Below are 64,232 nucleotides of genomic sequence, written 5' to 3'. Positions count from 1 at the left end.
GTCACGGACCACATTACTCAGAATAAGACAAGTGCAATATTAATCAGCCTAGATGCAGAAAAAGCATTTGATTCAGTGGGATGGGATTACCTATTCCAAGTTATGGAAAGATTTGGTTTCAACAAAGTGATACAGTGCATCAAAACACTGTATTCATGTCCGACCGCTAGAATAAAGATATATGGACATTTGACACGAATGATAAAATTAGAGCGAGGGGCAAGACAAGGCTGTAATCTTTCACCCACGCTCTTCTCCTTGTACCTAGAACCATTAGCACAGGCAATAAGACAGGACACAACATTAGAGGGAATAACAATACGAGGCAGTGAACATAAGATATGCATGTATCCTGATGACGTTCTGTTATTCCTTAAAGACCCAGGCTCAAGTGTACCTAGATTGATGGATGTTTTACAAACATTTGGAACATATTCAGGGTATGTGCTTAACGTACACAAGACCCAAACCCTAGTATATAATTATACCCCACAGGAAGAGCTGAAGAGTAGGTGTAACTTCACCTGGACCTCTTCATCCATTAAATATCTGGGAGTAAATGTACCAAAAGATATACCCAAACTTTATTGCATGAATTACGATCACATTAACAAGAAAATATATGATGACCTAGAAAGGTCGAATTCACTTCCCTTAGATCTTAGTAGTAGAATTGAAACAATCAAAATGAACATCCTGCCAAGGTTACTGTATTTGTTCCAATCACTGCCCATAGAAATCCCGCCTAAACAGTTTAGGGAATGGGATAAACGGATATCAAGGTTTATCTGGAACAGTAAGAGACCAAGAACTAGATATACAACATTACAGTTACCAAAAAACTGTGGGGGTATGGCCTTACCAAACCTAAAAGATTATTATGTGTCAGCCCAATTGAGACCTCTGGTGTGTTGGTGCAATTCAGAATACGAATCCAAATGGAAAGACATGGAGACTACTCTGACAGAGATACCCATACAGTCAGTACTGGGAAATAAGGAGATAAAGAAATATACAATAGACAAAATCAGTGGATTCATTTCTCTCTGAAGACATGGTTTAGGGTAATTAAGCTAAATAATTTAGACAGAGAGATCAAACTGCTTAGTTGGCCCGCATACGACCCCAGCTTCATCCCTGCAACTCAGGACAGCAGGTTTAAACAATGGACGCAGAAAGGCATCACATCATTCAGTACAATTATAAGGAATGGGAACCTAGATAACTTCCAGGACCTAAGTAAAAAACATGGCTTGGATAAACAACATTTTTACAGATACCTACAAGTTCGACACTATTTCTTAAGGTAGATAAAAGTGAATGACCCCCGAGCACCTCCAAAATTAATCCAAGTATTCACTAACGCATACAACTTGGGGAGTAACTAAAAAACGATTTCAAATCTCTACTTGGGTATTCAATCCTCAAAGAAACATTCTACAAACTATATTAAAAAGAAATGGGAGGAAATTAACATTGAAATAACTGATGAAACATGGTTGAACATATTAGAGACTCAACATAGCTCCACCAACTCAAGGTCATGGAGAGAATTCTGTTGGAAGAATGTTATACGTTTCTTCATAACACCAAAACTGAAATCAAAACAGACGGGCTCACTACACCATTGTTGGAGAGAATGCAGTCAATTGAGGGCGGACCACTCTCATATCTTTTGGACTTGCCCCGCAATCGAAACTTACTGGGGAGAAATAAGATCTAACATTGGAAAAATAATGGGATTTGACATAGAACAAACATACCTTGTACATGGGTGAAATACCTGATAACTTACACAATAGAGAAAAGTACCTCTTGAAGGTCCTACTGGCAGCCAGTAAAAAGGCTATCACTAGGAAATGGCTACAAAAAGACCCTCCCACAGTGACACAATGGATAGACATTGTAGAAAAAATACACCACATGGAGCGTATGACCTTTGCTTTAAGAACTAAACAGGAGAGAGGTCAAGAATACTGGGAAAAATGGGTTTCGTACTTGGAAAAGGACTAATTCAAAGATGTCAATGTAACTAATATGATGATGAAGATATGAAGTGCACTGTAACTGACAGATCTTTTTTTGTTTTGTTGTTATTTTATTTGACTTTATTTGTCATTTCTTTGTGTTCCTACAATAAAAACAAAGTTTTAATGTGTGGAGTGGTTGAAAAACGAGTTTTAATGACTCCAACCTAAGTGTATGTAAACTTCTGACTTCAACTGTACATTGTACAACCACCTAAAAGGAAGTGATTCCCAAACCTTCCATAACAAAGGCATCACCTACAGAGAGATGTACCTGGAAAAGAGTCCCCTAAGCAAGCTGGTCCTGGGGCTCTGTTCACAAACACAAAAATACCCCACAGAGCCCCAGGACAGCAACACAATTAGACCCAACCTAATCAAGAGAAAAATATATAATTACTTGACCCATTGGAAAGAATTAACAAAAACACTGAGCAAACAAGAATGCTATTTGGCCTTAAACAGAGTACACTGTGGCAGATTACCTGACTACTGTGACTGAATAAAAATTAAGGAAAGGCCGCAGTAGGCAGACCTAGCTCTCAAGAGAAGACAGGATACTGCCCACAAAATGAGGTGGAAACTGAGCTGCACTTCCTAACCTCCTGTCCAATGTATGGACATATTAGAGACACATCTTTCCCTCAGATTAATTTATTTTGCCTTTTGTACTTGAACTATTTGCCTATCGTTACAACACTGTATATAGCAATAATATGACATTTGAAATGTGTCTATTCTTTTGGAACTTTTGTCAATCAATCAAATGTATTTTATAAAGCCCTTTTTACATCAGCCGATGTCACAAAGTGCTATACAGAAACTCAGCCTAAAACCCCAAACAACAAGAAATGCAGATGTAGAAGCACGGTGAATAGGAAAAACTCCCTTCAAAGGCAGGAACCTAAGAAGAAACCTAGAGAGGAACTGAGAGGAACTGGCCAGAATAAAAACAAAGGTCAACTCAGTCTGTGTAGGCATTTTGTTATGTATTTAGTTAGCTATTTAGCAGTCTTATAGCATGGAGATAGAAGCCGTTCAAGAGCTTGTTGGTGTCAGACTTAAGGCACCGGTACCGCTTTCCCTTGCGGAGGCAAGAGAACAGTCTATGGCTTGAGTGGTTGGAGTCTAACGATTTTCCAGGCCTTCCTTACACACCGCATGACATAGAGTTCCAGGATGGCAGGGAGCTCGGCCCCAGTGATGTACTGAGCTGTCAACACCACCCTCTGTAGCGCCATGCAGTTGAGGGCAGTGCTACTTCCATACCAAGCCATGATGCAGCCAGTCAAGATGATCTCAATTGTACAGCTGTAGAACTTTTTGAGGATTTGGGGGCCCATGCCAACCCTTTTCAAGGTTCAGCTCCTTGAGCAGCTCCTTGGTCTTACTGATGTTGAAGGAGAGGGTTGTTGTTCCGGCCCCACACTGTCAGGTCACTGACTTCCTCCCTGTATGCTGTCTCATCATTGCCGGTGATCAGGCCTACCACCGTCGTGTCGTCAGCAAACTTGTTGATGGTGTTGGAGTCGTGCGTGGCCACGCAGTCATGGGTGAACAGGGAGTACAGGAGGGCACCCATGTTGAGGGTCAGCGGGGCAGAGGTGATGTTGCCTACCCTCACCACCTGGGGCCCATCAGGAAGTATGGAGTGGTTGGAGGGGTCAATGGTGTTGAGTACTGAGCTGTCAATGAACAGCATTCTCACATGGGTATTCCTCTTATCTAGGTGGGTGAGGGTAGTGTGGAGTGCAATTGAGATTGCGTCGTCTATGGATCTGTTGGGGCGGTATGCAAATTGGATTTGCCTAGGGTTTCTGGGATGATGGAGTTGATGTGTGCCATAACCAGCTTCTCAATGCACTTCATGATTACAGATGTGAGTGCTACAAGGTGGTAGTCATTGTGGCATGAAGCCTTAGAGTTCTTGGGAACAAGAATTATGGTGGTCATCTTAAAACATGTGGGGATTACAGACTGGGACAAGGAGAGGTTGAAAATTACAGTGAATATACCTGCCACCTGTTCGGGGCATGCTCTGAGAAAGCACCCTGGAATACCATAAGGCCCCATGGCCTTGCGGGTATTGACCTGATTAAAAACTTCTCACTTCGGCCTCGGAGTGCGAGATCACCCACACCCGGGACAATGGTGTTAATGTCAAAGCTGGGACTTCCTTTGTAATCTGTAATGGACTATAGCCCCTGCCACATGTGGCAGTCGTCGGAGTCTGTGTAATATGATTCCACCCTATTCCTATATTGTTCTCTTACTCATTTGATGACTCTGCTGAGGTCATTGTGGGACCTCTTGACCTTGATCCTGTCCTCAGCCGTAGCCTCAGGGTTGTCTGCAATAGCCCTGTGTGCGGTAGCCCTATCCTTTAGTTTAGTGCCAACTTTAGTGTTAATCCAGGGCTTTTGATTTGGGAAGCAGCGAATCTGTGGGGACAAGTCGCCGATGAATTTCCTAATGAAGCCAGTGACAGAGGTGGTTAGCTCTTCGATGTTATCCGCGGAGTCCCAAAACATATTTTTATCAGCTCTAGCAAAGCAGGCCTGAAGTATAATCTCTGATTCCAGAGCATTTCTCAAAGGATGAGTCACAAATAATTCCCGTTTGAGCTTCTGCTTTTAAACAGTAGCAGGAGTATGTATGGAGTCTGATTTGCTGAATGGCGGACGAGAGGGTAGCCAGCTTGCCATACACTGGACCGGTAGACAGTGTCCTACGCCCCACCTGGCGGGCACTGTTTTCCCGCAGTTTTGTTAACAACAGAGAGGGCAGGTGTTCAGCAGGCGGGAGAAAAGGACACTGTGTGCTAGCTTAGCCAGCTAGTCCTAACACTGTGTGCTAACTAGCTAGATAGCTCGCTAGTTAGCGTCACCATGTGCTAGTTAGCTGGTCCCGCCTTCCGCCTGCTGTGTCCCGGTGTCATCCTTAGGACTACCTGGCTAAACTGCAGTGCTAGCGAGAGGCAGGGATGACAGGTAGGTGGGTGAAAAAACTCAGATAATACTTTTTATTTCCCTTTTGACCCACATTCCAAAGTGTAACACAAGCGGGAAGGGGGGGGGGGGGGTAATTCATGCAGGAACCAGTGCTGGGGGCGGGGGGTTCATGCAGATGCAGGAACGCCACGAATGTTGGGCTGCTACTTAAAATATATATATATATATATATATATATATATATATATTAACAACAAATCAATACAGAAAGTATATGAGGGAACACAAGTATATATAGATTATAAACAATGGGCAATCGAGCTAGGGGGTACAATATCACATTACAATTACACAAGGACCTTAAGGGAACATACATACACTTTACAAGCAGTTGCACACTACTGCCTCGCTTAGCCTCTTCTGCGTTGATGTATGTTGATTTACCAACCGGAAGCGCTAGCCGGAAGTTACTCCCGTATTCGTGACGTGTACTTGTAACTACTATTTGCAGTTGCTGCTGACATCAAATTCCATACTCAAATGCGGCTAGAGTTTGCTGATAAATTATAGCCACGTTCAGTACCATAGGAAAGGGATCGTGATACGACCTACAAAAATGACAACCATGTTCGCAGACACTATTCTTATTGTTTTCATCTCTGTTTGCACAGCTCTGTTAGCTGAGGGTATGTAACTAACGTTACAGTAGCTAGCCAACGTTAATTTTAGCTAAGCTATCTGGCTGACTTTAGCTAGCTACCTGATACTGACTTTCTAATTTTGGCTAGCAACCATCAAACATATTCGTGATGTATTTTATTTGGTTAACGCTGAGTGCTGTAGATGTTTTGTCATTTGGAAACCTGTTTAATCCGGGGCATGAGTAGCACGACGCTTCTTAGCTTTGGGACACAACATTGGGTAGGAGTCTGTCTTTATGAGGCTACAGCCATCAGATCGAAGAATTGCGAGCTCTCAGCCAGGTCACTGGGTATCTGTAAACGACTTTGTGACAACGGCTGATGTTAAAATGACTTTATGAAATACATGTGATTGATTGACGGTCACCATTGGTGTACTAATGATAATAACCGCATACTTGTTATTTGTAGTTCGTGACTGAGCTTATGGTTCATCAGGAGATGATTGGGGCATCATCTAATACACATGCATGATTTTATATGCACATTCATTGATATGTTGATGTATTGATTGCTCTAAATGTAGTATTTGCCTAACCTTTAAACATCTCCATCCTAAGGAATTACATGGGTGTTGGTGTATCGTACTGCAAAGTACAAGAGTCTGAAGGCAGAGGTGGAAAAGCAAAGCAAGAAATGTGAGTGTCTTTAAATACATTTTCATTGCTTTTCACAATTTACACACAGATGACATTGTTCAGTTCTTGGATCAAATTGTATTTGTCACATGCACAGAATACAACAGGTAGACCTTACAACAGTTGTAGACCTTGAAAACCATAGTACCCTCAAAGCTCATCACTAAGCTAAGGATCCTGGGACTAAACACCTCCCTCTGCAACTGGATCCTGGACTTCCTGACGGGCCACCCCCAGGTGGTGAGGGAAGGTAACAATACATCTGCCATGCTGATCCTCAACACTGGAGCTCCCCAGGGGTGCGTGCCCATGACTGCATGGCGACTCCAACGCCATCAGTAAGTTTGCAGACGACACAACAGTGGTAGGCCTGATCACCAACAACGACGAGACAGCCTATCGGGAGGAGGTCAGAGACCTGGCCGGGTGGTGCCAGAATAACAACCTATCCCTCAACGTAATCAAGACTAAGGAGAGGAGTGTGGAATACAGGAAAAGGAGGACCGAGCACGCCCCCATTCTCATCGACGGGGCTGTAGTGGAGCAGGTTGAGAGATTCAAGTTCCTTGGTGTCCACATCAACAACAAACTAGAATGGTCCAAACACACCAAGACAGTCGTGAAGAGTGCACAACAAAGCCTATTCCCCCTCAGGAGTCTGAAAATATTTGGCATGGGTCCTCAAAAGGTTCTACAGCTGCACCATCGAGAGCATCCTGACGAGTTGCCATAAGACTCCTGAACAGCTAATCAAATGGCTACCCAGACTATTTGCATTCGCCCCCCCCCCCCCCCTTACAGTGAAACGCTTACTTACAGGCTTTAACCAATAGTGCAAAAAAGGTATTAGATGAACAATAGGTAGATAAAGAAATAGAACAACAGTAAAAAAAGAGAAGTCTTTTTGTCCTAGACTTGGCACTCCGGTACTGCTTGCCATGTGTTAGTAGAGATAACAGTCTATGACTGGGGTGGCTGGGGTCTTTGACAATTTTTAGGGCCTTCCTCTGACACCGCCTGGTATAGAGGTCCTGGAGGGCAGGCAGCTTAGCTCCAGTGATGTACTGGGACGTATACCCACTGTAGTGCCTTGCGGTCAGAGGCCTAGCAATTGCCGTACCAGACAGTGATGCAACCAGTCAGGATGCGCTCAATGTTGCAGCTGTAGAACCTTTTGAGGATCTCAGGACCCCTGCCAAATCTTAGGTTTTGTCGTGCCCTCTTCACGACTGTCTTAGTGTGCTTGGACCATGTTCGTTTGTTGGTGATGTGGACGCCAAGGAACTTGAAGCTCTCAACCTGCTCCACTACAACCCCGTCGATGAGAATGGGGGTGTGCTCGGTCCTCCTTTTCCTGTAGTCCACAATCATCTCCTTTGTCTTGATCACGTTGAGGGAGGGGTTGTTGTCCTTGCACCACACGGTCAGGTCTCTGACATCCCTATAGGCTGTCTCATCGTTGTCGGTGATCAGGCTGTTGTGTCATCAGTAAACTTAATGATGGTGTTGGAGTCGTGCCTGGCTGTGCAGTCATGAGTAAACAGGGAGTACAGGAGGGGACTGAGCACGCACCCCTGAGGGGCCCCCGTGTTGACGATTCGCGTGGCGGATGTGTTGTTACCTAACCTTACTGTTGTTGTTTTCAAGGGTGACGGCTCTGTAGTGAAAACTATTTTTTTTATACACTGCTCAAAAAAATAAAGGGAACACTAAAATAACACATCCTAGAACTGAATTAATTAAATATTCTTATTAAATACTTTTTTCTTTACATAGTTGAATGTGCTGACAACAAAATCACACAAAAATTATCAATGGAAATCAAATTTATCAACCCATGGAGGTCTGGATTTGGAGTCACACTCAAAATTCAAGTGGAAAACCACACTACAGGCTGATCCAACTTTGATGTAATGTCCTTAAAACAAGTCAAAATGAGGCTCATTAGTGTGTGTGGCCTCCACGTGCCTGTATGACCTCCCTACAACGCCTGGGCATGCTCCTGATGAGGTGGCGGATGGTCTCCTGAGGGATCTCCTCCCAGACCTGGACTAAAGCATCCGCCAACTCCTGGACAGTCTGTGGTGCAACTTGGTGTTGGTGGATGGAGCGAGACATGGTGTCCCAGATGTGCTCAATTGGATTCAGGTCTGGGGAACGGGCAGGCCAGTCCATAGCATCAATGCCTTCATCTTGCAGGAACTGCTGACACACTCCAGCCACATGAGGTCTAGCATTAGGAGGAACCCAGGGCCAACCGCACCAGCATATGGTCTCACAAGGGGTCTGAGGATCTCATCTCGGTACCTAATGGAAGTCAGGCTACCTCTGGCAAGCACATGGAGGGCTGTGCGGCCCCCCCACACCATGACTGACCCACCGCCAAACCGGTCATGCTGGAGGATATTGCAGGCAGCAGAACGTTCTCCACGGCATCTCCAGACTGTCACGTCTGTCACATGTGCTCAGTGTGAACCTGCTTTCATCTGTGAAGAGCACAGGGTGCCAGTGGCGAATTTGCCTATCTTGGTGTTCTCTGGAAAATGCCAAACGTCCTGCACGGTGTTGGGCTGTAAGCACAACCCCCACCTGTGGACGTCGGGCCCTCATACCACCCACATGGAGTCTGTTTCTGACCGTTTGAGCAGACACATGCACATTTGTGGCCTGCTGGAGGTCATTTTGCAGGGCTCTGGCAGTGCTCCTCCTGCTCCTCCTTGCATAAAGGCGGAGGTAGCGGTCCTGATGCTGGGTTGTTGCCCTCCTACGGCCTCCTCCACGTCTCCTGATTTACTGGCCTGTCTCCTGGTAGCGCCTCCATGCTCTGGACACTACGCTGACAGACACAGCAAACCTTCTTGCCACAGCTCGCATTGATGTTCCATCCTGGATGAGCTGCACTACCTGAGCCACTTGTGTGGGTTGTAGACTCCGTCTCATGCTACCACTAGAGTGAAAGCACCGCCAGCATTCAAAAGTGACCAAAACATCAGCCCGGAAGCATAGGAACTGAGAAGTGGTCTGTGGTTATCACCTGCAGAACCACTCCTTTATTGGGGGTGTCTTGCTAATTGCCTATAATTTCCACCTGTTGTCTATTCCATTTGCAGAACAGCATGTGAAATTTATTGTCAATCAGTGTTGCTTCCTAAGTGGACAGTTAGATTTCACAGAAGTGTGATTGACTTGGAGTTACATTGTGTTGTTTAAGTGTTCCCTTTATTTTTTTGAGCAGTGTATATGTATTTTGAATATTACAGTGGAGAAGAAGAAGGAAACCATTACAGAATCTGCAGGACGTCAACAGAAGAAGAAGATTGGTAAGAAAGAAGAGTCATGTGTTTATACAGTATGTATTTGGACCAAAGCTTTCCTGGACCATAGCTATCGTCTCATCATAATTTTGACAAGACTATTACGATAATAGATATGACAGTTGGTGTATATAAAATAATATGTGGTCCCCATACACAATGTTTTAATTTCAACTTCAGAGAGACAAGAGGAGAAACTGAAGAACAACAACAGAGATCTATCCATGGTGAGGGAAATGTGTTTTTATGTCATACAAATTAAACAAGCCAACGCCCTGTGTATTCCTTCCTCATTTGCTATCTAGCTTCATTGATGAAGGGGTGACCACATTTCATCTGACTGTCCTCCCGTCTTGTGTTACAGGTACGAATGAAGTCCATGTTCGCCATTGGCTTCTGTTTCACAGCGTTGATGGGAATGTTCAACTCCATGTGAGTGTACAGACAATGACAAATGCTATCTGTTAGATCTAGTGGCACGGGTGGCTACTCTGTTATGATGACAAACAACTCACTGTTTTCATTGTGAGTTTCTTTTGTTAAGCAATCGCTCTCAGCTCAAAGTTAGTCATTCAATGCACCTCCTTACCCACCACGTGCTAATATCATTGTCTGGTTTTAGCTTTGATGGAAGGGTGGTGGCCAAACTGCCATTCGTCCCACTGTCCTACATTCAGGGTCTTTCCCATCGCAACCTTTTGGGCGAGGACTTCACTGACTGCTCATTCATCTTCCTGTACATTCTCTGCACCATGTCCATCAGACAGGTAACTCAACTGACACTATTTTACCACCTGTCATGGGTTGCAGTTTATTGACAAGAGTAGCAAAAATTCGGCTAACAAAAAGAGTTAAGGACATAAATTTATGGATTTGAAGTTGAAGGTTTCCACAGATCCAATCTCTTAAAATATGATTCCACATTCAACAGCTTATGGTTCACAACTTTCCGGAACTGGGACTTCTCATAAATATCCTTGGTTTCTGTCTACTTACTATGTAAATATTGTTTCTATCCATCCACAGAACATCCAGAAGATGCTGGGTCTGGCCCCCTCCAGAGCTGCCACCAAGCAGGCTGGAGGTTTCTTGGGACCCCCTCCCCAGGCAGCTAAGTTCTCCTAAGAACCAAGCATATGGGTGGCCTTCCAGGCTGACTACATTACATTACAGTCCAATGGTTGTGTACCATGTCATCGAGTGTGCAGCCGAGCATCAGATCCTATATCATATGATGTGATTTTTGCAATGTAGTCTGCTTAGAATGCGTCTTCAGTCCTATTTCTACACTGTGACTGTCTGGCCACAGAGAGAAGGGAGAGGACAGCCCCCTCATCTGTACAGAGAATGACATTGCTGTCACAACGATGGATGGGGCGACTCTTTGTATACATTGAATACCATCAGCAGCTACTGTATCATTCATTCATTACCTGTACCCATTATTTCATTGAAGTTTGTAGTGGTAGTACCTGGTTTGACCCATTTTCCTTATTTTGATGCTTTAAGTTTTAGTTAGATTAGTTTGACATTAAAGTAGCTATGATTGTGAGTGCTAATGATTTACAAAATGTTACAAAAGTGTGAAATATATCCTGTTTATTTTCAGATAAACATTGTGATAAGATGCTAAACAAAAATCGTATGAGATTGGAATAAATTAAGCAGACCTGGGAGTGGATTGGCTGTTTGGTTCATCAGTACATTGTGATTGCCTGGCTCTGTAGTATTTCATTTCTTACTTAATGAATAAATGTTTTATCAAATTTTAGCCTGTTTGATGCTGTTTTCTTTTCTTTCTTTGCAATTTTGTATGATCTATGTCTGCTACCACAGAATATCATAAGTAAAACAAGTATTCATGACTTTGGTGGTTCCTATCTTAGAAAGCCATAAGTGGGTTAATGAGTCAGCAGAAAATTGTTACTCTATAGTCTACACTATTGGAGCTGGGCTGGGGCCAACAACACACAGATCGAGAGGACTGCTAAATTAATTGGCAGGGTCATTCCTATTATACAGTGCCTTTTTTGTTCCAGGAATGATCTGTTCTTATTTAGTGTAAAATGTGGATTCCAAAAGGCTTTAAATTTAAGGTCAGGTGTCTACTTTAACACAAAAACGTGGATCCTGAAAGGGAATTGTATTCATGTTATTACACTTTTTTTTGTCAGTGGCTATCTGTGTTTTTTTCCATGTCCCCAGGTGATATTTATCAACTTCTACAATAAATATAAGCCATATAATAATAAAATATACCAAACCTTTCACTATTTTATCGTCCTAGTTAAGTATTTTTCATCAATAATGTTTTTTTCATGATTATTGTATTTATTTTATTTAAAATATTCTGTGTGTCCCACTTTCCAGTGTTAGTTTGTTGTAATTCTCCATTTAAGAAAACACCTTCCTATAATGACCCCACATTCAGGAAGTGTGGGAAAACTATGGTGCAAAGCTACATAAATATAAACACTCAGTTATATCTATGTGTCCATGTTTCAGGTTGTTGTCCTACTCATCAATGTCCACCCTGTTAGGCTAAATTATAGAGAACATTTAAAATGTTAAAATATGTTTGATAGAGCAGTTAAAATTCTGTTCAAGTTTTCACCATTATGCTAGCTCAATCTTGCTCACTCACAGAGCTATCGCTAATTTAGGCTCAACATGTCCACCCAGTTAGGATTATGCACCCAAACAGTTTTTTAAGTGCCTGAGCTTGACCAATAAGTTTTTCTGAAAGTCAAACATGTCCCTTTTCTGATATACAGTACCAGTCAAACGTTTGGCAACACATTCAAGGGTATTTCTTTATTTTTACTATTCTCAACATTTTCCACCCTTTGCCTTGATGAAAGCTTTGCACATTCTTAACATTCTCTCAACCAGCTTCACCTGGAATGCTTTTCCAACAGTATTGAAGGAGTTCCCACATATGCTGAGCACTTGTTGGCTGCTTTTCCTTCACTCTGCAGTCCAACTCATCCCAAACTATCTCAATTGGTTTGAGATTGGGTGATTGTGGAGGGCAGGTCATCTGATGCAGCACTCCATCACTCCCCTTCTTGGTCAAATAGCACGTATGCAGCCTGGGGGTGTGTTGGGTCATTGCTCTTGAAAAACAAATGATAGTCCCACTAAGTGCTGTTGGGTTCGGGGTGAAATTTTGAACATTTCTATACTAGAGACATTGTTATACCCAGAAGAATAGCATATAAATGAGTGAAAGAGATTGGTTTTTACATCAGAAGTTAATGGTTATCTATAGGAGACAGATGGCTGTGGGATGAGGGGAGACGGGTGGAGATCTTTGGATTAGGCCTCAAGGGGGTTGAGGTCAGGTCAGTTTCCCTTAAGGGAGAAACAATGGTTTATTATCCTATCACTTCGTCTTCCTGTCAGACCATAAAAGATGTAAGGATTGGAGAGAAGGAGGAGTGTCTAAATTGGAGTATATATACTTGTGGTGGAAACGTGATGTCTGAATGAAGCTGTATAGACCCATTGAGAAGATTTACACTTGGTTAAGCTTCTCTAGTGTCCGTGAGTTATTTACTCAGAAAATTAGAACCTAACAGCGAAAACCAGATGGCATGGCGTATCGCTGCAGAATGCTGTGATAGCCATCCTGGTTAGGTGTGCCTTGAATTCTAAATAAATCACTGAACATGTCACCAGCAAAGCACCCCCACACCATCACATCTCCTCCTCGGTGGTAAACACATGCAAAGATCATCTGTTCACCTACTCTGCGTCTCACAAAGACACGGTGGTTGGACCAAAAATCGCACATTTGGACCAAAGGACAAATTTCCACCGGTCTAATGTCCATTACTCATGTTTCTTGGCCCAAGCAAGTCTCTTCTTCTTATTGGTGTCCTTTAGTAGTGTTTTTTTTTACCAGCAATTTGACAATGAAGGCCTAATTCACCCAGTCTCCTCTGAACAGTTGATGTTGATGTGTCTGTTACTTGCAATTTCCGAGGCTGGTAACTAATGAACTTATCCTCTGCACCAGAGTTAACTCTGGGTCTTCCTTTCCTGTGGCGGTCCTCATGAGAGACAGTTTCATCATAGCGCTTGATGGTTTTCAAATCAAATCAAATGTATTTCATAAAGCCCTTCTTACATCAGCTGATATCTCAAAGTGCTGTACAGAAACCCAGCCTAAAACCCCAAACAGCAAGCAATGCAGGTGTAGAAGCACGGTGAATAGGAAAAAAATCCCTAGAAAGGCCAGAACCTATGAAGAAACCTAGAGAGAAACCAGGCTATGAGGGGTGGCCAGTCCTCTTCTGGCTGTGCTGGGTGGAGATTATAACAGAACATGGCCAAGATGATCAAATGTTCATAAATGACCAGCAGGGTCAAATAATAGTAATCACAGTGGTTGTCGAGGGTGCAACAGGTCAGCACGGCCAGGTGGACTGGGAACAGCAAGGAGTCATCATGCCAGGTAGTCCTGAGGCATGGTCGTAGGGCTCAGGTCCTACGAGAGAGAAAAAGAAAGAAAGAAAGAGAGAATTAGAGAGAGCAAACTTAAATTCACACAGGACACCGGATAAGACAGGAGAAATACTCCAGATTGAACAGACAAACCCTAGCCCCCCGACACATAAACTACTGCAGCATAAATACTGGAGGCTGAGACAGGAGGGGTCAGGAGACACTGTGGCCCCATTCAATGATACCCCAGGACACGGCCAAACAGGAGGATATAACCCCACCCACTTTGCCAAAGCACAGCCCCTACACCACTAGAGGGATATCTTCAACCACCAACTTATCATCCTGAGACAAGGCTGAATATGGCCCACAAAGATCTCCACCACGGCACAACCCAAGGGGTGGTGCCAACCCAGACAGGAGGACCACGTCAGTGACTCAACCCACTCAAGTGACGCAACCCTCCTAGGGACAGCATGAAAGAGCACCAGTAAACCAGTGACTCAGTGACTTAGCTTTAGCCAGCATCATCTTCATATTAGCCTTAACGTCGGTAGCCCTGCCCCCTGGTAAACAGTGTATGGTTGCTGGGTGATTAATTTTAAGTCTAATACTGTGGGTAATGGAGTCGCCAATGACTAGGGTTTTCATTTTGTCACAGCTAATGGTGGGAGGCTTCGGCGTCTCAGACCCCGTACTTACTGGTGGCACAGTCGCTGTTTCATCCTTTCCTACACTGAAATTACCCTTGCCTAACGATTGCGTCTGAAGCCTGGCTTGTAGCACAGCTATCCTCGCCGCAAGGCGATCGTTCTCCTGTATATTATGAGTACAGCGACTGCAATAAGAAGGCATCATGTTAATGTTACTACTTAGCTTCGACTGGTGGAGGTCCTGACGAACCACGTCCAGATAAAGCGTCCGGGGCGAAAAGGTTGAATGGAAGAAAAAAAATGAAAAAAAAGTTGAGTGAGGGAAAAACAAAAAATATAAACGATAATTAAAAAGTAAAAACTGTTACGTTGTCCGGTAGCACTTGAAGAAACTTTCAAAGTTCTTGAAATGTCCCGGATTGACTGACCTTCATGTCTTAAAGTAATGATGGACTGTTGTTTCTCTTTGCTTATTTGAGCTGTTCTTGCCATATTATGGACTTGTTTTTTTACCAAATAGGGCTACCGTGCTTCTACACCTGCATTGCTTGCTGTTTGGGGTTTTAGGCTGGGTTTCTGTACAGTACTTTGAGATATCAGCTGATGTACGAAGTGCTATATAAATACATTTGATTTGATTTGATCTTCTGTATGCCACCCCTACCTTGTCACAAACCAACTGATTGGCTCAAATTTATTAAGAAGGAAAGAAATTCCACAAATAAATGTTTAACAAGGCACACTTGTTCATTTAAATGCATTCCAGTTGACTGCCTGTTTGAGAGAATGCCGAGAGTTGGCAAAGCAAGGCAAAGAGGGGCTACTTTGAAGAATCTCAAATATAAAATGTTCAGATTTTGTTTTAGCACTTTTTTGGTTACTACATGATTCCATATGTGTTATTTCATAGTTTTTATGTTTTCACTATTGTTCTACAATGTAGAAATGTAGAAAATAGTAAAAAATAAAGAAAAACCCTTGAATGAGTAGGTGTGTCCAAAAATTTGACTGGTACTGTATATATATTTATTTTTTCAAAAGGTTGAGATCCAAATGGCACCGCATTGTAGGAATGACCCGGTTATTGACACTTGTTATTGACACTTGTGTCCTCATGACCTAAACTGTAATGTAAGGGGCCAACTCAATTGCCCAGGTTTTAGAATAAACGTCGAAACACGTATTTCAATAGCTCAAGGATTCGGATAATACAGTCCATGTATATGTGAAAGGCAAGCTATCAGACACCCTGAAACTAATCCCGCCCATATTGTGTAATTGCTGAAGATTTAAACTGCGGTCATATTCATACATTATTTCCACACTGGTTTAGTGGCTAATATTTTACACATTCCCTGTTTACGAGGGGCGAAGTGCGTCTGTCTGATACGATATCTGCTGACTTCGATCAATAAAACGTCAAATCCAAAGCAGGACGAAAGCTTCGATTTACGGAACAGACGACGGTAGGAACACTCAAATGATTAAATAAGTGTGATTTTGATTAAATATGCAGAATAATTCGGTTTAGTTCGCTGCTAGGCTAGGCCTGAAGCCTGCGTTTTTGCTGCCATGTGAAAGGGCGTGTTTATATTGTTGCTGGCTGTCTGGAGGACTTTTTCTTCTGCAAATACGCACGAATGCATGCTAACTAAATTAGGAAAAGTCTACATGCATGTAGATACATATTTAGCTAACTAAATATTTTGCCCATGCGCTATTGTTTGCCTGAAACTGCCGCAACGCTTACATTTGAATAATGTTGCAGTCTGATCACTCCTATTTTATTTGTCCTACAGGTGATTCACACACAGTTTGACATTGTCGAACATGGCCCAGCTTCTAGAGTCTATGCCAGGTGCCTCCACAGGACAGGTCGTGGTGACAGACCACTTAAATTTCTGGGGCGGGTGCAGAGTTAAACCCAAGGATGGAATTAACGCGGAGCCCGTCCACGAACCTGCAACTGGTTTGTAGCATACTACATACACTAGACCGTTTACTAAATCAAATGTTATTCGTCACATGCTTCGTGAACAACCGGCGTGGACTAACAGTGAAATGCTTTTACTCGTAGGCTTTCTGATTTAATAGAGCTGTAGGCCTATATCTCAGATGCATTGAATATATTTAGATACATTACTGTATTGTAGTAAAAAGGTATCTCAGTGCACAGTTGACCAGACATAGATCTCCTAGTTATCCAGTATCTGGAATGTAAGTGTTAAGTTTCACTGACCTTTTTATGTTGTTTTGTTTCCATTCGAATATTATTATCAAATAAAATGTATTTATATAGCCCTTTGTACATCTGCTGATATCTCAAAGTGCTCTACAGAAACCCAGCCTAAAACTCCAAACAGCAAACAATGCAGGTGTAGAAGCACGGTGGCTAGGAAAAACTCCCTAGAAAGGCCAAAACCTAGGACGAAACCTAGAGACGAACCAGGCTATGAGGGGTGGCCAGTCCTCTTCTGGCTGTGCTGGGTGGAGATTATAACCGAGCATGGCCAAGATGTTCAAATGTTCATAAATGACCAGCATGGTCAAATAATAATAATCACAGTAGTTGTCGAGGGTGCAGCAAGTCAGCACCTCAGGGGTAAATGTCAGTTGGCTTTTCATAGCTGATCATTAAGAGTATCTCTACCACTCCTGCTGTCTCTAGAGTTGAAAACAGCAGGTCTGGGACAGGTAGCACGTCCGGTGAACAGTTCAGGATTCCATAGCCACAGGCAGAACAGTTGAAACTGGAGCAGCAGCACGGCCAGGTGGACTGGGGACAGCAAGGAGTCATCATGCCAGGTAGTTCTGAGGCATGGTCCTAGGGCTCAGGTCCCCTGAGAGAAAGAGAGAATTAGAGAGAGCATACTTAAATTCACACAGGACACCGGATAAGACAGGAGAAGTACTCTAGATATAACAAACTGACCCTAGCCACCGGACACAAACTACTGCAGCATAAATACTGGAGGCTGAGACAGGAGGGGTCAGGAGGCACTGTGGCCCCATCCGATTATACCCCCGGACAGGGCCAAACAGGAAGGATATAACCCCACCCACTTTGCCAAAGCACAGCCTCTACACCACTAGAGGGATATCTTCAACCACCAACTTACCATCCTGAGACAAGTCCGAGTATAGCCCACAAAGATCTCCGCCACGGCACAACCCAAGGGGGGGCGCCAACCCAGACAGGAAGATCGCGTCAGTGACTCAACCCACTCAAGTGACGCAACCCTCCTAGGGACAGCATGAAAGAGCACCAGTAAACCAGTGACTCAGCCCCTGTAATGGGGTTAGAGGCAGAGAATCCCAGTGGAAAGAGGGGAACCGGCCAGGCAGAGACAGCAAGGGTGGTTCGTTGCTCCAGAGCCTTTCCGTTCACCTTCTCACTCCTGGGCCAGACTACACTCAATCATATGACCCACTGAAGAGATGAGTCTTCAGTAAAGACTTAAAGGTTGAGACCGAGTCTGCGTCTCTCACATGGGTAGGCAGACCATTCCATAAAAATGGAGCTCTATAGGAGAAAGCCTTGCCTCGAGCTGTTTGCTTAGAAATTCTAGGGACAATTAGGAGTCCTGCATCTTGTGACCGTAGCGTATGTGTAGGTATGTACGGCAGGACCAAATCGGAAAGATGGGTAGGAGCAAGCCCATGTAATGCTTTGTAGGTTGGCAGTAAAACCTTGAAATTAGCCCTTTCCTTAACAGGAAGCCAGTGTAGGGAGGCTAGCACTGGAGTAATATGATCAAATATTTTTGGTTCTAGTCAGGATTCTAGCAGCTGTGTTTAGCACTAACTGAAGTTTATTTAGTGCTTTATCCGGGTAGCCGGAAAGTAGAGCATTGCAGTAGTCTAACCTAGAAGTAACAAAAGCATGGATTAATTTTTCTGCATTTTTGGACAAAGTATTACCTCACTATTTGGGGTCAGCAAAAGTTCACTGACCAATTTACAATATGCCCCCCCCCCCCCCGCCCCCCCTGCCCGTTAGATGTTTGAAGTGTTTATTTGTCTTTTTCATCTGGTGTCTGCAGGGCGTAAGCTGTGTGACATGTTTCCATGTGGGAAAGAGGAGGTGGACCAGGCCATCCAAAGTGCACATACTGCCTACCTAAAGTGGAGCAAGATGGCAGGCATGGAGAGGGCCCGAGTTATGCTGGAGGCTGCTCGCATCATCAGGGTGAGACATGTCATGTGAGCAGAATGCTGCATAATTTCATAACATTGCTGTTAGAATTAGAATATAAGCTACTGAACAGAGAAATTATATTTCTCTTTAATAATTTGACTTTTCATGAGTGCTCCCCATCCCCCGCAGCTACTTGCCCAAGCCTCCCCAGCTTCTCATTCACCCAAATCCAGATAGCAGGTGTTCTGAAAGAGCTGCAAAACCTGGACCTGTACAAATCAGCACCGCTAGACAATCTGGACCCTCTCTTTCTAAAATGATCCGCCGCCATTGTTGCAACCCCTATTACCAGTCTGTTCAACCTCTTTCTTATCGTCCGAGATCCCTAAAGATTTTAAATCTGCCGCGGTCATCCCCCTCTTCAAAAGTGGTGACACTCGTCCCAAACTGTTATAGACCTATATCCATCCTGCCCTGCCTTTCGAAAGCCAAGGCAAGGAACAGATCACTGACCATTTCGAATCCCACTGTACCTTCTCTGCTGTGCGATCTGGTTTCCGAGCTGGTCATGGGTGCACCTCAGCCACGCTCAAGGTACTAAACGATATCATAACCGCCATCGATAAAAGACAGTACTGTGCAGCCGTCTTCATTGCCCTGGCCAATAGCTTCCAATACTCTACTCAGCAAACTGGATGCAGTCAAAGTCTCGCAGTGCCATCCGTTTTGTCACCAAATCCCCTTATACCACCCACCACTGCGACCTGTATGCTCTAGTTGGCTGGCCCTCGCTACATATTCGTCGCCAGACCCACTGGCTCCAGGTCATCTATAAGTCTATGCTAGGTAAAGCTCCGCCTTATCTCAGCTCACTGGTCACGATAACAACACCCACCCGTAGCACGCGCTCCAGCAGGTATATCTCACTGGTCATCCCCAAAGCCAACACCTCTTTTGGCCGCCTTTCCTTCCAGTTCTCTGCTGCCAATGACTGGAACGAATTGCAAAAATCTCTGAAGCTGGAGACTTACATTTCCCTCACTAACTTTAAACATCAGCTATCTGAGCAGCTAACCGATCACTGCAGCTGTACATAGCCCATCTGTAAATAGCCCACCCAATCTACCTACCTCATCCCCATATTGTTTTTATTTACTTTTCTGCTCTTTTGCTTACCAGTATTTCTGCTTGCACATCATCATCTGCTATCTATCACTCCAGTGTTAATTTGCTAAACTGTAATTACTTCACTACTATTATTTATTGCCTTTACCACCTCACGCCATTTGCACACACTGTATATAAACTTTCTTTTTTTTCTATTGTGTTATTGACTGTACGCTTGTTTATTCCATGTGTAACTCTGTTGTTGTCACACTGCTTTGCTTTATCTTGGCCAGGTTGCAATTGTAAATGAGAACTTGTTCTCAACTGGCCTATCTGGTTAAATAAAAAAACATACAAAAACACTGATATGAAGAACAATTCCAAAAAGTCAACCTGCAGTAGAGCATGCTGGGTAAAAGTAAATTTCTTTAAAAAATGTGGTTGTGAATTCTCATTTAGTTTTGAGTCAGTACCACAAAAATTTGAGGTAATAATGATTTTTCATTGACTCAGTTCAACTAGAAGTATTTGAGTGGAAAATGCCTTGGGGTTCACAGTGTGCTGTACCTCAGTGATCACATTTTAGAAAAAAATGGGTGATCTCGGGAATCAAACCCATTACACTGACGTTACAAGCGCAATGCTCTACCAACTAAGCTACAAAGGACCACTATTCTCAATGCTGTTAACAGGAGAGAAGAGACAACATTGCCAAGTTGGAGGTGATCAACAATGGGAAGTCTATCACAGAGGCCCGGGTGGACATTGATGTTTCCTGGCAGACCTTAGAGTACTACGCTGGCATTGCTGGCACACTGGCAGGTAGGAACACACTCTGTGGAAGACATGTATAAACAAAATGATTTTGACCAATTACCATCTTATGCTATTGTGGTTCTTAAACACATATACATTGTATTGTTATAGGCCTGACTATTTCTTCTCTTTAAACAATGTATTCTTCACTTTTCTTTGTCTTTTACGCTTATGGGCGTAGTGACAGGTTTTTAACTTTTACTGAATGATGCATAACACAGACAAATTTGTTGCACCCTAATAATGAATCACACAACTACAATATATCTGCAATAGCATTCATAGCAATGTTACAGTTTACCTTTCATTCACCTCAGGCGAGCACATCCAACTGCCCGGAGGATCCTTTGCTTACACCAGACGGGAGGCCCTGGGGGTATGTGTGGGCATCGGGGCCTGGAACTACCCCTTCCAGATCGCCTGTTGGAAGTCTGCTCCTGCCCTGGCCTGTGGTACGTTTGCCAAGACCTCCAGCGTTCATGCATTACCATCACCCTGTGGAATGTTTTTTTTGTTTTGTATAATGAATGTTTCCGAATGTATCCGTTCTTTTCATGGAAATTTAAATTAACTATGCATATGAAGAGGAATAGTAGATTTTGAACCGGTATCTCTGAATGTCTTTTAGAGACCGATTGTACTGTGAGTGATACTAAGTATTTTATTTATTTACGTGTCTCTCTTTATCCCCAGGTAATGCCATGGTGTTCAAGCCTTCTCCTTTCACTGCTGTGACCGCTGTGATTCTGGCTGAGATCTACAAAGAGGCTGGGGTACCTGATGGGCTCTTCAACGTGGTGCAGGGTGGGGCGGAGACCGGCACCCTGCTCTGTAATCACCCTGGCGTGGCTAAGGTGTCCTTCACTGGCAGTGTCCCAACTGGGAAGAAGGTACAGACTGAAACAAAATACTTTGTGTTTACCAAGGTCGTAATCATTAGGCACCAAACATAAGAAAACAGACTGAAACAGGGAGGGACTACCTAAACTAGTCCAATAAGAAATGCTTGTTTCAGTTGCAAAAGATTTTGCCACTGTGTCCTCTGAGTACAATCCTAAATTCTTGTCATGGCAAGCCTTCAGTCACCTCATAATCTCAGTCTCACTGAAACTCATAGCCAGTAATTGACCTCTGGATCTATTGATAACGAGAGTAACTTGAGAAACCGAATTGCTTCTCTGCTCATCAATGACAAGAACGCTGAACAAGAGTTTGTACTGTTAGGTGACCTAAACTGGGATATGCTTAACACCCCGACCGTCCTACAATCTAAGATGGATGCCCTCAATCTCACACAAATTATCAAGGAACCTACCAGGTACAACCCTAAATCCATAAACACGGGCACCCTCCTATATATCATCCTGACCAGCCTGCCCTCTAAATACACCTCTGCTGTCTTCAACCAGGATCTCAGCGATCACTGCCTCATTGCCTGTGTCCGTAAAGAACAAAAACATATTGTGGCGTACTGCATTCGCATCGAATAGCCCCTGCGATAGGCAACCTTTCAAGGAAGTTAGGAACCAATATACACAGGCAGTTAGGAAAGCAAAGGCTAGCTTTTCCAAATACAAACTCCACAAAGTTCTGGGACACTAAAGTCCATGGAGAATAAGAGCATCTCCTCCCAGCTGCCCTCTGCACTGAGGCTAGGAAACACTGTCACCCCTGATAAATCCATGATAATTGAGAATTTCAATAAGCATTTTTCTACGGCTGGCCATGCTTTCCACCTGGCTACCCCTACCCAGTCAACAGCTCTTCACCCCCACAGCAACTTGTACAAGCCTCCCCACTTCTCCTTCACCGAAATCCAGATAGCTGATGTTCTGAAAGAGCTGCAAAATCTGGACCCCTACAAATCAGCTGGGCTAGACAATCTCTTTCTAAAATGATCAGCCAAAATTTTCGAAACACCTATTACTAGCCTGGTCAACCGCTCTTTCTTATGGATTCTTATATCTCCCTCACTAACTTTAAGCATCAGCTGTCAGCAGCTTACCGATCATTGCACCTGTACACAGCCCACCCAACTACCTCATCCCCATATTATTATTATTTTTTCCTCCTATGCACCCCAGTATCTCTACTTGCACATATATCACTCCAGTGTTCATACTAAATTGTAATTATTTTGCCACTATGGCCTATTTAATGCCTAACCTCTAATCTTACTGCATTTGCACACACTGTATATAGATTTTTCTATCGTGTTATCGACTGTGTGTGTAACTATTTGTTTTTGTCGCACTGCTTTGCTTTATCTTGGCCAGGTTGCAGTTGTAAATGAGAACTTGTTCTCAACTGGCCTACCTGGTTAAATAAAGGTGAAATTAATAAATTGGCTACCCAGACCATTTGCTTTGGGTTTTGTTTTCAGTGCTGCTATTTACTGTTTATTATCTATGCATAGTCACTTTAGCCCTACCTACATGTACATATACCCCCTAGCCTCCTTTTTATTGTTATTTAATTGTGTTTCTTTAACTTTTAGATTATTTAATATTTTCTTTCTGCATTTTTGGTTAAGTGCTTGCAATTAAGCAATTCACGGTAAGGTCTACACCTATTGTATTCGGTGCATGTGACATAACTTTTGATTTATGACCCATGTTCTTTGTCACCATCACCACGATCAATGTTAGGGACAACACTGCCATCTAGAGGTAGTTATTTATCATACAATATAATGGTCAGTAGGAGGCAGTGTAGTCCTGCAATTGTCTAAAACATCTGTCAGACAAGACTTGTTCATTAAACATTCATTTGGGAAGTACTATTCCCATGGCCATACCTTTTTTAACACTGTTGATATGATTATTGGTCAGTATTCATTTATTTCAGTTCTCATTGGCTAATTGGACCTTTCCTACAATCATGTTCTCTCTTCCTTTCAGATCATGGAGATGTCTGCGAAGACTGTAAAGCAGGTGACTCTGGAGCTGGGAGGGAAATCACCCCTCATCATCTTTAAGGACTGTGAGCTGGAGAACGCAGTGAGGGGGGCGCTCATGGCTAACTTCCTGACTCAGGGAGAGGTGAGCTCTCAATGTTAACCGACTTCTTACTTTACTTTCAGTGCTGACTGACTTCTTACTTAATGTCCCAATACTGTTGTCTGTATTTCTGTACAGTGTTTTCTACTAGCGCCGGCTGTCGTCTAAACAGCCAATTACAGACTAATTTTCAGCCGGCTTCTTTTTCCAATTAAATTAACTAGGCTACTTTTCAATTCGCTAGTCAAAAAAAAAAGTTGGCCAACGCTGTCTCCCTCACGCTAGAATGAACAATGTGCATCTTCTAGCAATCTATTGATAGTTCGATCAATGACAGGGAAACGCTACTAGTTTGACAGTCTGCTGTCTGTCCCGCCTCCTGTGGGGAGTGTGATTTGTGTGTGCTGTGGTTGGTTGTGTAAGAGGTGGAGAGGATGCTTCTTTATTGTCTCTCAGTGTATTTCAGGGCTCTAGAGCGCTACCATTTTACTTTCATATGCGGCAAAAAATTGATGTGCGAATTGAAAACTGATTTATAGCAACAAAAATCCTGCTGTTTTTTTGTCTTTCTGCCATTTTGTTTAATAGCTGGTAGCTAATCACACAAGGAACCATAGAAATAAGAATGATTTCTTATGTCTATGCAAATAACTACTACATTGAGTGAAGTGCTGAAAGATACATTTGTAGAAGCGCACAGGCATAGAAGTTGGTTGAATTTACCCAAAAGTCTACTAAAGTGACTTGTTTCTTGGATATTTACATAGTTTTGTTCACACACTAGGTTGTTGTTCAATGTTAGTTTGAGTTTTCTAAACTGCTACTAGCAAGGTGATATCAGAGAATCTCAGCCGTTACCACGGCTCACCCAAAATTTGCTGTGTATTTCGGCTGGAATAGAGGCATTAGAATGTACCAGAGGCAACCAAAATATAGGTTGTTCTGTGAAATATTTTGGGGACTTGTGGGAAACACTGAATGTAGCACAGGGATAAGCAACTTTGATGGGTGCGGGTGCCATTTAAAAAAAAATAATAATAATAATCTGAATTCATCAAGAGGGGCCCAGTGGCTCGCACGTCTGCTAGCCCTCATCCATACCCACATATGCAGTGGAGAGACATTTTTTTTTTAAAGTTTCATAGTTATTTATTGCAATTCTATACATTTTGCTATGGGGCTGAGAGAATCATTAGCAGTTTTACAGCTAATGTCCTGCAATTCTACACATTTTGCAATGGGGCTGAGAGAATCATTAGCAGTTTTACAGCTAATGTCCTGCAATTCTACACATTTTGCTATGGGGCTGAGAATCATTAGCAGTTTTACAGCTAATGTCCTGCAATTCTACACATTTTGCTATGGGGCTGAGAGAATCATTAGCAGTTTTACAGCTAATGTCCTGCAATTCTACACATTTTGCTATGGGGCTGAGAGAATCATTAGCAGTTTTTTACAGCTAATGTCCTGCAATTCTACACATTTTGCTATGGGGCTGAGAGAATCATTAGCAGTTTTACAGCTAATGTCCTGCAATTCTACACATTTTGCTATGGGGCTGAGAGAATCATTAGCAGTTTTACAGCTAATGTCCTGCAATTCTACACATTTTGCTATGGGGCTGAGAGAATCATTAGCAGTTTTACAGCTAATGTCCTGCAATTCTATACATTTTGCTATGGGGCTGAGAAATGTTTGCGGTTTTCTAATATGATATTTGAGTGAGAGTGACTAACAATCAATGGGAGCCACTCGGTCGGTAATTTGACATGATTACTACGAGTTTAGATTGGTAAGTTAGCTAACTTTCCAATCTTTCCATAATTTTAGCTGACATGGGCTAATTGACTGTCAGTAGTTAAGTTTCCATCCAATTGGTGAATCTTTATGCAGATTTTAGAATATTTGCATGAAGAAAATATGCACATTATCCCACCAGTGATGTGTTTCCACCAAACGGATTTGTTGCGGATTAAAGCCGGTGGGTGACGACGTAGTGCACACAAATTAAGCAACAAAAGTACAATTTTCAATGAATCGGATAAAGTTCAATGTGTTTCAATTGCATTTTCTACCCTACAGATTTAGTTTTGTCAAACTGTTGCATTAAATAGCAAATGGTCTTGGCACATGCGCTCTAGCCAACAGATTGCAGATACAGTACGGGTAGACTGCAGGCAGGGTTGTCTACATGATGACATTTTATTATGGATAAGAGTGAGAGTATTTGTCAAACCGCAGTCAATCATCTTGTCACCAGAATAATACCCTCAATATTTATTGGAAAGGACCAAGGTCACTGTGGATTTTCACAACCCTGTGAAGTTCATAACTGGGATCTCCCGAGTGGCACAGCGGTCTAAGGCACTGCATCTCAGTGCTAGAGGCGTCACTACAGACCCTGGTTTGATTCTAGGCTGTATCACACCCGACTGTGATTGGGAGTCTTGTAGGGCGACGCACAATTGGCCCAGCGTCGTTAGGGTTTGGCCGGGGTAGGCCGTTATTGTAAATAAGTATTTGTTCTTCACTGACTTGCCTAGTAAATAAAGGTTACATTTAATATATATGTATATTTTTAACCTTTTTATTAAATAAATAAAATTAAAATAACTTCTCATCTGTAGCCTAATAAACTGCATGGTTTCCAGTCATAGTGGGAGGACCACACACCATATCTTTGCGTGACTCCAAGTTTACTTCGATATAATACTTATATCAATATTTGCACATATAAAGGTGTTTCCACCACCACCATTTCTCACATAATTAATTTTAACACAAAAAGATTGAGCTAACATTATCTGTCTGCATTTATAAAGTTGTACCGAAACTACCTGTTTCCATGACTGCTGTCATGATTTTATTTTTATATTGTGACTTTACTTGCGTTAACTTTGGATGGAATCGTGGTTAGTGACTGACATAATGAGAAACCAATGCACAACCACAAATCTAAATTGCACGATGAGTATTCTACTATTCTAACTCTCAACACTGAGTTCCAAAAACATTTTTAATTGATGCCACGGGCTGCCAGTTGCCCATCCATGATGTAGTATGTACAGGAGTACTGTATTACCTTCTCCATGCATGGATATTGGACAAGAATGCTGTTCATTGACCTATAGCTCAGCATTCAACACCATAGTACCCTCCATGCTCATCATTAAGATCGGGGCCCTGGGTCTGAACCCCGCCCTGTGCAACTGGGTCCTGGAATTCCTGACAGGCTGTCCCCAGGTGGTGAAGGTAGGAAACAACACCCCCACTTCACTGATCCTCAACACAGGCCCCACAAGGATGCGTGCTCAGGCCTCTCCTGTACTCCCTGTTCACCCATGACTGCGTGGCCACACACACACCTCCAACTCAATCATCAAGTTTGCAGACGACACAACAGTAGTAGGCCTGATTACCAACAATGACGAGACAGCCTACAGGGAGAAGGTGAGGGCCCTGGGAGTGTGGTGCCAGGAAGATAACCTGCTCAATGTCAACAAAACAAAAGAGCTGATCATGGACTTTAGGAAACAGCAGAGGGAGCACGCCCCTATCCACATCGACGGGACCACGGTGGAGCAGGTAGAAAGCTTCAAGTTCCTCGGTGTACACATCACTGACGATCTGAAATGGTCCACCTACACAGACAGTGTGGTGAAGAAGGCATAACAGCGTCTCTTCAACCTCAGGAGGCTGAAGACATTTGGCTTGGCACCTAAAACCCTCACACACTCTTACAGATGCACAATTGAGAGCATCCTGTCGGGCTGTATCATCACGTGGTACGGCAACTGCACCGCCCGCAACTGCAGGGCTCTCCAGAGGGTGGTGCGGTCTGTCCAACGCATCACCAGGGGCAAACTACCTGCCCTCCAGGACACCCACAGCACCCGATGTCACAGGAAGGCCAAAAAGATTATCAAGGACAACAACCACCCCAGCCACTGCCTGTTCACCCTGCTACCATCCAGAAGCCAAGGTCAGTACAGGTGCATCGAAGCTGGGACCGAGAGACTGAAAAACAGCTTTGATCTCGAGGCCATCAGGCTGTTAAATAGCCATCACTAGGTGGCTTCCACCCAGTTACGTAATCCTGCTGCCCTATATACATAGACTTGAAATCACTGGTCACTTTATGAAAGTGACTAGTGTTCCATTATTATTGTTTACATTTTTGCTTTACTCTCATGTATATTCTGTAATCTATTCTACTGTATTTTAGTCTATGCCATTTTGACGTTGCTCATCCTAATATTTATATATTCCTTAATTCCATCTAACTTTTAGGTTTGTGTGTATTGTGAATTGTTAGATATTACTGCACTGTCTGAGCTGGAAACAAGCATTTCGCTACACCTGCAATACACATGTTTAGCTGATGTTATGTGACAAATAAAATTTGATTTGATATTTTTTCTGACCTTGATTTAAGCATTTGTGAAGCTTGGCTTTCCTTACCCTTTGAACTTGTGATACATGTATCTTCTTCCACTCTTGGTTTCTATTGAGTTGAATTCTATTGACTTAATATCATGTTGACATGCAACCTTCTTGACCAACCACCTGCCTATTGTCTCCCCTGTTTAGGTGTGCTGTAACGGGACGCGGGTGTACGTGCAGAGGGAGATCATGCCTGTGTTCCTGGAGGAGGTGGTTAAGAGGACCAAGGCCATCCGAATAGGGGACCCTCTCCTGGAGAACACCCGCATGGGAGCCCTGATCACTAGGCAACACCTGGACAAGGTGCTGGGCTTCGTCAGCCAGGCCAAGAAAGAGGTATCAGTAAATGAATGTGCAACCTGGATCGTGTTCAGTAGGGTACTGTGGCAGACCAGGGGGTTTGGTCAAGACTTGTACCCAGATCAGACACGGACAGTGAAGGATTAGCTCAGTTTCAAGGGTGTTTATTTAAATAATAGATCAAATATTATAGGTTTCGCCTATGAGACCCCCTCCGGGATACCGGGTCTGGCTGTATCCTGTCGGGCACAAAACTGAACTACCTCTTGTTACCTCTGAAACCGTCCACAAAAACAGAGAGGGGGGAAGAAAGGACTCCCATGTGTGCTGCCCTTCTGGCAGCTTTATGGGCCTTGCACAGTTGGTGAGCAAATCAGCCCTAGATTACTCACCGGCTACCAATCGGAGAGCCCGTCAAGACCTGGCACGTCCAGCAGATGGAGCCATCGCCTCTGTATACTCCATCTGTTACCAGGCTTTGACGAGTCTCCCCTGGTGGCTGACCTGTTGTATGCCACAGTACACTGTAACTAAATGCAGTGCAATGTCCAGTTTAGACAATGTAGAGAAGTTCTGGCAGCCCCTTACTGTTTCACAATGTTTTCTTCTTACTGAACACAGCCCTGATGTTTGAACATCTGCCTCATTCAGGACAGTGGGTACCTTATAATGTCTACCCCATCCTTCAGTCTACTGTTTGTCTGAATTTTATACCTAACCCAAATCATCATGTTGTGATCTGCAATGTAATTTTTTTTGTCAGCCTTTGTCTAATACAAATCTGTTTTCCTTTAGGGAGCAATGGTACTCTGTGGAGGGGAAGCCTTTACCCCGATTGAACCCAAACTGAAGGGAGGTTACTACATGTCTCCCTGTGTCCTGGGTAAGTCTTGTTTAATCATAATTACACCAATTGTCATGCTCTATAATACTGCTGCATGGTATACCAGGACTGCAGTAATGTCATGGTACCAAAACATCATGATACTTATGATGCCAATATTTTAGAATACTGTAGTACCGTTTCATGATACTACTGACTTTCAGCCCTACTGATCTAAAGAAACTACTGGCGTCCTTACAAAAAAGGTTTGCTGTTCTAAAAGTGCAGTAACTGCAGTTGACTGTTATTTTGGATGCACCGATTGCAGAATAATGGCAGTGTGCTGCAGAATTACTTCAGTAAAAAAATACTGTAGTGGTACTGCAGTCTTTTTTTCGTAAGGACGCCTGTTACAAAATGTTTATTAAAGTCAGTATTGTTTATAAATTCAGTTCAATTTAAGCAACAGCCATTGGTCTTTTGTATGCGCAGGTCCAATAATATCCAGCTGTAATCAGCCAACCAACTCATTACCAGCCCTCACTCATCTGCTTCTCTCCGTACGCTCTTCACACTTGTCTATTTCTCTGTCCTTTAAAAAAATATATATAATTTAACCGTGATGGCGAGCGGGGATGCAGACCCTGATGAGTCTTCTGATGTTAGATTTGTACATTTGTTACATTGGAGCACTATGCAAAGCTGCAGTGTTGATGCATTGTATCATTTCCTCCTTAGTTATAAGTAGAGCACAGACCAGTCTGCGTAGACTTTGCAAGTTCCCTGTCATGTAGCTGCTGATTGTCCGGGAGGGAAATTGAGCACCGTTTCATAACAGGCATGCTTGCAGCTTTTGTCTCCAGTCTAAACTGTTAAAGAATATGCCCCCTATTACCGGAGATTCCTTTTCTTTCTATCTGGATTCGTGCCCATTTTTTTTATATAATTTCACAAACCATTTAGCGAGCCATTTTAAACTAATCCTGGGTCTCTAATTTATTGGTTTGATAACTAACAACGTTCAGTCATGATACCTAGCTAGCTAACAGCCTGGTAACTTAACAGTAGGTTTAGGCAAATTTGATTGGCACAGGAAGAAAGGAAAAGGGTCTGCTACTCATGAGTTGTGCTTCAAAGGTAGAATTCATATAACTTAAGGGGGCTGAATAATTTTGCACGCCCAATTTTTCAGTTTTTGATTTGTTAAAGTTTGAAATATCTAATAAATGTCGTTCCACTTCATGATTGTGTCCCACTTGTTGTTGATTCTTCACAAAAAAATACAGTTTTATATCTTTATGTTTGAAGCCTGAAATGTGGCAAAAGGTCGCAATGTTCAAGGGGGCCGAATACTTTCGCAAGGCACTGTATATTCCTCCAGCCAAATCACAGGTAGGCCTTTGAAAATATTAGCAAAGCAGCAATTCTATGCGGTCTGCTATTATACGCTGAACAGTGTGAAGTTAAAGTCAATGTGCTCTACTTAGAAGTGTGAATTTCAGTGACGGGGTATTGGAGAACATTTAGAAAACGTGAACAAGCGTCCGGGGCAAACAGGATGCACCGCGCTCCAGTCAAATTGGGCATGCTCTGCACCCCTGTGCTCACATGCACATACTATTTGAAATGATGAGCATTTTATTTTTATGATTTTTCTCCCCAATTTTGTGACATCCAATTGGTAGGTAGTCTTGTCCCATCGCTGCAACTCCTGTACAGACTCAGGAGAGGTGAAGGTCGAGAGCCATGCGTCCTCCGAAACACGAACCTGCCAAGCTGCACAGCGTCTTGACACACTTAACCCGGAGGCCAGCCACACCAATGTCTTGGAGGAAATACCATACAACTGTTGCCCGAAGTCAGCATCCATGCACCCATCCCGCCACAAGGAGTCGCTAGAGCGTGATGGGTCAAGGACATCCCGGCCAGCCAAACCCTCCCCTAACCCGGACAACGCTGGGCCAATTGTGCGCCGCCTCATGGGTCTCCCAGTTGCGACCGGGAGCAAACCCGGGTCTGTAGTGATGCCTATAGCACTGCGATGCAGTGCCTTAGACCGCTGTGCCATTCTGGAGGCCATGAGTGCTTCTTAAAGTCATGTTTATTCAAATAATTTTCATTCAAATCATATGGTTTGGTTTCAATACTTCAAAGCCAAAAGTTAGGTCAAGGCCGTCACAAAAATAGATAGGTGTTGGTTAAATTGTGATTTTTAATGAATGGAGCGAATTTGGAGCGGTTTTTCGTGGAGCAGTTGGAAAGGACGTGAAGAGCAAGGAACTCTGGTAGTGACTGTCCAGTCTATTTGGAGCTATGACTGGAACTCCACATTTTGTATCTAACTTTATATGTAACTCCACATCCATGTATTCCAACACAGACAACTGCACTGACGACATGACGTGTGTGAAGGAGGAGATCTTTGGGCCTGTAATGTCAGTGATGCCCTTTGACACAGAAGAGGAAGTGCTGAAGAGAGCCAACAACACTACATTTGGCCTGGCCTCTGGAGTCTTTACCAGGTACAGTACCAGACCCATGCACATTTAACCTTCTACAATAATCTTTCCTCGATTCCTTGCATCCTCTCTCCTTGACTCCTCAAAATGTATTGGATAAGGTCTGATGGGAGGGGCATTGGCCTTTTTCCTCCAATTAGGTTGAGGAGGTGAGGAAATAAGATTCAAGGAATAGTGGGAATTGAGATGGAGACTTTGAATCACTAACTTGTCTAGTACACTGAGTCTCTCTTCCTGTTCTCGTATCCCTGTAGGGATATATCCCGGGCCCACCGGGTGGCTGAGAACCTGCAGGCTGGAACCTGCTTCATCAACAACTACAACATCAGCCCTGTAGAGGTGCCCTTCGGAGGGTACAAGCAGTCTGGTATGATGATGATGATGATAATAATAATCCATTCAATGTAATGTTTGTCAGGACCCTACTTACGAACCCATAGCGAAAGAGAGACACTATTGTCACATATTATTGGTTCGAATATGTCAGCAGATCTGATGTTGTAACCATGCCATAATGGTAATATGAAATGAAGGAATAATAATCATTTTGTTACCATTACAGCACTTTTGCAACAAAGGAATAACAACAAAAATAGAAAGCAAGAGGGCAGATGGGGATAACAAGACATTACATATTCCTCATTAGATGGATGTGTTCTATGTTGTGCTCATTGAATTCTTCTCTTTCTCTGCAGGTTTTGGCAGGGAGAACGGCCAGGTGACCATCGAGTACTACTCCCAGCTGAAGACTGTGGTTGTGGAGATGGGAGACGTGGACGATTACTTTAATTGTTAACTTACCAATTAAGTGCCAAGGAAAACCAAGACCTATAAGCTACTGTCCTTGAGACGTTTGGTGTATTTGTCCAGCCGAGGAATGTAGCATTGTTATTGATAGTTTATAACTGCAAGTAACTAACATGGCTGGTCTGTCTGTACAATGTGTAAGTATGAGGATGTCACCAAGTGCTAAAAAGCCTAGTCTTCCACCCACTTGATCAATACATTTAATACTTTCCATTTCAGCTGTGATCCTAGCCAAAGTCAATATGAAGAAACGTTTCCCATGGTCCGTCACTTTCTAGCACATGTATCTCTCACATTTTGAATAAAAGTTTGTAATACTCACAGCTTTCCTATTCCCCAAAACATTGTATTCCATTTCAGATGTTTGATACTTAAGAATATAAAATTCATTTAAAAACCTCACAACGAATTATAATTCACATATAAGCTATGGTACTTAACTGGCCTGAGTGGAACCAATATTAAATCTACTACCCCATTCAGAAGTCTAACACATGGGGATGTGTACAACCTCACCACAGATTCTAAGATGTGTAATGTGTGTGAAGTTGAAAGCTGGATGGAATAATGATTACCATGCACGTACACTTCAGAGGTAAAGTGGTAGGTTGTGACCTTTACAGCTAAGACAAGACCTACTGACACCAACCCAGTAAAATAGACTCCATAGATATTAGCCAGACAAACATTTCATTAAATATCATTTATTATACACAAGACTTACTGTACATACCCTGGTTTCATGAGTTATATGTAGGTTTTATTTGGCAAGAGCTCAACAGGATCTGGCTGAAACAGACCAATCATCTACCAGTATACACTGAGAACGGGGTATCAACAAAAATGAGAACCGAGTAAAGAGCCTTTCACATTTTCTCTTCAGTGCAGGTCATTGGAATTCCAATATGCCGGGGCCAGGTCATGAACATCCCAAACCCAGGGTCTCACAGAGCTGGAGCGAGGTGCTGGTTGGGTTTCTCTTACTGGACAAGATAACGTATACTCTTCTGAAAACAGATGTAAGAACAAAATTAATGCCAAATTGAAGGGTCAAAAATCCTAGAATTGTCCAATGCTGGCTTGCTGACCATCTACTTACCTGAGGTGTAACGTCTCCAATAATGGCCACAGCATCCTCGCACCCGGTTCAAGACTGCTGACACTGAGGTGAGAACAAGCTGGATAGTAGATGGACTAGGATGCATTCCTGTATGGATCAGGAGACAGTGGGTTTTATTCATGAACAATTAGTCCTAACTAGACCTAAACATGTATGGAAAGATTACACTTGTTCGAAAAGGGCCCGCAGGTAGCCTAGTGGTTATAACGTTGGGCCAGTAACCGAAATGTTGGTTGATCGACTCCCTGAGTTGCCATGGTCAAAATCTGTCGTTCTGTTCCTAGGCCGTCATTGTGAATAAGAATTTGTTCTTAACTGACTTTTAAAATGTATTTTACCTTCATTTAACCTGGCAAGTCAGTTAAGAACAAATTCTTATTTTCAATGACGGCCTAGGAACAGTGGGTTAACTGCCTTGTTCAGGGGCAGAATGACAGATTTGTACCTTGTCAGCTCGGGGATTTTAACATTCTTACCACTAGGCTACGCTGCCGCCACCTAGTTAAATAAAAAATAGCAAGCCAGCATCGATATCTGGGCTGATCTAAACTTAATTCCAATGGGAAAATGTTATTGCTGGTAGGCTACGCTGTCAGCAGGTAAACCTATATAATAGTCTATATTTGATCCGATAATGTCATGAAGATATATCTGGAAAAGTGTCTATCTCGCCTCCTTCTGAAAAGGCTATTTTGTTCCCACTAGGCAACAGTCTAGATCAATTGATCCACCATTCACACCCAGGTGGTTCATTGGGCTGTTGCCTCCATCGGGTAACTCGGCGGCGTGTGTGTAGGCTGTGCCTATAGAAATTGTACAGGAGAGGCTTTACAGGCTGAACTTGCGACTAGATCCATTGGGCAAGCTGTTGATATGTGGGCCATTTGTCCGTATCAAATAAATAATAGGTGTACATTATCATCACTACAGGCCTATCTACTGCTGCGTGAACAAAACAGTCTATGAATGGAACGTTTAATCAATGATATAAGCCCCTCGTTGCGTTGACCATTTTACAACAGAACGGAGGTCAATTGTGCACTTTGGGAACAGCACAAAAGCGCGCTGCTCTGTAACCTCATCTGCTGCAGCGAAACGCGACCATCTGTCATTATTCCGACACTTTTTGGTGTTTTAATTGACGTCTCTTTCCATCGTCATGGCGGGTACACAGTGCACTGTTTCCGATGCTGGAATTATTTGAAAGTGGATGAATGTGCACAAGTAGCCTACTTTTTGAAGTGGTTTGTTTGACAGTCCGATGAAAACATCGTGCCTGCTTGTGTACATTGCACATCGCACAGTTAAATAACATATGTGACGAAATGACATATTTTTTTCACCTCTGGTCATGGCCGAAATCAAATGGCATTGACTAGTTTGGTTGCGATATCGGCGAATATCTTTTCGCGATACTCTACATCACAAATAGTAAGTAGGCTATAGCCTAGAAACTCTAACAGATTAAGAGAATGCTGAGAATGATAGTTTACCTTAGCAGTAGTGACAGTGTTTCCCTGAAGTGCAAATAGCCAATCTGATTCCCGGATCATGAGTGGTGTTTAACAACTAATCATGGATGTGTGGATCTCAAACGATCAAGTGCGAAAAACTTGTTCGCTTGATTTGTCGCTGCTCAGGTCGTGTCTAATCGTGAATTTGTTTGCGATTTCTGCCATCAGAATACAAATATCGCATTGAAAACACGGGTGTAGACGCATAAAAGTCGCATCGTGATCTGATTGTGTTCAAATCTGGTTGACCATCTCCGCAATGTATGCAGATTTCTACTGTCTGGACCGTTCAGTATGGGCCTACCTCTGACTTCTACTGAACGCGCATACAGTGGGCGACGTCATCGAACACCGCCCACAATCAGAATAAAAATAGTTTTGGGACTTGAGAGTAGTGGATATAGAGGTTTCGTTCGTTTGAGTCCGTAATGAGTCATCAGAAATCTAGCAAGAAAGATAAAGGGATTGCAAAAGGTTTACTACAACCAGGGTTGGTAAGGGATTACATAAACCCAATAACTCTAAATCGTTACATTACCAGTAAAAATATTGTAATCAGATTACAGATACTTTTGAAAACTAGGTGATTACTTTTAAATTCAGAAAGGAGGTTTTTTTTTAAACATATTTGACACCTATGTTTTCTCAATGACATTCAAATCAACATTGAATGAAGCAAATTTAAATTTGTTCCACTTGAGCGAGTCTGACTACAAATCAGTGAACACTATGATGACACACCAAATGGGTTTTATGGATTGCAAAGAGCAGGAATAGGCATTTGTAGTCTACAGTCCAAGCTGTGTCTTCCAATGGTACGACTGCTGTAGGCATTCAAAGATTATCACTTTTTTTAATAAACGCTTGGAGGTAAGGATGACAGCAGTGGTATAGTCTTCGGCGATACGGATATCACGTATTGATATCTACATAGCGCATTGATGTGACTCACACCGCTGCTCTCTCATTTAGCTATTTGCGCCTTACGGATTGTGGATGTTGTGGATGGCTGTTCACAAATCTAAATGTGAATTTGAACCCAATAATGGTTCAATTCAAGCAGTTTAAACTGCCTATCAATCATTGATTTTGAAACCGGTGGACAGCCAGAGAAAAATGCGCTCTTGTAACAGCTACCCAGTGCGGATCCCAGCCCATGGAATAAAAGCGGGGCTTTTATTGCTCAATCTAATTCATGCTGATACTTTTTTTAAAATCAATAGGCCTAATGGACACATGTTCAAACTCGCACACTTTTGATATACTTAACAGGCAATTTGTAGTTCCTACATCCAGTTTTGGACTTATAAATGATATATACACTACTGGTCAAACATTTTAGAACACTTACTCATTCAAGGTTTTTAAAAATTATTTTTACTATTTTCTACGTTGTAGAATAATAGTGAAGACATCAACACTATGAAATAACACATGGAATCATGCAGTACCCAAAAGTGTTAAACAAATCGAAATATATTTCATTTTTGACATTCTTTAAAGTAGCCGCCCTTTGCCTTGATGACTGCTTTGCACACTCTTGGCATTCTCTCAACTAGATTCATCTGGAATGCTTTTCCAACAGTTTTGAAGGAGTTCCCACATATGCTGACCACTGTTTGGTTTTCCTTCACTATGCAGTCCGACTCCATCACTCTCATTCTTGGTCAAATAGCCCTTACACAGCCTGGAGGTGTGTTGGATCATTGTCCTGTTGAAAAACAAATTTAGTAGCACTAAGCCTTAACCAGATTGGATGGCGTATTGCTGCAGAATGCTGTGATATCCATGCTGGTTAAGTGTGCCTTGAAGTCTAAATAAATCACAAAGTGTCACCAGCAAAGCATAACACCTCCTCCTCCATGCTTTACAGTGGGAAATACACATGCAGAGATCATCTGTTCACCCACACCGGGTCTCGGTTAGAAAACAAAAATCTGCAATTTGGACCAATTTCCACCCGTCTAATGTCTATTGCTCGTGTTTCTTGGCTCAAGCAAGTCTCTTCTTATTATTGGTGTCCTTAAATAGTGGTTTCTTTGCAGCAATTCGACCAAGAAGGCCTGCTTCATACAGTCCTCTGCAACAGGATCCTGGACTTCCTGACGTGCCGCCCCCAGGTGGTAAGGGTACGTAACAACACATCTGCCACGCTGATCCTCAACACAGGGGCCCCTCATGGGTGCGTGCTCAGTCCCTTCCTGTACTCCCTGTTCACCCATGACTGCATGGCAAGCACGACTCCAACACATTCATTTTGCGACACAATAGTGGTAGGCCTGATCACCGACAATGATGAGACAGCCTATAGGGGAGAGGTCAGAGACCTGGCCATGTGGTGCCAGGATAACAACCTCTCCCTCAAGATAAAGGAGCTGATTGTGGACTACAGGAAAATGAGGACCGAGCACGCCCCCATTCTCATGCAGTGGAGCAGCTTGAGAGCTTCAAGTTCCTTGGTGTCCACATCACCAACAATCTATAATGGTCCAAACATAGCAAGACAGTTGTGAAGACGCCACGACAAAGCCTATTCCCCTCAGGAGATTGAAAAGATTTGACATGGGTCCTCAGATCCTCAAAACGTTCTACAGCTGCACCATCGAGAGCATGGTTGCATCACTGCCTGGTATGGAAATTGCTCGGCCTCCGACCACAAGACACTACAGAGAGTAGTGCGTACAGCCCAGTACATCACTGGGGCCAAGCTTCCTGCCATCCAGGACCTCTATACCAGGCAGTGTCAGAGGAAGGCCCTAAAAATTGTCAAAGACTCCAGCCACCATAGTTATAGACTGTTCTCTCTGCTAATGCACGGCAAGCGGTACCGGAGGGCCAAGTCTATGTCCAAAAGGCTTCTTAACAGCTTCTACCCTCAAGACATAAGACTCCTGAACAGCTAATCAAATGGCTACCCAGACTATTTGAATTATCCCACCCCTCTTTTATGCTGCTGCTACTCTCTTTTTATTATCTATGCATAGTCACTTTAACTCTACCTACATGTACATATTAGCTCAATTACCTCGACTGACCTGTGCCCCCCGCACATTGACTCTGTACCGTTACCCAGCCTCGCTACTATTATTTTACTGCTGCTCTTTTTGCTCACATTGCTCTTTTTTAAACTTATTGATTCTTTACTTAACACTTATTTTTTATAAAACTGCATTGTTGGTTAAGGGCTTGTAAGTAAGCATTTCACTGTAAGGTCTAGACCTGTTGTATTCGGCGCATGTGACAAAATGTGTCACATAGCCCCTCCCCCTCTCGTAGGCCTATGGCAAGTGACTCAGCTGTAATCCACTGATTTGACACACACACATACACACACATTTACTTTACTTTATTTGTGTTTCACCTAACTTCATGACCAAAAACACACGTTGCTCTAAGTGTCATAACGCTCTGAAGTCTTCAGTGGTGTTATGTGGACTGTGTCAATGTGCATTCTATAGGAAGTGCACCCCTATTGATAAAACTAACACAAATGCATGGTTGTATAGGACATGGGAGGCATGCATTTCTATGTTTCCGTTCCACTCTTTGATTACTGTAATGTTAAACTGCTATACAGGTTGTTAAATTGCTTATCTAATTCCAAGACAAGCTTATTTTCTACCTTTTCATTTGAAAGTTTGCAGTCTTCCTAAAAATCATGACCGTCTTGTTCATTATCTGTCTTCTCAGTCTTGAAACCATGGTTGACTGAAGAGATGACCCTGCTTTATTACATGTCTCCTTATTATTCACCACTGTAGGACATCATTTTTCAATTCTTTGTAAGAGAGGACCTGCACTTACATCTGATAACATTGATGTTGAATCTCTTTTCATAGAAATTCCCTCATGTTCATTTCTTTGAGTAGAAGTGTGATTTTCAGTGAAAGGTTTTTGGAGGACGTTTAGAAAAAGTGAACAAGCGTCTGGGGGCGAACAGTATAGGCCACTACTTGGTATCGTGATACTTGGCGCATATCCTGAAAGTATGATGGTGTACTGGTGGTTAGCTAGCTAAGTGTGTGTCATTGAAGTATTTATAAACAAAAAATTAGATCTCTTAAAAGTTTCACTCATTTTCATTATATTATCTATACAATTGCTTGCTTTTGGGCCAATAGGCTTGACATATTACCTCTTTCAAGGAGCTTTCCATTTTGATAGGGTTATTTTACCTAAAAATCTTTAGGCCTACCAATAGAATAAAAAAAAAAATAATAATAATAACTCCGCATCCCTGCCCAGCCTTGCAAGAGTGATGCGGTGTGTAGCATCCCCACTGCTGGCCTGCTCTCCAGGCACCATCTCATGAGTCTGAAGCCACATCTGGCCAAACTCGTGTTTTTAAAAGTGAATTCAAAGGCACTATAGACTGAGCCTAATAAGGCATTTTCACGTAATTTTTATTTCATTGTAAATCACAGCCTATATGTGCAATTTAGACCATAATGATTTAATACAATGAAATGTTGTTTAAATGCTGAGCGCTTAATGTTCCTGCCAGCCAAGTGTGTCGCACTCGCAAATGCTATAGCCTTGAAATAATAGGCTAACAATATAGCCTAAATAATAAATTTTCTTAGGCTACCTGTCTGAAGGCCCGCACACTGCTAAAGCTCCCAATTACCAATTTATTGACAACGTTTTGATCCGAAACAGATTTTCGTCTTGTCCCATTGCTGCAACTCCCGTACGGACTCGGGAGAGGTGAAGGTCGAGAGCCATTTGTCCTCCGAAACACATACCTTCCAAGCTGCACTGCTTCTTGACATACTGCTCGCTTAACCTGGAGGCTAGCCGCACTAACGTTTTGGCAGAAACACCATACAACTGGCGACCAAAGTCAACGTCCATGCGCCCGGCCGCCACAAGGAGTCGCTAGAGCTTGAAGAGACAAAGACATTCCGCCCAGCCAAACCCTCCCCTAACCCGGACGACGCTGGGCCAATTGTGCGCCGCCTCATGGGTCTCCCAGTCGCGGCCGGATTAAATACAGCCTGGGATCAAACCCGGATCTGTAGTGACGCCTATAGCACTGTTATGCAGTGCCTTAGACCGCTGTGCCACTCGGGAGGACTTGAGCGCTACTTATAGTCATGTTTATTAAAATAATTTTACATTCAAATCATATGGTTTGGTTTCAATACTTCAAAACGTAAAGTTAGGTCCATGCAGTCACAAAAATAGATAGGTGTTGGTTAAATTGGGATTTTTAATGAATGTAGCGAATTTGGAGTGGCGTTTCTTTTTCATGTGAGCGAGGGGCGGTTTTTAGTGGAGCAGTAAGAAAGGACTTGGAGAGCAATGACCGGGATTTCCAACCGCTCAACTCTGCTCACTGCCACGTCTTCCGCCAAAGTTGTTCCCTCTCCTTGTTCGGGCGGTGTTCGGCGGCCGACGTCACCAAACGTCTAGCCATTTGCTGATCCATTTTTAATTTTCCATTGGTGTTGTCTTGTCTTCCATCACACCTGGTTCCAATCCCATCAATTACATGTTGTGTATTTAACCCTCTGTTCCCCCTCATGTCCTTGTCGGTGATTGTTTACTGTAAGTGTATGTGTACGTCTGTACTGGTGTGCGTCGGGTTATGTTATCCATAGATTTTTATTATTATGTTTTCCGGTGTTTTTTTTGTTGTAAATAAACTGCGCTGTTGGAAACACAGTTATTTCTCTCCTGCGTCTGACTTCTCTGCCGCCAGTTAATCACCCTTACAGAATTACTGACCCAAACTATGGAGTCAGCAGGAAACGGTACCCCGGCCATAGGAGTGGAGGACCGTGTCCAGGAGCATGCAGCAATACTACACCACCATGGACCGCATTGTCCAGAAGATGGGAGAGACAGGGAGTTCTTCCAGCGCCGCCACCAGCACAACCCGGGGTCTCCCCTGAAGCGCCCCTTTTCCGCCTGAACCCAGTGGGATTCGTCTCTCCTTGCCCCAGGAGTACGACGGGAGGGCTGCGAACTGCCATGGGTTCCTGTTACAATTAGACCTCTACCTGGCCACCGTCCACCCGGGTCCATCGGGTTGTGAGAGGGTGTCCTCCCTCGTCTCGTGCCTCACCGGGAAAGCCCTGGAGTGGGCCAACGCCGTGTGGAGAGAGGGAGATGCGGCGTTGGACTAGTTTGAGGAGTTCACTCGCCTTTTCCGGGCAGTCTTCGACCACCCGCCCAAGGGTAGAGCGGTGGGTGAACGCCTCTACCATCTGAGGCAGGAGACGAGGAGCGTCCAGGAGTTTGCACTGGAGTTTAGGACCCTGGCTGCCGGCGCGGGATGGAACAACATAGCCCTGATCGACCATTACCGCTGCAGTCTGTGCGAGGACGTCCGTAGGGAGCTGGCCTGCAGAGACACCACCCTCACGTTCGACCAGCTGGCGGACCTGTTCATCCGGCTGGACAACCTGCTGGCTACTCGCAGACTTCCAGATCGGGGTCTGGTGGTTCCATCCTCCCGCACCCCCTCTCCGATACCCATGGAGCTGGGAGGGGCGGTGCGCAGGGAGACCGGAGGGGGTTCCCGCTCGTGCACCATCTGTGGCTGCAGAGGTCACACTGCCGGTCGGTGCTCGGTTGGTTCCTCTGGGAATCGAGGCAGCAGGCAGGGCGCTCTTGCCTCACCCCAGGTGAGCCGGCACCATTCTCATCCAGAGCCCTCTGTTGCACATATGTTTGTCTGTCACGTTTCCTGAGTTTTCCCCGCATTCCCAGCATAAGGCGCTCGTAGATTCTGGCTCGGCTGGGAATTTCATTGATAGAGCGTTAGCTCATAGTTTAGGGACCCCCATTGTTCCCGTAGATGTGCCCTTCCCCGTTCACGCCTTAGATAGTCGACCATTAGGGTCAGGGTTAATTAGGGAGGTCACCGCTCCTTTGGGCATGGTGACACAGGGGGGTCACACGGAGAGAGTGAGTATTTTCCTTATGGACTCTCCTACGTTTCCCATGCTGCTGAGACTACCCTCGTTAGCTTGTCATAACCCCACTGTTTCTTGGCCACAGTGGGCTCTCAGGGGATGGTCGCGAGAGTGCTCAGGGAGGTGTTTAGGGGTTTCCGTTGGTGCTACTATGGTGGAGAGTCCAGACCAGGTCTCTACCGTGCGCATTCCCCCTGAATATGCCGATTTGGCTCTCGCCTTCTACAAAAAGAAGGTGACTCAATTACCACCTCATCGACAGGGCGATTGTGCGATAAATCTCCTGGTAGACGCTGCACTTCCCAGGAGTCATGTGTATCCCCTCTCACAGGCGGAGACGGAGGCTATGGAAACATATGTCTCCGAATCGCTGCGGCAGGGGTACATTCGGTCCTCCATTTCACCCGCCTCTTCTTCAAGTGAAGAAGGAGGAGGGAGGTCTGCACCCGTGTATTGACTACTGGGGTCTGATCAGATCACTGTTAGGTATAGTTACCCGCTACCGCTCATAGCCACAGCGATAAAGTCGATGCACGGGGCGCACTTCTTCACCAAACTAGATCTCAGGAGCGCTTACAACCTGGTGCGTATCTGGCAGGGAGACGAGTGTAAGACGGCGTTCAGTATGACCTCAGGACATTATGAGTACCTCGTCATGCCGTACGGGTTGATGAATGCGCCATCAGTCTTCCAAGCAGGGTATAGTGGTGTATATTGATGACATTTTGATATACTCCGCTGCAAGCACCGCGCACTTGGTCGCCTGTTTGAGCATGACCTGTAGGTCAAGGCTGAGAAATGCCTGTTCTTCCAACAGTCCGTCTCCTTCCTAGGGTATCGCATTTCCACCTCAGGGTTGGAGAAGGAGAGCGACCGCATTGCAGCCGTGCGTAATTGGCCGACTCCCACCGCGGTAAAGGAGGTGCAGTGGTTCTTAGGGTTTGCCAACTACTACCAGAGGTTTTTCCGGGGTTTTAGTCAGGTGGCGGCTCCCATTGCCTCACTACTGAAGGGGGGCCCAGTGCACTTGCAGTGGACAGCTGAAGCGGACAGGGCTTTTAGTCACCTGAGGACTCTGTTTAACTCTGCTCCCGTGCTGGCCCATCCGGATCCCTCTTTGGCGTTCATAGTGGAGTTGGACACATCCGAGGCTGGGATAGGAGCTGTGCGATAGGAGCTCTCAGCGCTTGGGTACGCCACCGAAGCTCTGCCCCTGTGCCTGCTTCTCTAAGAAGCTCAGCCTGGCAGAGTGAACTATGATGTGGGGGACCGGGAGCTGCTAGCTGTCATCAAGGCCTTGAAGGCGTGGAGACATCGGCTTGAGGGGGCTAGACACCCTTTACTCATCTGGACTGACCACGGCAATCTGGAGTATATCCGGGCAGCGAGGAGACTGAACCCTCGCCAGGCAAGGTGGGCCATGTTTTTCACCCATTTTGTGTTTACCCTTTCCTACAGACCAGGCTCCCAGAACGTGAAAGCAGACGCATTGTCCCGGCTGTATGACACAGAGGAGCGGCCCATGGATCCCACTCCCATACTCCATGGTTCCTGCCTGGTGGCGCTGGGAGTGTGGGAGCTGGACGCGGACATTGAGCAGGCATTACATGCAGAGCCCGCTCCCTTCCAGTGTCCAGCTGGGCATCTGTATGTTCCCTCTCCCTCTTCCCTCTCCCTCTGCGACCGTCTGATCTATTGGGCCCACACGTCACCTTCCTCTGGTCATCCTGGAATAGGTCGGACGGTGCGCTGTCTTAGTGGGAAGTACTGGTGGCCCACTTTGGCCTAGGATGTGAGAGTTTGTTTCCTCCTGCTCGGTGTGCGCCCAGTGTAAGGCTCCTAGGCACCTGCCAAAGGTAAATTGCAACCCTTACCCGTTCCACAACGGCCGTGGTCACACCTGTTGGTAGATTTCCTGAAGGATCTTCCTCCCTCACAGGGTAACATCACGATCCTGGTCGTTGTGGATTGTTTTTCTAAGTCCTGTTGTCTCATCCCGTTGCCCGGTCTCCCCACGGCCCTACAGACTGTGGAGGCCTTGTTTACACACGTCTTCCGGCACTACGGGTTGCCTGAGGATAGTGTCTGATCAGGGTCCCCAGTTCACATCGAGGGTCTGGAGGGCGTTCATGGAGCGTCTGTCTCTCCTCAGGCCGGTGGGGGCTGGCCCACTCCATGAGTTCCTCCGCCCCCTCTGGACATCGAGGGGGTCCCGGCATACTCCGTTCATTCCATACTGGATTTGAGACGTCGGGCGAGGGGCCTTCAGTACCTTGTGGAGTGGGAAGGGTATGGTCCGGAGGAGAGATGCTGGGTTCCGGTGGAGGACGTGTTGAATCCTTCTATGCTGCGACAGTTCCACCGTCTCCATCCGGATCGCCCTACGCCTCGCCCTCCGGGTAGTGTTGGTGTTCAAATACTGGAGAGTCGAGACCAAATCACGGACGCTGAACAGAGTGGATTTCAGTTGTAACAAAAGGCAGTTTTAATGAGTCAAAGATATCTTGTCCTGCAGTTTAACGTGCACAGACCTATTCGCATAACTCAGTAGGGAGTTAGGTGAAAAAGGGACATATACAAAGGTTACAATCATTTTTATACATAGAATAAAGTAGGTAGAGTCTTGTCGCCTTCTGGATGGTCCTGAAGGGTTGGAGGCGGACCTGCTCTGGCCAGAGCAGGAGCCCCATTGGTGCACAGCAGAATCTTCTGTTCTGAGCACCCGACCAGTAGAGGGGGGTTGAGATGTGTGTGTTTATGTAAGGAGATATTTGTGTGTCAGTGGGGGTCGTGAGGCAGGACAACAGAGAGGGGGCAGTTTTATGGCTGGGTGTATGTGTTCTTGCGATGGAATGTCTTTGTTTCCTGGGGTCGTGAGACAACAGAGCTGAGGGGTTAGTTTTAGGGGGGTAGTTTCATTGCTGGGTGTGTGAGCTGGTTCCTGTTTTAGCAGGGGTACGTAAGATGACTTGAGTCAGGCGGTTTAGTTTGGCACTGTATAATATATGAGCTATGTGTATGAATATATATATATATATATATGACAAATCCCCCTCTTCACGTCTACTAGACGTGAACCATAGAACCAAAAATATGAAGCAACCAAACAATTTGGTAGGGACCAACATTTTGAGTCCCCCTCTTCACGTCTTTTAAGACGTGAAAACTATAGTGCACTGGTGGTGGTTGCATTCGTGGGTATACATAAGGTGGTGCTTCTAATCTTGTCTGGTGTGCATGGTGGGTCTGTAGGTGTAGTGCTACGCTTGGTGCGTGTGAGATTGAAGGGAGTGATATCAGGAATGGTATCAGGGATAGGGGTTGGGGTGAGAGGGGTTGATGCTTTAGTATGTGTTTGTTGTTCTATTAACCATGTGAGAGTACCTAGGGTTACTCCAAATATCAGTAGGAATATCACAAACAGTGATATTTAACTGGTCGAGGTTCCTTTTTCAGGGGAGGCGGAGTTTGATGCCGCATCACCTGAGTCAGGAGTGTCTTCATTTGGAATCAAATTTAGGCTGTTCAAATCAGCTCTGACTTCAGTCAGTGTTCTAGAAGGAATTGGGGCTGGGGTGCAATGTGTAAGGTGGTGCCAAGGTGCGCCTGATTTACCTTTGACCTGGACTGAGTGTGAAGTAACCTCCTTCACTTCGTACGGTCCAGTCCACCTGGGTTCCAGCCACTTTCTCTTGTGGACTTTAACCCTCACCCAGTCACCAACCTTTACCTTCAGTGGTGGCGTGTCCCCCGGCAGCTCCCCCTCCTGGACCTTGTGAACCTGGGTAGAGAGTGCTGCAGAGAGAACCGTCTGTTTTTTCACATAATTAGACATTACAATTTGTTGTACATCAAATCAGCATATGACCTCCCTCCCTTGGTGGACCAGGCATGACTCTTCCAGTCATTATCTCATGAGGAGAGAGATGGGTGCCTGCTCCTGGTGAGGCTCTCATGGCCATCAATGCCAGAGGCAGGGCTTCAACCCATGTCAACTTCGAACCTGCACACACTTTAGTTACCTTAGCTTTCAGCTTTTGGTTTGACGTTCCACCAGACCTTGAGATTGGGGCCTGTACACAGATCCAAATCTGTGGGTTATGCCAAATCTTTCTTCCACCTGTCTTAGGTGTTTGTTACTGAAATATGAGCCATTTGTCAAATCTGATTTGTCTTTAGATGCCATACCTGGGTATTAGTTTGGTTTGTATCCACTTAACGACTGACCTAGCATCCCCCTTCGCTGTTGGTATTGCTTCTACCCATTTGGAGAACCTATCTACCATAACTAGGAGATAGCGTTTGCCTTTAGATACATTGTCGGGGCCCATGTCGGTGTAGTCTATGCTAATGTCCTGAAAACATGCATTAGGTACTGGGTATGAGCCCATTGGTGTTTGATATGGTTTCTTTGGGTTGTGGCTGTCACAAACATTGCATTCGTCGTAAAATAAGTCAGTCATATTTTTCATGTGAGGGTGCCACCAGATGTGCGAGACCTTTTGGAGGGTCTTTAGTTTGCCTTCGTGTGTGGGGCCATGTGCTTCTCGTAAAAGTTCTGGATCTTGGTTTTTCTTTCAGCACTGAACGTGAATTCTTTACTCATCAGATACGCAGCAATGCCATGGTGGGTGTGGATTTCCAATGGATGACATCACGAGGTGAGCTGTTTTTTCAATAGCTTTTGCTACTGCAGCAACGTATCTGGAACATGTTGTCTGTCCTACCTCAATGTGGTCAAGTTTAGAGGAGTGGTACATCAAGACCCTTCTCTCCCCCTCTTGTTTCTGGAATAGGACGGATGAGATGAATCCTTCCTTTTCAGAAACATCCAAATGGAACTTGTTCTTGTAGTCAGGTGCAGTCAGAGCTGCTGCCGCTGATAGATCTGTTTTCAGGAGTGCAATGGCTGATGCTTCAGCCGTCCAGACCAGGGGAGAATGTAGGTTCCTGGGTCCAACATCACGCACTATTTCCCTCAGGGGTTCAGTTCTGGATGTGTGTGCCACCGAAATGGAATCAGATGACAGCATTTGAGGGAACTTGATAGCAGAATAGGTGCATCCTGTGTCTTACCAGGAACTGATGGGGAACACCCTCAACTTCACACATCATAGTTGGTTCAGTATGTAGTTGAAAATATCGGCTCCCCCCTCCTGCCGTAGGTGGTGGGCATCTTCATGGCCAGGGGATGGTGTCCCCAGCCATTCCCTGGAACTGCGGTTGGTTGTAGTGTAGATGAGGGGGTCCTCCTCTTCCTCTCCATTGCTGTTGCTGCGGGGAGAGTGGTTTCATGCAATCTCTGGCAAAGTGACCGGAAATTCCGCAGTTAAAACACTGGTAGTTTCCCCCTCTGGGTGGTCCAGTGTAGGGGCCCTGTTGAGCCCATTGTGGCTGTTGCAGGATATACTGCTGTGGGGGAGGGTATTGGGGTGGTGGGACCCCCATAGGGGCAGTGAGTGGGGCTGCCTGCTGTTGGATCATCTGAGAAACCGTCTGGGCCACTATTTGAGAGATGTCTGTTTTGGTGCCTGACTCCTTCGTTTCTTCCGCCACCATCTGTTTCTTAGGTTTTTCTCCTTGTTGTGCTTCCTTCAATTGGAGTTTCAGGAGTTGTACCTGGAGGGACTGCACCTGGCTCTCAGCACCCCCTCTTTCCTTGTTGTGCTGGGTCACATGGTGGTGCACATGCGTATTGAATTGGGTCAGAGGAAGTGCAATCAACCCTACCGTTCCTCTCGGTTTCGTTTTCACATCTCCAGGACACCCGTTCACCACCATTTCCTTCCACATGCTGAGTGTGGTGTCTGTGTGATCGAATGGTTCTTCGTGGACCGATCTCCATGTGGTCTTAGCTCTGTCCAGGTATGCCGCAGGTTGCTCACCTGGGTTGATTGTAAAGGAGGATAAGGTGGCGTGGTTCCTTTCTGTAGGGTACGTTCTCCGTAGAACTTCCCATAATCTGGTACGGAAGTGGTCTATAGGCAGTGTTGGGGCCCGCCATCCAAGGTCAGCTGCTGTCATGAGGGCCTCCATGGTTCCGTGGTCGGTGGCCCTTGCTAGAAGTGCTTTCATGTCTCCTAGGCAGAGTTGTAGGCCTGACGTAAGTGTCTGCAGTTGAAGTAGCCACGCTGAGGCTCCTCCATGTAGGCTAGGCATCTGTCCCATCAGGGTTGTTAAATCGGTCATTTTCCAGGGCTGGTACTCCAAAACGTGTGCGTCACCTGGTGTCGGTCGCAGGGGGTACTGTCCTGCCATCTCCTGCTCTCGCTCTCTTCTATCAGCGATTCTGGAGGACCGACGGAGTGTTTCGGACCCCATTGATTCGGTGACTTCGGTTACTGTTCCTCTCATTATGCCTTCCACACGGTAGGCTCCCTCTCTGTTGTTATCTTGGTTAGCTATAAGCTCCCTGAGTTCCTTAGCTCGAGCTATTGATGATTGCAGCAGCTCCTGCATCTTAGTCACGTTTGGACCTCCCCTTGGAGCTGGGTGAGCACCATGTCAATTTCTTCTTAGTTTTCGATATCCATGCTCTGATGACAGTCCTCCCTATCCGTCTGATAGAAGTGGTTTGAATCTAATCTTGTTTGTAGGTGTCCTCTGGTTTCAGAGGTGAGAGTTCACAGAGGAGCATTGCGGCCTCCGTTCCTGGGGGAGGCCTCCTGCGCCTGGAGTCCCAGTTTCGAGCTGTTCACATACAATATGGCCACCCGTTATCCCCAATGTCATTTCCCCTTTTAGCTCCCCTTGCTGTACTCTCAGAACTGGAGCCTGTATTGCGGGAGGTGCCCTGGGCAGGAATGGGTTGTTACCGTGGAATGGGTTGTGTGACGGGCTCCGGTGATTTTGTCCCTTTGAGTATGGCGGGGGCTGAACTGCCTCCATTGTCAATTTTGGATATAGTGAGGGAGAAGCGGCCTCAGGGGGAGCCGTGGGTAAGTTCTCAGGCGGGGCTTTAACATCCCCTGTCGACGCAGAAGCCACGCCCATCATTTCCGGTTTGTCTTTTGGCAGCACCCTCCTACTTTCCTGTATAGCCCATTCCCCTATTTTTAGTTCCACTTCCGCTCTCTCTCTGTATCTCGTGCCTATTTTTTTTAACATGTGTTTCTTGTTTCTCTCCGTCTCACTCGCTTTTGCCTGCTCTACTGCGACCTCTAGCTCTTTCTGCATACCTTGGAGTTCCCCCCATGTAGGAGGTCCTCCGCTAAAGTAACCCGCTTGTGTCCATTTTAGCTGTAATCCTTTCCACACTTTCTCATACTGTTCTTTACCTCCCGCTCTATCAATCATACTCTGATCTAGATATTCATTGAATTTGAGTTTGGGCGTGGTGGCTGCAGACATTTGATCTAATTCGTCTGATATTGTGTATAATGCGTTATCTAGGTTTTAGTCAATCCTTTGTGTGGTGTTTATTTCTATCTTTGTATACCCAGCCCGTCCTTGATCGAGACCAGGGATGTGCTGTGGAGCTGACTCAGACTTCTCCCATGCGCCCCCACCCTCGCACAGAAAGATCTTATCAGTAACCTGGTGGCATTCACGTGTGTGCTTCTCCGGCATGTCATTTGAATTTGTTCAGCGATTTGTTTAGGTATTTTCTAGAAATGATTCGGCGATTTCCTTTTGGAACAATGTATCAGTGAATATATGCGGTTCTATAACAATTGTCAGAGTAATTCTAGCTCTGTAGGAAATATAGATAGAAATTTAGACAACTAAAAGTTGTTCAGTGAATTATTTAAATACTTTCTGCAAATAATTCAGTAACTTCCTTTTGGAACTTATATCAGTAAATTCAAGCGATTCTATAACAATTGTCAGAATAATTCTATCTCTAGGAAATATCGAAAAATAGAGAAACTAAAAGAAAATAGTTCAGATAATTATTTAAATACTTTCTCCAAATAATTCAGCAATCACCTTCTGGGACAATATATCAGAAAAATTCAGGCAATTCTATAACAATTGTCAGAACAATTTTAACACTTTAGGCAATACCAGCAGAATTGAGAAACTGAAAATCAGTGTTAGCCCGGCCGCTGTCAATCAAAGCGTCACGGTGATTCGACTATTGGGTGGCTAGGCTATCAGGACGAGTACATAATAGCCCTGTTACGTAACTTATCCTGGCGGTTACTCCACAACAAACGTTTCTCTCAATTTAATTTCCCCGGTCTCAAAATCGTGGAACGTCAACTCTGGTTCATATGTTTTCTCAATACTACATTCATTCGTACGAAATTCACATAGAATTTCCAACATCCATAATTGTGTCCTTTACATGTTAAAACACAGCCTCTGCTTAACCGCACCTCTATCAGATTTCAGAACAAACAGGGTCCCGAAGGAATTTAACACATTGGTCAATCACAATTCACACATTCCTATTAAAATAACTCAGTATAGGCCAATTAATAAAAAATAAAGAATAAAAACAAGCAAAACAAGATCTCTTTGATCAATGCCTTATGTTCTTATGTAAAAATAATTTGGCAACGATTCATACTCACGCTCAGTACTTTCTGATCAAAATTTGGTTTAGACTATAATACAATATGCAGATTTCGATTTAACAGGCTCTGCTTACCTTATAAGTAGAGCGCTCTGATCAGATTTTCTGAGGCAAGATGAATGGCTGATTGTCTCCTAGACAGGTCACTCTTCCGTCTGATTTTGAGCCGTGATCAGTTTCGTCCTCTCACACCAACTTATCATAGATCGAATTCAGGAATAACCATCCTCATGCTACCAAGTTCTATTGGTGTTCAAATACTGGAGAGTCGAGACCAAATCACGGACGCTGGACAGAGTGGATTTCAGTTGTAACAAAAGGCAGTTTTAATGAGTCAAACATATCTTGTCCTGCAGTTTAACGTGCACGGACCTATTCGCATAACTCAGTAGGGAGTTAGTTGAAAAAGGGACATATACAAAGGTTACAATCATTTTTATACATAGAATAAAGTAGGTAGAGTCTTGTCGCCTTCTGGATGGTCCTGAAGGGTTGGAGGTGGACCTGCTCTGGCCAGAGCAGGAGCCCCATTGGTGCACAGCAGAATCTTCAAGCTATGTGTATGAATACATATATATATATATATGACAGTAGTCCCCGAGGAAGGTGTCACGACTTCCGCCGAAGTTGTTCCCTCTCCTTGTTCGGGCGGTGTTCGGCGGTCGACGTCACCGACCTTCTAGCCATCGCTGATCCTTTTTTAATTTTCCATTGGTTTTGTCTTGTCTTCCATCACATCCCATCAATTACATGTTGTGTATGTAGCCCTCTGTTCCCCCTCATGTCCTTGTCGGTGATTGTTTATTGTAAGTGCATGTGTGCGTCGGGTTATGTTACCCATTGATTTTTATTATTATGTTTTCCCTGTGTTTTTTTTTGTAATTAAACTGCGCCGTTGGAAACAGTTATTTCTCTCCTACGTCTGACTTCTCTGCCACCGGTTAAAGAGCCTTACACTCACATACTCTGGTAGTGACTGTCCAGTCTATATTTGGAGCGGTTTTTCGTGGAGCAGTTGGAAAGGACGTGGAGAGCAAGGAGCTCTGGTAGTGACTGTCCAGTCTATATTTGGAGCTATGACGGTAACTCCACATTTTGTATCTAACTTTATATGTAACTCCACATTTTGACTGTAACTCCACATCCATGTATTCCAACACAGACAACTGCACAGATGCCATGACGTGTGTGAAGGAGGAGATCTTTGGGCCTGTAATGTCAGTGATGCCCTTTGACACCGAAGAGGAAGTGCTGAAGAGGGCCAACACTACATTCGGCCTGGTTTCTGGAGTCTTCACCAAGTACAGTACCAGACCCATACACATTTAACCTTCTACAATAATCTTTCCTCGATTCCTTGCATCCTCTCTCCTTGGCTCCTCAAAATGTATTGGATAAGGTCTGATGGGAGGGGTATTGGACTTTTTCCTACAATTAAGTTGAGGCGGCGAGGAAATAAGATGCAAGGAATAGCAGAAATTAAGACGGAGACCTTGAATCACTAACTAGTCTAGTACACGGAGTCTCACTTCTTGTTCTTGTCTCCCTGTAGGGATATATCCCAGGCCCACCGGATGGCTGAGAACCTGCAGGCTGGAACCTGCTTCATCAACAACTACAACATCAGCCCTGTGGAAGTACCCTTCGGAGGGTTCAAGCAGTGTTGTGGGAAGGCATGATAATAATAATAATAATAATAATGATAATAATAACCCATTAAATGTAATTAAGGTTTGTCAGGACCCTACTTAGGAACCCATAGGAAAAGAGATGGCTGAAATAGACATACAAACCGTATTTTCACAAATATCAGTTCAAATATGTCAGCAGATCTGATGTTGTAACAATGCCATAACGGTAATATGAAATTAAGCAATAATAATCCGATTTTGTTGTAACAGTGCTGTAATGCTAATACAGCAAAAGAATAACAACAAAAATAGAAAGCAAGAGAACAGACATGCAAGGCGGATAGGGAAAACAAGACATCACATATTCCTCATTAGATGGATGTGTTCTATGTTGTGCTCATTGCTCTCTTCTCTTTCTCCGCAGGTTTTGGCAGGGAGAACGGCCAGGTGACCATCGAGTACTACTCCCAGCTGAAGACTGTGGTTGTGGAGATGGGAGACGTGGACGATTACTTTAATTGTTAACTTACCAATTAAGTGCCAAGGAAAACCAAGACCTATAAGCTACTGTCCTTGAGACGTTTGGTGTATTTGTCCAGCCGAGGAATGTAGCATTGTTATTGATAGTTTATAACTGCAAGTAACTAACATGGCTGGTCTGTCTGTACAATGTGTAAGTATGAGGATGTCACCAAGTGCTAAAAAGCCTAGTCTTCCACCCACTTGATCAATACATTTAATACTTTCCATTTCAGCTGTGATCCTAGCCAAAGTCAATATGAAGAAACGTTTCCCATGGTCCGTCACTTTCTAGCACATGTATCTCTCACATTTTGAATAAAAGTTTGTAATACTCACAGCTTTCCTATTCCCCAAAACATTGTATTCCATTTCAGATGTTTGATACTTAAGAATATAAAATTCATTTAAAAACCTCACAACGAATTATAATTCACATATAAGCTATGGTACTTAACTGGCCTGAGTGGAACCAATATTAAATCTACTACCTGTTACTGTAATTTAATTATGCCAATGTGTTTTCATTAATTGAAAACCCTTAATCTATTTTATGAGAATTTGTAAGATTCTTGTTTGCATAAAATAAACGGAGACCAGTCTTTTCAATAATAGGTAACAGAATTTATTCTTGGAGCGCGCTGCCACGTTCCCACGAGCAACAGTTTATATACAAAACATGACGTCATTTCATTGCTTAACAGAAACCCCTCTCGACAAAGTGAGATGAAAAGTTCATTCTAACTTACTAACACACTCCCAGGTAAGTTTTGACCCCTCAACATTATCGATCACCACTTAGCTGACAGTTCTCATTAACAGAACCTAGGAATGCACTCACTGTCTAATCTAAAAACCCCAGAGCTCAGTTTCGGCAGTTCAACCATAGGTCATGATGAACATCACAAACCCAGGGTCTCACAGAGCTGGAGAGAGGTGCTGGTTGGGTTTCTCTTACAGGACGAGATAACGTATCCTCTTCTAAAAACAGATGTAGACCAAATTGAATGCCAAATTGAAGGGTCAAAAATTATAGAATTGTCCAATTCTGGCCTGCTGACCATCTACTTACCTGAGGGTGTAACGTCTCCAATAATGGCCACAGCATCCTCGCACCCGGTTCAAGACTGCTGACACTGAGGTGAGAAGAAGCTGGATAGTAGATGGACTAGGATACATTCCTGTATGGATCGGGAGACAGTGGGTTTTATTCACAAACAATTAGTCCTAACTAGACCTAAACATGTATGGTAAGTTGTGACTTGTACGAATAGTAGGTTACTGCAAGCCAGCATCGATATCCGGAATGATCTAAACTTTATTCCAATGGGAAAATGGTATTGCCAGTAGGCTACGCTGTCAGCAGGTAAACCTATACAATATAATAGCCTATATTTGATCCGATAATGAAGTGAAGATAAATCTTAGACCAACATCTGGAAAAGTGTATATCTCGCTTCGCTCTGAAAAGGACATTTTGTTCCCACTAGGCACCAGCCCAATGAACCACCTGGGTGTGTATGGAGGATCAATGTGTATAGGCTCCATTGGGTAACTCGGCGGCGTGTGTGTAGGCTGTGCCTTACAGAAATTGTACAGGAGAGGCTTTCCAGGCTGAACCTGTGGCTGGACCCATTGGGCAAAGCTGTTGATATGTAGGCCATCTGTCCCTAACAAATAAATCAAATCAAATGTTATTTGTCACATACACATGGTTGGCAGATGTTAATGCGAGTGTAGTGAAATGCTTGTGCTTCTAGTTCCGACAGTGCAGTAATATGAGCAACGACCGTGCGGCATAGGCAAGATGCAATAGATGGTATGAAACGCAGTATATGCATACAAGATGAATAATGTAGGATATGTAACATTATTAAAGTGGCATTGTTTAAAGTGAATAGTGATACCTTTACTAAATCCATTTATTAAAGTGGCCAGTGATATGGGTCTGTATGTTGGCAGCAGCCTCTCTATGTTAGTGATGGCTGTTTAACAGTCTGATGGCCTTGAGACAGAAGCTGTTTTTCAGTCTCTCAGTCCCAGCTTTGATGCACCAGTACTGACCTCACATTCTTGTGGGGCACCAGTGTTGAGGATCAGTGAAGTGGAGAGGCTGTTTCCTACCTTCACCACCTGGGGGTGGCCCGTCAGAAAGTCCAGGACCCAATTGCACAGGGCGGGGTTGAGACCCAGGGCTTTAAGCTTAATGATGAGCTTGGAGGGTACTATGGTGTTGAATGCTGATCTGTAGTCAAAGAACAGCATTCTTACATAGGTATTCCTCTTGTCCAGATGGGATAGGGCAGTGTGCAGTGTGATGGTGATTGCATTATCTGTGGACGGGGTGGTATGCAACCTGAAGTGGGTCTAGGGTGGCAGGTAAGGTGGAGGTGATATGATCCTTGACTGGTCTCTCAAAGCACTTCATGATGACAGAAGTGAGTGCTACGGGGTATTGGTCATTTAGTTCAGTTATCTTTGCCTTCTTTGGTACAGGAACAATGGTGGCCTTCTTGAAGCATGTGGGTCCATAAACACTCCAGCCAGCTGGTCTTCGCATGCTCTGAGGAAGCGGTTAGGGGTGCCGTCTGGGCCAGCAGCCTTGCAAGGGTTGACACGTTTAAACGTCTTACTCACATCGGCCACGGAAAAGGAGAGGGGGGGCCCGCAGTCCTTGGCGGGCCGAGTCAGTGGCACTGTATTATCCTCAAAGAAGGTGTTTAGAGTGTCTGATAGAAAGACGTGGCAGGTTGTGACGTGGAAGGTTTTCTTTTTGTAGTCCGTAATTGCCGGCAGACCCCGCCACATACGTCTCGTGTCTACCGACATTTCACTTGTTTGATTGGCTTGCGGAGGGAATGCTACACTGTTTATGTTCAGCCATATTCCCGGACCTCTTTCCATGGTTGAATGAGGTGGTTTGCGCTTTTAGTTTTGCGCGAATGCCGCCGTCTATCCATGGTTTCTGGTCAGGGTAGGTTTCAATAGTCACAGTGGGTACAACATCTCCAATGCACTTTCTAATAAACTCACTCAGAGTCAGCGTATAAATCGATGTTATTGTCTGAGTCTTCCCGGAACATTTTCCAGTCCACATGATCAAAACAATCGTGAAGCATGGATTCCTATTGGTCAGACCAGCATTGAATGGTTCTATTCATGGGTACATCCTGTTTGAGTTTATGCCTATAGGACGGTACGAGCAAGATGGAGTCGTAGTCGGATTTCCTGAAGGGAGGGCGGGGGAGGGCCTTTTATGCATCGCGTAAGTTAGAGTAGCAGTTGTCCAGTGATTTGCCCGAGCGGGTGCAGCAGTCAATGTGCTGGTAGCATTTAAGTAGCCTTGTTCTCAAATTAGCTTTGTTAAAATCCCCAGGTACAATAAATGCAGCCTCAGGATATATGGTTTCAGGGCTGTCGAGGTATCTGCTTGGGGGGGGGGGGGGGGGGGGGTTGCTCTTATATGCAATTTAAATAATAGGTCTACATTATTATTACTACAGGCCTATCCAGTGGGTCGCCACTTTTTGAGCCCCACATTTTTTGCAAAAATACAAATATAATGTTTCACATACTTAGATTAGAAGTGCCCTTCCAAGAAGACTTAAGGTCTTTGGCCACAGGTAAAATTGTCAAATCACGTTATATCTACAGTAGCATTTATTGGACTGATCATGTCAACATCTTACTTTCAAAGTCTTAGCTAGCAGTCATCATTAAGTGGACAATCTACTGGCAAATCCTTTTAAATCCTTGTCATATGAAGATGAATAATTAAGAGAAATTATAGATAAAACGAATTGGTGCACATCGGCCATTGGACATGAAGATTACACAACAAGTTGGAAAATGCAAATTCAACAATGAGTCGTTTGGAAGGAATCAGTGTCTAACTGCGAGCATTGCAAAGAAACCACTAATGTCACCTAAAGTTAGCTGATGTTCATTGGAGTGGCTGTGTGTGTGTGTGTGTGTGTGTGTGTGTGTGTGTGTGTCCCCGAGTTCCCACCATAAATCCAGAGAATGCCCGACTTTGATGACAAAATTTGCCCATAAAGGACCGCTGGCGCCACCTTCACAAGGAGAGTCCAAAAATTTATTGTATGCTGCTGCATAAATGATGTAATATGCCAGGGAGATATGTATACTGTAGCTTAGAAAATAATACTAAGTGTATGTGTAGTAAGCTGTTAGTAGCCCATGTGCCTCACCCTAACAAATTTGGTCTATTTTCACCAACGTGGTATTGTAAACACATGTCGTTCATGGCCCGGTGTTTGCTTGCTTGGCTACTTTTTTGTACAGCTTTGACAGTGGTGCTTGGCTTGTACGTGCAAATTCAGCACACACAACATTCTATAATAGAATGTTATTGTGTTATTTGACATGTCAAATTGAATGCTTATTTAACGTGTCAAATAGTGTTATATGACATGTACCTTTTTTGACACATAAAGACCCAAATGGCATTCAATGTGCCTCACCCTAAAAATGTGGTCTATTTTCACCTCTTAATTTTGCCTACTGTTCTAACTTGGTGGTGCACATATAGCCTATAACCTGTTTTAGAGAAATGTAATCATTAAATATTGTCAGCTTTCATTGTCTGTTTATATGCCCCCTTATCCTACAGTTCTGACTTGTACAGGGAGTGCACTGTAAGAATGGCCCATGTCGTTGTCACTTGCTCATTAATGTCTTAATCAAAATTACAGATGGCCTCTTATCCGATTGTTGTCCATTTATGCAATAGTTTGTACATCTCAATTGTCAGTAGAAACCACATTTGTTTAAGCAACTGCCATATCATCATTTTTTTTAAGACAGTAAATCAGGCTGAATGAACATGATTCACTGCCAGACTATGCTCCGCTGAAACCAAGGTGTTGGGACTCTGCTGTTGGGACAGATTTATGTAGGCCCTAACAGTTTGTGGGCACCGTTTGTCACCGTTATAGTGTAATTAATATATTGTTTAGTGTTGTATAGTGGCTTTGCTGCCCCCCCCACTTGTGCACAAGTAGCCTGCTTTTTGAAGTGATGTGTTTGACAATCAGATTAAAACATCGTGCCTGCATGTTTTCATTCCACATTGCACAGTCAAATGACATAGGTTCCGTACCGGGAAGAAATTACATATTTTTTTCACCTCTGTTCATGGCCGAAATCAAATGGCATTGACTAGCTTGGTTGCGATATCGGCGAATATCTTTTCGCGATACTCTACATCCCAAATAGTAAGTAGGCTATAGCCTAGAAACTCTAACGGATTAAGAGAGAGCTAATAATGTCAGTTTATTTTAGCAGTAGTGACAGTGTTTCCCTGAAGTGCAAATAGCCAATCCGATTCCCGGATCAGGACTGTTGATTAACAACTAATTATGGATGTGTGGATCTCAAACGATCAAGTGCGAAAAACTTGTTCGCTTGATAGTCGCTGCTCATGTCGTCTACTCTTGAAACGTATGCGATTTCTGCCTTCAGAATACGAATATTGCATTGAAAACACGGGTGTAGACGCATAAAAGTCACATTGTGGTCTGATTGTGTTCAAATCTGGTTGACCGCCCGCGCAATGTTTGAGGATTTCTACTGTCTGGACTGTTCATTATAGGTCTACCGCTAACTGCAACTCACTTGAGTCACTAACGAGTCAGACAATATATTATAATATTTAGAAATGTATTTCATCACTCAAAATCTTGCCATATTCTGTAGGCGGGGTTCATATGAATTTAAAATAATTGTACATAATTTAGATTAATCAGGTCATGAACATATGGACTTTGAAATGAACAAGGGAGAGGTTAAACGTAGGCTAAGACTGGCATAAGCTTATTCCCACACTTCACAATAACTCTGTTTCAGTGGTTTTAGGTTGTCTCCATATAGTCTATCCCCTCCATCGCACACTGCTTCCCAGTTGAAGAGCTTGTGATATCCATATAGCACCATGCGATGCCCTTCTGTAGGCATGCAGCCATAGTCATTATACCCTATTGTACAGTAGGCCTATTTGCCTGCAACTCATCATTCCAACATATTTGAACATTTAATTCATCAAGTTCAGTTTGTCAGTATGTCATCCATTCTGTAATTTGTCTGAGTTTCAATGGGAACTAAATCAAAGAGAATAGAACAGTCTTATCCATTTGTTTATTGAAATCCATGTATATTCAAAATCCTTGAAAGTTCTTTAGCCCAGCACTTTAGTAATTCCATGTTTAATTTAGGCCTATCCACAGCACTAATTTGTGAGTTGTGATCTCCCGCTCATTTAGTAAAGTGCAGTGAGTAAGTCCTCTGCCTTCTCTCTGTTTATCTACTAGTGCATGTGTAATCAAGTCTGTGTGTTTGCCACTTCACTGGCGGAAACATATTTTCGGGAGGCAGGGTGTGGGTTGTGTTTGCAAACTCATTTTAGCTCACAAGCTTGTAGCATGGCTAATACTAGACCGAAAAACGCTGCAAAGCTCAATGCGGAAGAGGAATACGTATCAAGAACTACACTCCATGAACTACTCGATCAACAAAAATAGTTCTATAATGATGTAAGAGATCTGCAGGAAAATAACTAAGTACTTCCTGCAACTTCTACCAACAAAAGGGTTGATGATCTGTTTAAGGATGTAATGGAATTTAAACACAGTTTGGCGTTTACGCAGTCAGAGGTGGAGGAGCTAAAGGGCACGAATGTCACCCGCCAGACTGCAATTTTTGGATAAAAAACGTTCCCGTTTTAAACAAGATATTTTGTCACGAAAAGATGCTCGACTATGCATATAATTGACAGCTTTGGATAGAAAACACTCTGCCGTTTCCAAAACTGCAAAGATGTTGTCTGTGAGTGCAACAGAACTGATGTTACAGGCGAAACCCAGATAAAAATCCAATCAGGAAGTGCCGCATGTTTTGAAACCGCCTCATGCCAATGACTCCTTATATGGCTGTGAATGAGCTACGAATGTGCTTATGTTTTCTACGTATTCCCCAAGGTGTCTACAGCACTGTGACGTCTTTTTACGCATTTATGTTGAAGAATAGCCGTAAGGGACCACATTTAGCAAGTGGTCACATGATGTCTCCCGCAGAAAATCTTGCGTAAAGTACTGAGGTAGCCATTTTTCCAATCGCTTCTTATGAGAAACCAATTGTCTCGACGGATATATTATCGAATAGATATGTTAACACCTTGAGGATTGATTCTAATGTTTCCATGTTTCTGTCGATATTATGGAGCTAATTTGGAAAAAAGTTCGGCATTGTAATGACAGCATTTTCCGGTCGAATTCTCAGCCAAATGTGAGAACAAACGGGAGCTATTTCGCCTACAAAAATAATCTTTTTGGAAAAGATGAACATTTGCTATCTAACTGGGAGTCTCCTGAGTGAAAACATCCGAAGTTCTTCAAAGGTAAATTATTTAATTTGATTGCTTTTCTTATTTTCGTGAAAATGTTGCCTGCTGCCAGCAGAGCCTAGCATAGCATTATGCCATGCTAAACTTACACAAATGCTTGTCTAGCGTTGGCTGTAAAGCATATTTTGAAAATCTGAGATGACAGTTTGATTAACAAAAGGCTAAGCTGTGTCTCAATATATTTCATTTGTGATTTTCATGAATAGGAACATTTTCTAGGGGTATTTATGTCCGCTGCGTTATGCTAATTCGTTTGAGGCTATGATTACGCTCCCGGATCCGAGTTTGAGAGTCACAAGAATTAACAAGCACTCTTCCGAAGGAGACTACCTCAAACCAATTGAGGCTCAAAAGCATTTTAATCGATGGAATTGAGGATGTAAATATTGAAACTTTAAAAAATTGTTTTTATTTAACTTGGCATGACACAGAAGTCAAGGCCAAGAAACTCCTGGCAGATCAACTCAAACTGAACCCTAAACTCATCGAGATGGAGAGGGCACATAGGAATGGTACTTTCTTCCCCGATGGACGGCCCAGATCTGTAGTGGTGAAACTACTCAGGTTCATAGACAAGGAGAAGATTCTCAGGAGGGCCAAGTGCCTGAAGGGAACTAACATCTTCATCAATAAAGACTTCTCCGGAAAAAGTATGCCTCAAAAGATAGGAACTGCTGCCACTACTAATTTAAGAATGACAAAAAGGCAACTTCGGCAAACCTGAAGTATGATCAGCTGGTCGTTCACCCCCCTCTTGTAGACCTATGGCAAGTGACTCCGCTCTTATCCACTGATTGACACACGCGCACACACACCCAGACACACATTTACTCTACTTTGTGTTTCAAAGTAGAGTAAATATGTGTCTGGGTGTGTGTGCGTGTCAATCAGTGGATAAGAGCGGAGTCACTTGCTATAGGTCTACAAGAGGGGGGATGAACGAACAGCTGATCATACTTCAGGTTTGCCGAAGTTGCTGACCTTCGGCTAGCAAGGGCAAATAAAAAATAATTAAACTAGCAGACCTCCAGTTGTGGCAGCGTCTCAATTAAAAGTACACAACGCAGAACGAACCAAGCTACACATGGTTGTATTGGACATGGGAGGCATGCATTTCTGTTTCCGTTCCACTCTGTATGATTTTGACTGTGTATCGCTCTTAGTTGGGCAGGATATCAACCCTGATAACATGGTCTTTAACCCATTAGATATTAATGAAGTGAATGATAAATATAATGATTGTGTTGCTCCAGAAATAAGTAACTTGTGATTACTATAATGTTAAACTGCTATACAGGTTGTTAAATTGCTTATCTAATTCCAAGACAAGCTTATTTTCTACCTTTCATTTGAACATTCAGTCTTCCTTAAACCTCTTGTAACTACCCATCCCGGATCCAGGAGCGTTGTCATCAACTGACACTAATTAGCATAACGCAACGGACATAAATATTCCTAGAAAATATTCATATTCATGAAATCACAATTGAAATATATTGAAACACAGTTTAGCCTTTTGTTAATCAGATTTTGAAAATATGCTTTACAGCCAAAGCAAGACAAGCATTTGTGTAAGTTTATCGATAGCCTAGCATAGCATTATGCCTAGCTAGCAGCAGGCAACCTGGTCACGAAAATCAGAAAAGCAATCAAATTAAATCGTTTACCTTTGAGCTTCGGATGTTTTCACTCACAAGACTCCCAGTTAGATAGCAAATGTTCCTTTTTTCTAAAAAGATTATTTTTGTAGCCGAAATAACTCCGTTAGTTGTTCACATTTGGCTGAGAATTCGACCGGAAATTGCGGTCACGACAACGCCGAAAAATATTCAAAATTAGCTACATAATATCGACAAACATGGCAAACGTTGTTTATAATCAATCCTCAAGGTGTTTTTCAAATATCTATTTGATAATATATCAACCGGGACAGGTGGCTTCTTAGTAGGAAAGAGAGAAACAATGGCCGCATTTTGTTTTTTACGCACAAAACACTTTAAAAAAAAATATTTTGATATATATTTTTTAATTAACAACAAATCAATACATAAAGCACATGAGGGAACACAAACAATTACAATTACAAACAATGGACAATCGAGCTAGGGGGTACAATATCACATCACAAGTTTTTATTTATTTATTTATTTATTTCACCTTTATTTAACCAGGAAGGCAAGTTGAGAACAAGTTCTCATTTACAATTGCGACCTGGCCAAGATAAAGTAAAGCAGTTCAACACATACAACGACACAGAGTTACACATGGAGTAAAACAAACATACAGTCAATAATACAGTATAAACAAGTCTATATACGATGTGAGCAAATGAAGTGAGATAAGGGAGGTAAAGGCAAAAAAAGGCCATGGTGGCAAAGTAAATACAATATAGCAAGTAAAACACTGGAATGGAAGAATGTGCAAAGTAGAAATAAAAATAATGGGGTGCAAAGGAGCAAAATAAATGAATTAAATACAGTAGGGAAAGAGGTAGTTGTTTGGGCAAAATTATAGGTGGGCTATGTACAGGTGCAGTGAGCTGCTCTGACAGTTGGTGCTTAAAGCTAGTGAGGGAGATAAGTGTTTCCAGTTTCAGAGATTTTTGTAGTTCGTTCCAGTCATTGGCAGCAGAGAACTGGAAGTAGAGGCGGCCAAAGAAAGAATTGGTTTTGGTAGTGACTAGAGAGATATACCTGCTGGAGCGTGTGCTACAGGTGGGAGATGCTATGGTGACCAGCGAGCTGAGATAAGGGGGGACTTTACCTAGCAGGGTCTTGTAGATGACATGGAGCCAGTGGGTTTGGCGACGAGTATGAAGCGAGGGCCAGCCAACGAGAGCGTACAGGTCGCAATGGTGGGTAGTATATGGGGCTTTGGTGACAACGGATTTCACTGTGATAGACTGCATCCAATTTGTTGAGTAGGGTATTGCAGGCTATTTTGTAAATGACATCGCCAAAGTCGAGGATTGGTAGGATGGTCAGTTTTACAAGGGTATGTTTGGCAGCATGAGTGAAGGATGCTTTGTTGCGAAATAGGAAGCCAATTCTAGATTTAACTTTGGATTGGAGATGTTTGATATGGGTCTGGAAGGAGAGTTTACAGTCTAACCAGACACCTAAGTATTTGTAGTTGTCCACGTATTCTAAGTCAGAGCCGTCCAGAGTAGTGATGTTGGACAGGCGGGCAGGTGCAGGTAGCGATCGGTTGAAGAGCATGCATTTAGTTTTACTTGTATTTAAGAGCAATTGGAGGCCACGGAAGGAGAGTTGTATGGCATTGAAGCTTGCCTGGAGGGTTGTTAACACAGTGTCCAAAGAAGGGCCAGAAGTATACAGAATGGTGTCGTCTGCGTAGAGGTGGATCAGAGACTCACCAGCAGCAAGAGCGACCTCATTGATGTATACAGAGAAGAGAGTCGGTCCAAGAATTGAACCCTGTGGCACCCCCATAGAGACTGCCAGAGGTCCGGACAGCAGACCCTCCGATTTGACACACTGAACTATATCAGAGAAGTAGTTGGTGAACCAGGCGAGGCAATCATTTGAGAAACCAAGGCTGTCGAGTCTGCCGATGAGGATATGGTGATTGACAGAGTCGAAAGCCTTGGCCAGATCAATGAATACGGCTGCACAGTAATGTTTCTTATCGATGGCGGTTAAGATATCATTTAGGACCTTGAGCGTGGCTGAGGTGCACCCATGACCAGCTCTGAAACCAGATTGCATAGCAGAGAAGGTATGGTGAGATTCGAAATGGTCGTTAATCTGTTTGTTGACTTGGCTTTCGAAGACCTTAGAAAGGCATGGTAGGATAGATATAGGTCTGTAGCAGTTTGGGTCAAGAGTGTCCCCCCCTTTGAAGAGGGGGATGACCGCAGCTGCTTTCCAATCTTTGGG

At 43.8% G+C, this 64,232-nt stretch overlaps 3 protein-coding genes and 1 long non-coding RNA gene across 6 annotated transcripts; 3 read left to right on the top strand and 1 right to left on the bottom strand.

Annotated features, from left to right (window-relative positions):
• Positions 1-5,432: 5,432 nt before the first annotated feature.
• tmco1 (transmembrane and coiled-coil domains 1) lies at positions 5,433-11,402 on the top strand. 2 transcript variants are annotated; one of them, XM_020499468.1, is made up of 7 exons: positions 5,433-5,664; positions 6,240-6,317; positions 9,578-9,637; positions 9,812-9,858; positions 9,996-10,063; positions 10,254-10,398; positions 10,658-11,402. In XM_020499468.1, the coding sequence occupies exons 1-7, from the start codon at positions 5,595-5,597 to the stop codon at positions 10,754-10,756; spliced, it is 567 nt and encodes a 188-aa protein (XP_020355057.1). In that variant the 5' UTR covers positions 5,433-5,594; the 3' UTR covers positions 10,757-11,402. The 2 variants fall into 2 exon arrangements, 1 of the variants encoding a protein (XP_020355057.1); XR_004202338.1 differs by having other exon boundaries at positions 5,434-5,899.
• A 4,425-nt stretch (positions 11,403-15,827) lies between these two features.
• On the top strand, positions 15,828-33,023 carry LOC109902815 (4-trimethylaminobutyraldehyde dehydrogenase). 2 transcript variants are annotated; one of them, XM_020499469.2, is made up of 12 exons: positions 15,828-16,199; positions 16,533-16,702; positions 18,777-18,922; positions 20,671-20,800; positions 21,112-21,246; positions 21,488-21,684; positions 23,695-23,835; positions 28,384-28,572; positions 29,332-29,419; positions 31,740-31,881; positions 32,133-32,245; positions 32,574-33,023. In XM_020499469.2, the coding sequence occupies exons 2-12, from the start codon at positions 16,564-16,566 to the stop codon at positions 32,672-32,674; spliced, it is 1,521 nt and encodes a 506-aa protein (XP_020355058.1). In that variant the 5' UTR covers positions 15,828-16,199; positions 16,533-16,563; the 3' UTR covers positions 32,675-33,023. The 2 variants fall into 2 exon arrangements, with proteins under 2 accessions (XP_020355058.1, XP_020355059.1); XM_020499470.2 differs by lacking the exons at positions 31,740-31,881; positions 32,133-32,245; positions 32,574-33,023 and adding an exon at positions 29,852-30,597 and having other exon boundaries at positions 15,900-16,199.
• A 350-nt stretch (positions 33,024-33,373) lies between these two features.
• Positions 33,374-35,638, bottom strand: LOC109902816 (uncharacterized). Its single transcript, XR_002256935.2, has 3 exons — positions 35,299-35,638; positions 33,785-33,892; positions 33,374-33,692 (listed from the first exon to the last, which is right to left on the bottom strand). It is a non-coding gene; the product is annotated as an uncharacterized LOC109902816 (long non-coding RNA).
• Positions 35,639-51,930: 16,292 nt separating this feature from the next.
• On the top strand, positions 51,931-52,919 carry LOC109903034 (4-trimethylaminobutyraldehyde dehydrogenase-like). Its single transcript, XM_031838039.1, has 4 exons — positions 51,931-52,064; positions 52,316-52,436; positions 52,665-52,668; positions 52,819-52,919. Exons 1-4 carry the CDS (start codon positions 51,943-51,945, stop codon positions 52,917-52,919), a joined length of 348 nt encoding a protein of 115 aa, XP_031693899.1. The 5' UTR covers positions 51,931-51,942.
• The last annotated feature ends 11,313 nt before the right edge of the window (positions 52,920-64,232 follow it).

This window comes from Oncorhynchus kisutch, linkage group LG13 (genome assembly GCF_002021735.2).
Source record: "Oncorhynchus kisutch isolate 150728-3 linkage group LG13, Okis_V2, whole genome shotgun sequence".
Lineage (NCBI taxonomy): Eukaryota > Metazoa > Chordata > Actinopteri > Salmoniformes > Salmonidae > Oncorhynchus > Oncorhynchus kisutch.
The sequence above is the reverse complement of the archived record's forward strand: the minus strand, read 5'-3'. Positions and strand labels throughout refer to the sequence as shown.

Coding starts and splice junctions, on each gene's coding strand:
- tmco1 (XM_020499468.1), top strand. CDS start 5,595: ATGACAACCATGTTCGCAGACACTATTCTTATTGTTTTCATCTCTGTT. Junction 9,638..9,811: donor TCAACAGAAGAAGAAGATTG/GTAAGAAAGAAG, acceptor TTTCAACTTCAG/AGAGACAAGAGGAGAAACTG. Junction 10,399..10,657: donor GCACCATGTCCATCAGACAG/GTAACTCAACTG, acceptor ATCCATCCACAG/AACATCCAGAAGATGCTGGG.
- LOC109902815 (XM_020499469.2), top strand. CDS start 16,564: ATGGCCCAGCTTCTAGAGTCTATGCCAGGTGCCTCCACAGGACAGGTC. Junction 21,685..23,694: donor GTGTCCCAACTGGGAAGAAG/GTACAGACTGAA, acceptor TCTTCCTTTCAG/ATCATGGAGATGTCTGCGAA. Junction 31,882..32,132: donor GCCTCTGGAGTCTTTACCAG/GTACAGTACCAG, acceptor GTATCCCTGTAG/GGATATATCCCGGGCCCACC.
- LOC109903034 (XM_031838039.1), top strand. CDS start 51,943: ATGACGTGTGTGAAGGAGGAGATCTTTGGGCCTGTAATGTCAGTGATG. Junction 52,065..52,315: donor GTTTCTGGAGTCTTCACCAA/GTACAGTACCAG, acceptor GTCTCCCTGTAG/GGATATATCCCAGGCCCACC.